At 34.6% G+C, this 68,818-nt stretch overlaps 4 protein-coding genes across 4 annotated transcripts; all 4 read left to right on the forward strand.

Moving 5' to 3' along the window:
• Positions 1–578: 578 nt before the first annotated feature.
• On the forward strand, positions 579–9,300 carry LOC126827171 (nuclear factor interleukin-3-regulated protein). Its single transcript, XM_050556405.2, has 2 exons — positions 579–616; positions 7,925–9,300. The coding sequence occupies exon 2, from the start codon at positions 7,926–7,928 to the stop codon at positions 9,042–9,044; it is 1,119 nt and encodes a 372-aa protein (XP_050412362.1). The 5' UTR covers positions 579–616; position 7,925; the 3' UTR covers positions 9,045–9,300.
• Positions 9,301–14,292: 4,992 nt separating this feature from the next.
• Positions 14,293–21,568, forward strand: LOC126827169 (protein SHQ1 homolog). Its single transcript, XM_050556404.1, has 3 exons — positions 14,293–14,561; positions 19,280–19,405; positions 20,230–21,568. Exons 1-3 carry the CDS (start codon positions 14,354–14,356, stop codon positions 21,480–21,482), a joined length of 1,587 nt encoding a protein of 528 aa, XP_050412361.1. The 5' UTR covers positions 14,293–14,353; the 3' UTR covers positions 21,483–21,568.
• Positions 21,569–23,603: 2,035 nt separating this feature from the next.
• On the forward strand, positions 23,604–53,798 carry LOC126827168 (uncharacterized). The gene is made up of 22 exons (XM_050556403.2): positions 23,604–23,720; positions 27,182–27,542; positions 30,087–30,330; positions 30,618–30,763; positions 31,827–31,991; positions 32,552–32,759; positions 35,811–36,028; positions 36,710–36,856; positions 38,870–39,059; positions 39,675–39,787; positions 40,017–40,178; positions 40,448–40,660; positions 41,340–41,470; positions 45,573–45,733; positions 47,074–47,216; positions 47,604–47,785; positions 47,956–48,073; positions 49,524–49,699; positions 50,328–50,486; positions 51,372–51,587; positions 52,130–52,734; positions 53,092–53,798. The coding sequence occupies exons 2-22, from the start codon at positions 27,197–27,199 to the stop codon at positions 53,348–53,350; spliced, it is 4,302 nt and encodes a 1,433-aa protein (XP_050412360.1). The 5' UTR covers positions 23,604–23,720; positions 27,182–27,196; the 3' UTR covers positions 53,351–53,798.
• Positions 53,799–65,091: 11,293 nt separating this feature from the next.
• On the forward strand, positions 65,092–68,022 carry LOC126827932 (protein rolling stone). The gene is made up of 2 exons (XM_050557513.2): positions 65,092–65,590; positions 66,170–68,022. The coding sequence occupies exons 1-2, from the start codon at positions 65,492–65,494 to the stop codon at positions 66,971–66,973; spliced, it is 903 nt and encodes a 300-aa protein (XP_050413470.1). The 5' UTR covers positions 65,092–65,491; the 3' UTR covers positions 66,974–68,022.
• The last annotated feature ends 796 nt before the right edge of the window (positions 68,023–68,818 follow it).

Below are 68,818 nucleotides of genomic sequence, written 5' to 3' on the forward strand. Positions count from 1 at the left end.
CTGGCTTCTTGAGAGAAAGAGAGAGCTTTTGTTTCTAACGTTCCACGTTGAAGTTATGACAACAATTGTTCAGTAACTAGCTGCCAAAGTTAATTATATAATACCTCATTAAATCTATTTCCACTGAAGCGAGACAAATAAGGTGTGATAGACTGGTCGGTCATTGTTTACTTATTACCCCATTGGTTACGTAATCCCTAACTCCGATACGTGGGCATGTATTAACGCGAAACAATCGGCGCACGCGCAAAAGAATGGTGGCCAAAGTTGACCCGAACATGACTTGATCTCTCTAACTAATTGCAAAGATCAGAATAAAACCTGATTATAATATTCAACCTAAACGAACACTCTTTCAATTCGTTATTAACTACAGCATGCGAAAACCTACATGTGCCAGCCCCGTCTTTAAACCAATCTTCCAACTTCTATTTCTGAGATAGTTACTAGTGACCGGCTACTGACCACAACTACGTATTAATCCTGAGACGGGGTTTAAAACGGCCGTGTGACCAATCACCTGTGACTTTTTATAGTTTTGTTCAGCTAAAAGAAAAACTGACCAGTTACTCAACCACTCTGCTCCAGCACGGACTTCAAGTGTTCTGGACATCAGGTAGGTGATTCAATATCTATTATTTTGTATAACCTCTTAAAGTCTTATGCGCGAGCTTTACGTAATACCGTTTGTTTTGCTGTATTACACATTAACGTAACTGTTTCACACTATCTCAAAATTTCGCCTTTCCGTGTAGCGTTACGTGAATTATTACGTAATTCAGGTAGTCGTCTGATCTGCTCGCGCAATGAGCGAGCAAGTAATAAAATAAATAAACAATTGTTTACATCATATGGTTTATGGAATAGGTTTGGTAATCTATTAACGAGCTTATCTCATCTGTTACGTTGCAGAATTTATATGATATAACTTTAATGGTGAAAATAACGGCCTCTATTTTTATTACATAGGTATGTTACATTGTCTAATGTTTATTATATAGAGATAATTTTATTACATATTGACATACACCTAACACTATTATAAGTACCGGGGAAAAACATTTTCAGAATTCACACGTAAACATTCATGATATACGTTTCATATCTTGAAGGATATTTCAAATCTTAAAATAAACTGTGAAATTTGGATTATTAATTATGGCTAACATGGATTACGATGTGCAGATTTCTAGTAATAGATGTGTTAGAAAATTAGTTCTCAATTCTTGACATATTATATTTATTTTGATTGTCATTACATTTGGATATTAGACTTATCTCAACACAAGTTACAGTATTGTTGGCCTCTTGTTACTCTTAAATGGTTGCTCTATATAAAAAAAATTGACGAGATTTTGATTATAAGTTGTGATAATCATCGACGTTTGTTCTATCAACTCATGAAATGAATTTAGATAGTTGGTTGGATTATTGTTGCATTAGATATATAAATAAATTTCTTAATTCCAGCATAGATATAGACTACCTTTTCATATTCTCTAGTCAAACAAATGTTTTGTTTTTGGGTTTTTTCGTGCATAATTATGAAGCACACACCTAAGTGACTAGATATTTAATTCACGTAAACATCATGTTATTTTCTTCAGAAAATCCATGTTGTATGAAGTATAATGTTGAATACCAGTGTTCATAACCTATGATAGTTTGGAGGAATAATGATATTCAACATACTATTATTCAATATCAAATACATTTTCAGAAATACAAAATAAGGATGATTTGTACGAATTGAATATCTATAAAGTAGGCTTCAAAATAAATGGAGAAACTCCAAGATATAACAGCGAAGAGTCCGCTCAAAACATTCCTTAATATTCCATGGATTGAATTTCGTTTCGTATAGTATTTATTTTCTCGTCAGTCTTTGTGAAATAAAGATAAAAGATCCGTGGTAATTTTCAAGGTTTGATAGTTGTTTGTTCCCGGACCATCCGCACTTTCAAATTTATGGGGTATTTTTGTCCCCCGCCTTTCGAAGAAAGCAGGGGACTATTAAAATGGGTTCGTCCGTCTGTCTGTCTGTCTGTCTGTCCGTCTGTCTTTCCGTCTGTCCGTCCGTCTGTCTGTCCGTCACACTTTTTGGGACACAATAACTCTCTTCCTAATTGAGCTAGAATGTTCAAACTTGGTGTATGTGTTTATTAGGTCAATGCCCTGATGGAGTTCGAAGATGAGCATTTTCCGCTTAGGGTAAGCAGAGATAAGCAATTTGATTGGTTGATGCTTTGGGACACGATAACTCTCTTCCTAATTGGGCTAGAACGTTCAAACTTGGTGTATGTGTTGATTAGGTCAATGCCTTGATGGAGTTCGAAGATGAGCATTTTCCGCTTAGGGTAAGCAGAGATAAGCAATTTGATTGGTTGATGCTTTGGGACACGATAACTTTTAATTGAGCTAGAATGTTCAAACTTGGTGTATGTGTTTATTAGGTCAATGCCTTGATGGAGTTCGAAGATGAGCATTTTCCGCTTAGGGTAAGCAGAGATAAGCAATTTGATTGGTTGATACTTTGGGGCACGATAACTCTCTTCCTAATTGAGCTAGAATGTTCAAACTTGGTGTATGTGTTGATTAGGTCAATGCCTTGATGGAGTTCGAAGATGAGCATTTTCCGCTTAGGGTAAGCAGAGATAAGCAATTTGATTGGTTGATGCTTTGGGACACGATAACTTTAGTTCTAATTAAGTGAGATTGATGAAACTTGGTGTATAGATTTATTATATGAATACCTTAACTAAGTTCGATAATGAACATTTTTTGCTGAGGGTAAGCAGAGTGATAAGCAATTTGATTGGTAGAAACTTTGGAACACAATAACTCTCCTTCTAATTGAGGTAGAATGTTCAAACTTGGCATAGGTGTCTATTAGGTGAATGTTTAAACTTGATGTATATGTAGATGTTCATTAGGTGAATGTCTTGACTGAGTTCAATAATTAACATTTCGAGCTGAAGCTAAGCAGAGCTAATCGATTTCATTTGTCGATGGTTTGGGACAAGATAATCTTGATTCTATCTGATAGAGAGTGATGAAACTTAGTGAAAAAAATAAATGTGCGATTAATTAATATGTGTCATCTATTTATTTTGCAATTTCGGCGGGGGACATCAGCCTCACTGTTGGCTTGTTAAATCTAAAAATGCATTTTAAACATTTTCAAATTACTCATTGAATTAAAATATATTTTAATTCTGATAACGATTGTCAATTCAAAGTAATTCGAATAGAAAATGATGGCACAATCAAAGAACAAAAAATAAGTGAAGATAAAGGAGAAGCTCGCGTAATTTTTAAAAAAAGTTATCAAAATTTATTAAGTATTGTATAACTGGACCTACATATTTGTGAGATAAAACGTCAAGGAAATAGTTTCAAATATGTATTTCAAGGAAAGTGTATTTAAGTACTAATTATCTTATTATTGTGAGAATTGGGGTTAAATTGTAGGATTGTCTAAAAGAATCTCGTAAAGAAACATCTGTATTAAATAAAGGCACTTAAGCTGTCCTCGGGGTCCAACAAATAAACCTTATTATAATAAGGAGCGCCTCCCTAAGAATGTCTGTCCCCTTTCTGACCCGTCACTTGGGATTGGGATTGTCGAGATCATCTTTATCAATGAGTCTCTATCCTAAATATTTATCGTTATAGGTGGATTTTGACTAAAAGTGTTAAGGTTTCGTTTCATCCGATACCAAAACATCAGAAGGGAAGATGCATTGTAAATGGACAGCCTTGACAAAAAGCAAAATTATACAGGACTATTTGAGGGATTGCTAATCCCCTGAAAACAGCAACATTGGGAAATTTGAATGTCTAAAAGCAATACACCTCCAAAGGTGTTCAGTTCCATTTAATGTTTAAAGAGATGACGAATTGAAAATTTTGTCATCACTCGGCATCCACTGTAAACAATAGCCCACACAAGCCAAAGTCATATACGAGTTTCGCTGACATCTTTTGGTGGGCCTCTTTTTAACGCGAATGAATCCAAGCCAGTAGAGTATGTACCGTTGACATTTTGTTTTCTTTAAAGAGCACATAAGGTCACTAGACGAAAATTTCTGTACTTGTAGCCAGGGGCTACTATATGCACTTTACGGCAAATTCACGCCAATCTGATTAAAATTAAACCAGCCATCTTCACCCGAAGTCGCAAATATAGACTCCCGTGAAAACGACTTTGCCAATTATCGAAAATACTCTTAATCCCCTTAGACGCTAGTGACGTCACAGCGACCGAATGCATATTAAATTTGAGAACATATTAGAGTGAATTAAGTTGTGGTAAATTTTCCGCAAAATGTAAATGACGAACACTTACTTTAAAGCGTCGATTTGAACATCACCAACAATTTATTTAATTTCGACTGTTAGTAATGTATAAAGGACTTCAGCTACTTTAGAGTTTGTATGGAGGAGTTGTTAATCCACAAATACCAAAGATAGAACACAAAAATGTGTTAGGATTTATCAGGATATAGAGCAGAAAAACAGTTAATAATTTTAAATTTGTGTATTATAATTATATATGAAATATGTTTATCTCATTTTTAAAATCAATTTCTTGTTTTAAAAATGTACTCTTTTGAAACTAAATAATACATTTATTCAATTGGGGGGAAAATCTGAATCATGCAGTTCTTAATTGTTTGTGAATTAATTCCAGGGTTAGACTTGTAATTATTTGAAAACAAATATCAAATTTATAGAAGCGAGACACCCAACAAACTGTATCTTAATCTTATTTGTGAAGGAAGCCGTGCTGAGATATATTATTTTAACAGCTACCTGGAACCAATTACAATTTTCATTGCAGTTAACACTTGAAAGACTTTATCGGTTGCTAAATTAACCCGTTTTGATTATTAACGGTCTAAAGTGAACCCGAGACGCACCCCCGATTTAACAAATTGAACGCAACCACATCCTTCTGAATTAAACAGTAACTGGCTCAACACGAAGCTAATAAAACTCTTATCAAAACTTTTAACAACGAGGTTTTAATTTTAAATTTATTTGCTCGGGTATTATTGTGACTATATACAAAGACGTGTATCCATTAGGCTTGCCGTTTATAGACATCATAAACATCTTTGTTTTTACGCTCAAATGTTTTCATAGATTTCTAAGAATGAATGAATGAATGAATGGTATACACACATACAAATATAAACTAAGGAATTAGTAAAAACCATTAATTGTCAATTAAAGTTAAAACCAAAGATTATAACCGACTAACCGAAAGCAATCAACGCATTTGACATCTAATAAACTACATGTTATGTAATATGCGATGAAATTTGCAACCATCAGTGTTTTATGCCCAATATTTGACTTCGACTTTGAGCGAAATGCCCTTAGATGTATATCTTGAATGGTGTCATATGCTAAAATTTAATATATCTACCCCCCCCCCCCCCAACTCCCCCAAAACATCTAAGAGCCTTCAAAATTTATTTTCTTACTAATTCGTTCATTGAAACAAAAATATGGATAAATGGCGTACACCTATGACACTAGCAGTATAAAAAAATAACCCGTCAAAGAAAATAGGTTTATTCTTTTAGATATACGCATGGTTGGTGATTGGGTTTATTTTTCGGTGACAATTCGTCTGAATTTGTTTTGTGTAGGCCAGTTGTATAGATGTATAAGATACTTACTTATCACTATTTACATTATGATTAAAGCATGGAGCGTGCTGGGGTCACCAAGATAAACTCTAGTGTACAACTTCCTTCCGACATGTATCATGTTCTATCTATAGCTGGACAACCTTGAAATATTGGAATTGAATGGATTTAACATATGCTATTTTTTAAATTCTATTTGGCCATTATTACTACCCTCACTCCTTCGAATTGCAAAAGGTGTTTTTTTACATGCACTTAAAAACCTCGAACGTGTTCTAGACCCATGCCAAGGTTCCAACTTGAGACGTTTTAGTTAGAATTATAGTGTCCTAACCAGACGACCATTTTAGCTTGTACGTTAATTGTACCCTGCCAAAAATAATTATGAAATTTATTCCAGAAAATTGAAGAGTAGATACTTCGTGAGATGCATGAGTGAAGCAGGGTGGTGCACTAAGACCATTCCTATCTCTAAACGAACATAAGATTCCTCATTGTATAAAGAATACCGCTATCATTAGTATGAACAACATTTACTTGTATTCTGTTATATATGGACAATATCCCAGCTGAACATATAGACATAATACTAATTTGTTCAAATAAACTAAAATTACCCTTTATAAAGCTATGAATATTGTTGTTTGTCAGCAGTAATTGATCTATTTTCATGTATAACAAAATAATTTCGCAGTTCATGATCTATTACGTTCAGCTAACGCCCACAGATCATTGGTATTTGTCTGTGATAATCAAAAGAGATTTGTGAAAGTTGTGTTAAAATGATTAACCTATGCTTCGATTATTGTCTTTTAAATACCGGTGTTTAAAAGAGAGATCAAAATCTGGATAGAAAACATACAAAGATTGTTGACAATCGAGCAGAGCACGTGGCGAAATCTTTAGAAAGGGAGCTATGGATTTAAAATGGCAAATAAATATGACCCACCCGTAACCCCACCTCTAACACTGTTTCTGTTTCATTTCATTTATATTCCATGCTTAATTAGACCAACCCAAGACCTGCTTCAACACGTAAATCATAAACTAATTCGTGCCAAATGGCCTTAAGATGTTTGTAATTAAGATATAAGTATAAACGAAAATCACTGATACGAAACCAAAAGGAATTGCTCTAATTCAATGAGCGAACCGTGTTCAAATTTTCACCCCATGTCATCTGTACAGCCTTTATATGAGTATACTCGCTAACTACGTGATGTATAATTTAAAGTAATTTTTTTACGTGTAAATGTTTAGAAGTTGTCAAGACCTGTTAATATGTGATCTTATTATACCTTGACACAGCCATGACAAAATATAATAGACATCATCACTCATGTATCAAAAACGTTTCTTTTTGAAACAATGCATACTATACAAAAATCGGAAATATAATAGACATCATCACTCATGTATCAAAAACGTTTCTTTTTGAAACAATGCATACTATACAAAAATCGGAAACAAACATTAGATATGAGACCTGTTTGGAAGCCAAAAAAAAAGAAGAAGAAAAGATAATTAAATAAAAAATAATAAAATAAAAACCACAAGAACAATTAGAATAAAACCCCTTTCTATCGACAATGTCTTGCGAACTTTTATAAATGTAAAAATCATATTTAGTATATTTAATAAGCTCAGATTACTAAAATGGAACATGATGGTAGGTCCCCATAATGCTGGTAACATTATTTCAATCAACAAAAAAAAAACCCACAAAACAAAAAAAACCAAAAAAAAACAAAACAAAAAACTTTTGATATCTAAACCTTACGTCCACACGAACATTATTAGTCAAAACATGAACAGGGTTGTAAATCAAACATTTCTGAATTTTGAGAACATTCGTCCTGAGTTCTGGCCCCGAGTTCACAAAGGATTCTCAGACTTAAGTTGAGAATTTGCTCAACTTTCAATCACTGTTTATGAGAAATATCTTTGATCCAGATACACAAAACTTTGCATATAGTTTTTTATTGATATATCTGATACATTAAAACAACAAAATTATTATAAAGGGCTATATTTTAGTTAAAATAAGGTGAACAATTTTAAGTAAATTCTCAACTTAAGTCTGAGAATGCTTTGTGAACTCGGGGCCTGGTAGGTTTATAAACCAGCTAAACCACGGTCACCGACAGCTTTATCGTCTAGGACGTCAGTATAACATGTGTCATTAAATTCTCAAATGGATGACATCCTTAAATCACACACGCTCGTTCTCACGGCATTCAAACCCCTTCTTTTATGTTTTTCAGAATGGAGCCCCAGATGTATGGCCACGACCAATCTTGGATGGGATCCTGCGATGGTCAGTTTTTGCCCAAAATAGTCCAAAGACGAGCCAAGAGAAGCATACCTGATAACGATAAGGACGACAAATATTGGGAAAAGCGAAAACGAAACAACATGGCCGCTAAACGATCAAGAGAATGCAAACGTCAAGCAGAAACAGACATACGTAACAAAGTGTCATTTTTAGAAGAAGAAAACGCGTTATTGCGCAAAGAAATTAGCCTAATGAAAGCCAAATTCGGTATTCCACCGGAACAAAGCATCTTATCCCAAGAGGACAGAACACAGTGCATGCATGATGTCCGAAGTAACCGGCAGTTGACAGACAATGGCGCCAAATCTGAGAGTGAAGACGGTAGCGACAGTAGTATGATGTCACCTACAGGTGCCAGATATTCTCTTGGTGGAATGTCTAAATCAGTCAGTCCTTATGGTGATAGAATGAACGGAGAAATAAGAAGACAACAAGGTGTTTCAAGACATAAGGGCACTGATATGAATGGTGGCAATGGGTACGAAGTATACGCCTCGTGGAGCCAACTACCAGCAGAAGCCTCCTATATAAATGCTCAAATGTACCCAAACGCCGAGGGAAAGTATCCCCCTAGCACACCTCAAGAATTCATGGACAAACACGCCATGTTTTCCAACTATGAAAGATACGTGGCAGAAGATGGACAAACGAATCCTAGAACGGGGTATCAGTATTATGGCTACCAGCATCAACTTATGTATCCAGGTACAACACCCGTTCATACTCCAGCAGATTTAACACTCAACAGAAAATCTGACGGAAGAACGAGAGACGAGTGTCCGGAATTCATGGAAAAATCGGAATTAAACGGAAACATGTCAGTTAATTCCAGTCCACTAAAGCTACCAATTAAACCTGAATATTACAGTGAAGAAAAGGCAATGCTTCTAAAACATTCGGCACAACTAGCTGACAGCACCACAAATAACGCTTCACATCACGGTAACCAATCCAGTACACCTGATGGAGAATTTTACGGAAATGACGGAGTTAATCTAAAAGCCAAATTACAACATTTATCCTCACATTTTAACGAATTGAAGAAATGAATAAAAATAATTTCGAGGGCCATTCCCAAGAAATTATTGCTTACGGTATACCATGCTGTGCCGTTTGGTACCCGTTAGAAGCCCGAGATAACATTTTGTGCTAGAACAATATTTAAGTATTTATATGATTCTACAGTGGAAATTGTTTTTAGATGTTCGTCGTGAATATTAGTGATATAAAAGTGTCGCAGGGTAACAGACTTATGCTATATTGTGATGTTTTTCTTTTGTTCAGTGTGATGTACATATTATATAGCTAATTAGACTTATATACTTACCTTAATTTACAAAAAATATAGTATATACTACCCATCGACTACATTTCAAAACCGTATTCGAGTCTATGTATATTTAAACAGTTTTTTATTGTTTAAAAAAAAAAATTAGTTCCGACTCGAAAATCAGAACTCTGCAAAAAGTTAATTTACAAAATATAGTATATTAACCATCGACCACATTTGAAAACCGTGTTTGAGTCTATGTATATTTATAAACTGTTTTATTTATTGTTACGGTTTTTTAAATTAAAAAATTAGTTCGGACTCGGATATCAGTAGTCTGCTAAAGTATTGGAGCATTCCCCTTTTTTTTGTTATGGTAAATCCTGTTTCGCGAAAGATTGATTTAAACTCGCGCAACTCACCTTCAGTTCGTCCCCGCTGATAGATAATAAAATAGAATTATGCATGAGATTTCTACTGAAATTGGTTTCAAGATTCATTATTTTTAACTTAGTAATGATTCGATTTTAGTAGTTATAGTTTATGATTTTATAAGTATTAACCAATGACTTTTAAAGATTATTTATTTTAGAATGTTTTAAATGATAAACCTTTACATTTTTGTATAGAATATTTCAAAACTCATTAAGTCTACTTTCATTTTCATAAAAGACATCTTGTTGTTAGGTGTATATGATTCCAGATTAAAAAGTTGTTTTCTGTAGTTGTTTTTTCTTTTAACAAAATTCACAATTTAAAAGCGTGTGTTTATGTGTACAATACGAATGGGGTGGGTGGGGGGGCGACAGTGGCATTTATGCCTATACTCCTCTTCATAAATCTGCAAACTGATGATTTGTGTACACACGCGACATCGGTTTCTCGTCCCATCCGAAAAACTTTCCTAGTCAGCTTCGCAGGTGTCACCTCCGAAAAGTGGGGAACCGGACTTGAAAAATTCCAGGAACAGATTCTTCTGCGAACACGCCCGGAATTGAACCCTGAAAATTCTGGTTCGTTTTGTTCGAACCCCTGAAAAATTGGAGACGGGCGATTTGAACACCTCTAAATAAACTTCCAACCCACGCAATATTTTAAACATAAGCTGTAAATGGATCTATTCTTCAAATTTGGCTTTTAATTGCCTGCTTTAAGAATTTTTTTTTCGGAGACACTTTGAAAACTGGTAGTTCTTCTTTAATGATGACGCACGGATTATTAGAGTTCCAGTATCCCGATAGTGACAAAGCAATCGTTTTAGATTTAGTTGTACAAATTATCAAAATATGCAAGGTAAGTTATGTTGGATAGGATATATCAACTTATTGGGGAACCGAATATCATATAAGTTTTCTTCAACATAATCAAGTTAATAATATTTTGAACTGTTTAAGTATGGTATTAGTTCGTTCGTTTCTAGAGTTTTACGTCCACTTCCACCTAAGGTGATATCGTAGACAAATATGGTATTAACATTAACAGGGTATAAGTTCTAAACTGTTGTATACTGAATTCGATCTCTTTGATAAAATATGTAAACGTAAGATTACAATTGCATATTAATTTACAAAATGTTCGCCGGGTTTGTTTGCTGATCGGCTGTTTATCGGATTTTCAATGTGTAGCCTTTTTGTAATCCCCACGCGATGGTACAACCGTATGCCTATGTGATAATGATTTATTCAAAGCAACGGTTAATTTGTGCTTTTACATATAGATGAAATTGGAGGAGTAAACTGAACACATGGTTAATAACAATTATGATTACCAGGTTAATACTAATCAATAGAATTATATAACGGCCGCTAATGACGGGACTTGTTCTCTAGCTTATTGTCTCCAACTCATTAATTACTAACTGATTATCTTAACTTAATACACACTGGTATACGATGATATAATACCAAATATCGATCTTTCATATATTTATGAGATCAATAGCAAGTATGTCTTAATTCGGAAATCTCACATGCATTAACCCTATATCTACACTGAGGGATCGAAGAGGAAGTTCCTACTGTCCCGCTGCCCCTTTGTTGCTGCAGTTTTCAGAATTGGGGCTATCCCATTTCCACCCTTAGTATAAAAAACTATAATGAGATCGACGTAAAACCATACGCAACAACAACAACGACGGGGTTACAAGGGTATTCTAATAGAATTGTTTACCTTAAATAATCAAGAAGTAGCAAAATTGACCAAATTAAGATGGAATTGATAAAATAACCCGCGGAATTAAGTTGACAAAGAACTCAGCCTAGTTATATTATTTCGTGTATAAAACTCAGAAACAGTGGCGGACTACCCATGGCGCACGTGGCACATCTGCGCCAAAGCCCCAAACAAGTTAGAATATCGATTTTTCTTTTATTTTAAAGAGCTTCCAAACTTGTATACAGACGTCTGGGTAACTGCGCCAGGCCCCCCATGCGACTAAACCCGGTAGTGCTCAGAAACCAGTAATACAGCCACCAGTTAATATAGGATGATGTTGATTTTTTTTTATAAACAATATTTTTTATTCAGATTTGTATCTGAATTGGGCTTGGGGAACAGGCAGAGCCTATATCAAACCCCCTCTCATGATGTTGATCTCGGAATTGATATCGGATTTTCTGTGTAAGCGAAAGAGAAATTTCGACAATTGGATGTCAACAATCGCCACTTAGTGAAATATTACAATAATAGCTGGATAGTGGTAAATCTAATTTTCTCTCAACTCCACTTCTTTATATGGTTCGCCTATCTGATATTCATGAATGGAGACTAAGATAATAAGATTAAGATGAAGAAGCTTAGCGGCTGTCGGCGTTTTGCCACCAGGTTCCGGATTTGATCCAGGTGTTGACCGAGAAAGTTATTCGGAATTTTCCAGTCCGGTACCTCTTGTCAGGACGGAAGGTATGACAAGGGAAAAAAGCGTCAGGTGGGACGAAAACCGAGACCACCGACACCGCATGAATGGCACAAATCGTCTACTAACGTATGTTGAAAAAATACAAACATTGAAATATTTGTGCTCGTACGGGTCGCAACCGCTTTATGTAAAAGGATGTATTTTGCCTTTCGGATGGGACGAAAATGCTGAGATCCCGTGTACGCTTTGGGGTGCAGGAAAGAACCCTTGAGTGTTGTAATTCCACGAACAGTATAGGTGGAACAGACGCTGTCCGGGCAAATTTCTTTCATAGCAGACTAACAGGTCATGTCATTGGTTAATGAATTGTAAACACCATTAATGTTATAGGTCGCAGTTATTAAGAATAGCATTCAAAGTTTTTAGAGATAAAATGTCCATTAGAAATAAATATATTGGATTTTAAAGATGCAACGAAAGAAATTGGATGGTCCTTCTGAAGGGTGTTTCGGGACAAGATCGGGACAACCTAGTACTGTTTTTTCGTAGGTGGTAGTTTGTTGTTTATTACAAATTTAAAGTCCAATACATTACGATATGATAGACAGATTGATTTAAATAATTATTTACATATGAATGAGTAATAAAAAAAGAAAGATGACAACATAAGAAAAATAAGTTCTTGTATATAAGATATAGGTCGCTTTAAAAAAATTTCGTTGTCGTGTGAAGAGAGGGCGGGTCAGCTTCTCCCTTCGTCATAATAAAGTCAAGTTAAAACAAGAAGTCCAGCTGATTGACGTTTGGTATCGTCAATCCGGATAGAAAAGAAAAAAAAACGCGGGGAAAAAGAATCCACTTGCTTTGTGGCAAAGCGAAATTCGCATTAAAAACAACATAGTGTTCGTGCGATTATTTCCCATAATTTCCAAGTCCTTTTAAACAATTTACCACTTTCACGTTTAAAATCATATATAGTCTGTAGTAGTCCTTTTAAACAATTTACCACTTTCACGTTTAAAATCATATATAGTCTGTAGTAGTCCATTAAAAGTTTTCCTTGTTGTGGATGACTCTCAACGGATAAAAGTTACCTGAAAAAGGAAAGTAGAGCCAACAGCAACATATAGAACAGAACAATTTAAACATTTCAACATACATGATATTAAACTTTTAAACACATATTATACAAATTTATATGCATTGTCAATTTTAATATATGGTTGTGTAGGTCCCTGTTTCCCTTTTCTTTATTTTTAACTAATATATTATTATATAAAATCAGGGAGAACCGCAATAGTACTGTCCTACAACAAAAGTTTCTTCCTGTGAAACTCTATATGTATTTCCTCACATTAATGTTAATTTATGCTGATATTATTTCCAAAGGTGATCTGATACTTTGTTTTATTAATGACCAGCTTCCCATATGGACAGTAAAGGACAACCCCTATCACTAACAGCTTTATACATTTAGCCAATCGGCGTTCCTCTATAGATTCAGGTTGTTGCTTTTGAAAAAGAAAAGATACAGCGCAGGCTATTGCAAGGGGGGCTACTCCGTTTTAGCGGCAATCGTGATCAAAGATATCACTATATATTTTTCGGAGAATCGAAGAAAAGGTTTTGAATTTACATTTCCTGCCAGGTTTTGGTGAATATTCGTGACCTATGATAAAATAATTGAGTATGGAAAGAAAGTATGTGCAAAATATACACAAAAGTTATACTATATGAATGCATATTATAATAGGCCCACGTGTCGCCTGGACTATAGAAATATTAGAAATCATTATAAACTAAGTTTAATTTTTTGTTGTTAAAGCATGATGTATAAATTTGCACATAAACGGTGGTTTGAACATATTGTAGAAACAAAATGGGTAGTTTAGGTCCTCAAATGTTCCATAATAAACAAAGTTCCTCACAGTGCTGTTTTTAGCTTTATGATTTTTGATAACTTTAATGTATGATACCGGAGAGTTTTTAACCCAATACGTATGTTATAGTTTATTCCTCGGGCATACGTTTGGACAAGACATTGAAACGTGTAATAGAACGCGTTCAATCCAATGAATATTCGGAGCAAAGTGCAAAAAAGAGCAAAAACTTAGGTGGTCTGTTTCCGAATCACATCCGTAAGGGGGGATAATCTAATGTAAGTAGCAAGATGGCTGCGCCCATGGTTGTAAACATGTGATATATTTTGGAAGATAAATAAAACAGATAACATGTTGACTCCGGCGTTTGAAATACACCAAGACAACGAATTTTTGTTTTTCTACATTAAAGCACCATATACAAAGATTTCAGATACTGAAATATTCATAGAAGATAATGAATTCAAGTTTTTTTCTAAACCCTATTTTTTACGACTGAATTTGCCTGGGCAATTAATTGAAGATGGGAGAGAAACGGCAATTTATGATTCTAATAAAGGTAGGGCAGTAGACTACTCTTATTAGCTAGTATGTGTATGATCGGTACATGAGCAATGCAGCGTAACAGCTTGTGAACTGTCATGCCTCAGTTATAAAAACACCGATTGACCGATAATAATTGCAGTCCATGTCTAAACCAAATCCTAACTCTAGAACTGTTGAATACTGAACCTTTTTTTGTTTATACACTGCTTCCATATTCTGTAAATGAAATGCTAGTTTCGCTGTCTTTCGTTTAACTGAAATAGTATGGCAGTATATTAGATTCAAAATTATAACATGCTATCGTCTAATTTCTAACTTCCATTCATGTAATTTCTAACTTCCATTCATGTAATTTCTAACTTCTAACCTCCATTCATGGGCGCTATTGCACTTTCGTACCTCTACCAGTTCCCGTGGTCGTAGGCACTTGAAATTTTCAGAGGATGTTAAGGGGGGCTAGCAATGACCACACACCAAATTTCAGCCGAATCGATAAATAACTTTTTATTTTACCGACCTTTTAATTTCTAACGAGAGAGAACTTCATCCGTTTGACGCCATTTGCTTTGTTTACTAATTAGACTTGAATAACAAGACACTAAGACGGAAACCGACTCGAATAACAAGACACTTAGACGGAAACTGACACACTGCACTAGCTGCCTAACACTGCAGTTCATTAAAATTAATATAATTTTCGTATACTTTAATTTTTGCGCGAAGCCACCATTTTCTATAAAATACTATTTGGTGTTGATCAGTGGATTGGCCTTTAGGTGTAAATATTGCCGTGACCTTGATTTTGACCTTGAGGCCAAACTTCCCATCCATATCGGGGCCTTTGCGTTTATGCTTGCCGTGGCCTTATTTCTTACTGTATTATCAAAGTTAATGTTCGAGGTGAAAGCAGAGATGACGTCCTTCAGAAAAGATAATTGGGTTAAAGTCGTAGGTCAAGGTCATGTTACAGAAAACTAAACTCAAACTTTTCAAAGTCATTTTTGGGACATTTGACCTTGACTTACGACCTTGACCCCGTAACCATTTTCGAAGGCTATCACATTGGCTTGAATCATGAACGTTTACCTTGTCCTATCGCACACTGCTCGTTCAGAAAACGGTCAAACGCAGAGGGCCCGTGTCCGAAAGGAAGTCAATGGGCGTGGTCAATGTGAAAGGTCGTGGTGACCTCCACTAGTCACCGTTAACCATCCGTAACCTTGACTCTGACCTTGAGTCCAAACGTCCCATCCATCTCGGGCCCTTTGCGTTTATGCTTGCCGTGGCCTTATTTCTAACTGTATTATCAAAGTTAATGTTCGAGGTGAAAGCAGAGACGACGTCCTCCAGAAAAGATAATTGGGTCAAAGTCGTAGGTCAAGGTCATCTTACAGAAAACTAAACTCGGACTTTTCAAAGTCAGTTTTGGGACATTTGAGCTTCACTTACGACCTTGACCTCGTAACCATTTTCGAAGGCTATCACCATGACTTGAACCATCGACGTTTACTTTGGTCCTGTCGCACACTGTTCGGTCAGAAAAGGGTCAAACGCAAAGGGCCCGTGTCCGAAAGGAAATCAATGGGCGTGGTCAATGTGAAAGGTCGTGGTGACCTCCACTAGTCACCTTTAACCATCCGTGACCTTGACTTTGACCTTGAGTCCAAACTTCCTATCCATCTCGGGCCCTTTTCGTTTATGCTTGCCGTGACACTATTTCTTACTGTATTATCAAAGTTAATGCTTGAGGTGAAAGCAGAGACAACGTCCTTCAGAAAAGTTAAAAGGTCAAAATCGTAGGTCAAGGTCATGTTACAGAAAAGTAAACTCAAACTTTTCAAAGTCAGTTTTGGGACATTTGATCTTGACTTACGACCTTGACCCCGTAACCATTTTCGAAGGCTATCAACTTGGCTTGAATCATGGGCGTTTACCTTGGTCCTGTCGCACACTGCTCGGTCAGAAAACGGTCAAACGCAGAGGGGCCCGTGCCCGAAAGGAAGTCAAGGGCGTGGTCAATGTGAAAGTTCGTGGTGACCTCTACTAGTCACCTTTAACCATCCGTGACCTCGACTTCGACCTTGAGTCCAAACTTCCCATCCATCTCTAGCCCTTTTCGTTTATGCTTGCCGTGACCCTATTTCTTACTGTATTATCAAAGTTAATGCTTGAGGTGAAATCAAAGACAACGTCCCTCAGAAAAGATAATTGGGTCAAAGTCGAAGGTCAAGGTCATGTTATAGAAAACTGAACTCAAACTTTTCAAGGTCAGTTTTGGGACATTTGACCTTGACTTACGAGCTTGACCCGTAACCATTTTCAAAGCCCATCATCTTGGCTTGAACCATCGACGTTTACCCTGGCCCTGTCCCAAAAATGACTTTGAAAAGTTTGAGTTTAGTTTTCTGTAACATGACCTTGACCTACGACTTTGACCCAATTATCTTTTCTGAATGACGCCGTCTCTGCTTTCACCTCGAACGTTAACTTTGATAATACAGTAAGACATAAGGTCACGGCACGCATAAACGCAAAGGGCCCGAGATGGATGGGAAGTTTGGACTCTAGGTCAGGGTCAAGGTCACGGATGGTTAACGGTGACTAGTGGAGGTCACTACGACCTTTCACATTGACCACGCCCATTGACTTCCTTTCGGACACGGGCCCCTCTCCGTTTGACCCTTTTCTGGCCGAGCAGTGTGTGACAGAACCAAGGTAAACGTCCATGATTCAAGCCAAGGTGATAGCCTTCGAAAATGGTTTCGGGGTCAAGGTCGTAAGTCAAGGTCAAATGTCCAAAAAATGACTTTGAAAAGTTTGAGTTTAGTTTTCTGTAACATGACCTTGACCTACAACTTTGACCCAATTATCTTTTCCGAAGGACGTCGTCTCTGCTTTCACCTCTTGCTTTCACCTCGAACATTAACTTTGAAAATACAGTAAGAAATAAGGCCACGGCAATCATAAACGCAAAGGCCCTGATATGGATGGGAAGTTAAGACTCAAGGTCAAAATCAAGGTCACGGCAATATTCACACCTAAAGGCCAATCCACTGATCAACACCAAATAGGATTTTATAGAACATGGTGGCTTCGCGCAAAAATTAAAGTATACGAAAATTATATTAATTTTTATGAACTGCAGAGATAGGCAGCTAGTGCAGTGTGTCGGTTTCCGTCTTAGTGTCTTGTTATTCGAGTCTAAATAGTAAACAAAGCAAATGGCGTCAAACAGATAAAGTTCTCTCTTGTTAGAAATTAAAAGGTCGGTAAAATAAAAAGTTATTGATCGATTCGGCTGAAATTTGGTGTGTGGTCATTGCTAGCCCCCCTTAACATCCTCTAATAATTTCAAGTTCCTACGACCACAGAAACTGGTAGAGGTACGAAAGTGCAATAGCGCCCATTCATGTAACTTCTAACTTCCATTCATGTAATTTCTAACTTCCATTCATGTAGTTTCTAAATTAAGACAATGTATAATCCAACTTCTTTATTTGTTCAATGTAAATTTTAATTCTGTTTCATCTTATTTCTATTATTAAGGCGAAAAATGTCTAGTTGCTTTACATGTTAAGCATGAACGGCAAACAAATTTAGAATTTTTATACTTCTACCTAGAAACCATCATTATGACGTCGTTTGGTGTCGCTACCGTGTGCTCAATCGCCAAATTGAGCACAAGGTAGCGACAGCAAACGACGTCATAATGATGGTTTCGAGGTAGAAGTATAAAAATTCTAAATTTGTTTGCCGTTCATGCTTAACATGTAAAGCAAATAGACATTTTTCGCCTTAATAATAGAAATAAGATGAAACAGAATTAAAATTTACACTGAACAAATAAAGAAGTTGGATTATACATTGTCTTAATTTAGAAATTACATGAATGGAAGTTAGAAATTACATGAATGGAAGTTAGAAGTTAGAAATTACATGAATGGAAGTTAGAAATTAGACGATAGCATGTTAGAATTTTGAATCTAATATACCGCCATAAAATAGATGTGGTTATTTCACTTATTTCAATTAGCTACCCGGATGGTAAATAGGGCCTATTTCCTAGAACAATAAGTTTTTTGTTTAAATCAGGTGGCGAATAATGCATTTTTCAAGGACCATTGCAAAGAATGATTTGCCATGGTGAAACTAAAGAGAACCAATCATTGCTAAAAGTAAAGACATCAAATTTATCTCAAAGTGTTTCTCGTATAGATAGAGAGCCATGGTGGCTCAGTGATTAAGACGCTGGCTCACTAATCTGCAAGTCTCGGTTTCACTACCTGTGTTGGCTGAGAAAATTTATCAGGACTTCCTGGCGTGGTTTCCCCTTGTCAGCAGTGAGGGCCTGACAAGGACAGTTGTCTAGTCGTTCGACTTGGACAAAGAACCGAGGTCTCGTGTACTGCACATTGGCACGTAAAAGAACCCCTGACAGTTGGAATTATTTATTAGCCCAGCTGAAGCAGATCAGTAGGATGTTAAACCCAATTCCATTTCATTTCTCTCGTATCTAGATACTATACGGCCTACAATGTATGTAAAAATGCCAGAAAGTGTAACCGTTAAAAGTGCAGTCCCTAAATATAATTCACTAAGGGTTGCAGGATTGGAAAATTTCAGTATATTTTATACAATGTTATTTATGTCACAAAAGCAGGTTATTTATGTCAACAAAGAAGTGCCCTTGATTTCAAGTTAATTATAAACCACTTTCTTTATAATTCACAGGACATATCACCATCAAAGTACCTAAAAAGACACAGGGAGAAGTATTTGAAGGCCTGGACATGCTAACAAAATTGTTGGCCCCTAAAGGAGATAGAGTAGCCACGGAACCTTTAATAGAAGTATTAGGTACATTGAAATAAATTTATGTTATAACAGTAGGTGCAGGGGACCGCACCACACACAAACTAATATACAGTACATAATATACAGACACCACAAACAACAAACTCACATATCTAGGGTCTAGCTGTAAGCATCCACTGCTGTGCTACAGGCTTTACCCAAAATGAAAAAAGAAAAATATTGATTTACATGAAGGCCGATAGACTGCCGGTTGACATCACATCATGAGTGAGAACATCAAAAAATTTAACAGTAATAAGGACGATAATCCAGATAGAATTTTGTAAAACACTAAAAATTAATAAATTAGTGAGGAAGTCAGGTGTTATGAATATACCATGTACAGAAGGGGGGATTCAGAAACTCTGGGATCATATAGCATAAGCCAATACAGCTTGGTGTCCACTTGGCACCAAGGTGGGAGTGGGGTGGGAATATGTATTTATTGGAAATCAAAATCAGCAGTTAGAATCTATACTTACAGTTTGATCAGGCTATGTCAGGGGTAACTTTTCAATGTGTTTTTGATAAACTGTTTATATTACATACCGTTATATATTTTATAGTAAATATAAATACAAAATGTGATAAATTTTGTTTTTTAAAGTGCTGGTAATGTTTGATTAGTCAATGCAAGTGGTTAAACTTTATTGAAATATAGAGTTGCACATTAAATTAATTGATGGATGTAACACCCTAAAGAAATTTATTTTCAAAACTTTTTTTTCTAGAAAACCCTTTTATTAACAACAGCAAGTTTGGGTGACTTCGCTTACATCAGTTAACTTTTATAATGTATTTATCTTCTGAATATGTTTTATTGACAGGATCTGATGCTGACTGTCCACCAGGTTGTATTTTAGATGATAATGAGATTGATTGGTATATAGAACAAAAACCATATGAAGAACCTAACATCATTAATACTTCATATAAATATGGTTTTGCTGGCCAGAAATCTGGTATTTTTAGTCGTCTTGCCAATGAACTTAAACATCTAGTAGATGTAAATGATCCCGATAACTTATCTCCAGCTGATCGCCTTAAACAAAGACAGGATGTAGAAGATAATAAATTTGATGATGATCATTATTTAGCGGATTTATATCAAGATGATGTCATAAAAACTATATTGAATTATCAAGCTGATTGGAATCGGTCTGATAATGTGAAAGTAGATCATGAAGACGTTATTTGTTTTAATGATGATCAAAAGGAGAGAATGCGAAATTTACCAAAAAAGGAATATGTTATTGATAAAGATGTTTTACCATCAGTATATCTTAGTCTTGTTGATCTAATTTATTCCTATTGTTATAATCATAGAATAACAGAAGGGGATGATAATGTAGAATCAGGATGGAATATCTGTAAATTAAGCTCTACTCTATCCTGGTTTGCAGTGGACACAAATCCTAGAGATGTAATAATCACAAACATTAGACGAAGCTTGTGTTTTCCACTGCACCGGCACTGGCAACTTGCAATCAAAGTTTTGGAAGATACACAAAAACTATTTGAACTTGGCAAAAGACAGATATTAAAATGTTTATTAGAAATTCATCAATTGTTTCATGATTGTGATTCAAGATATATCTTAAATGATATCTATATTACTGACTATTGTGTCTGGCTTCAGTCAGCTAGTGATGAAAAATTAAAATCATTAGCTAAAGCTCTCAAAGACTTAAACATGCAGAAAATAGAAGTTAAATTGAACTTAGAGGAATTAGAGGCCGCGGCAAAAGTGGCCATGGAAGAAGATGTTTCAAATCATTTAGAGAAATTAACTGTTGCTGATAGTGATGATGAGAGTACAGAGAGCAGTGATGAAGACAGTACTGGTAGCAGCTACACAGATTCCACTGAAGAAAGCACACAGACAGATGATGCAAGTGAAGGAGAAAATGAAAGTACTGAATCCAAAACTATTTCTATATCCAATAATGTTCTGAAAAAGGAATCATTTGAAAATAGTGACAATGAAAAAAACATTAATGTTGATGGGTCAACATTTAATAATACAAAACAAATGATCAGTGTCGACCTTCAAACAGTGACTGACAGTTTAAATGAATAAGTTGGTAATATGAAATAAATACCTTAAAAGTAAATACATAATCATCCATCATAATCATATTTATAATAATAAAGAAATCAAGTTGGGATTTTCTTCTCAGAATTGTTTTTAAAAATGAAGAAAAAATAATCTAATTTTCGGATGTAAACCAATAGGATTGAAATCATTTGCCTGAAACAAATAAGGATGCATTCTAATTTTTTTTTTGGCCATAAAACATACTACAGACAGGTGGGCTACAGTTGTATGTTTTTAAGGTAGGTTTCTGTCTACAAGAAAAATATAATGAATGACACAAATTACTTACTATGAAAACCTGTGGTACACCAACTGTCTGGCAAATTGAAAAAAAAATACAATTAAACATTGGAATACATGTGCTCATAACCATTTGCAACTTTAAATACATACAGTATATAAAGAAGCCTTTTGCCCAGCAGTTTATGCATAATGATTATGATGACAAATGAATAGGAATTTTATTAGCTGCCCCTCTAGAGGTCACAATTGTTATCCGAATTTGATGAAACTTAAAAGTTTATATCCCAAAGATCGTTGTTCTTTTCGATATTCCAACATATATGGCTGTAACGTCATGGATTATGACCCCAGATTGTACTAAAAATTGCATTTTTAGGTTGTGGGCCCTCAAGAGATCATGTTTTTTTATCTGATGTTGATGAAACTTAAACTATATGTTTATATCCCAAAGATCTTAGTTCCTTTTTGATATTGTCGTATGTCAGACCGTAACATCCTGTATGTACTCACCTCATTCATCGCTGATTACTTGACACCTTTAGATTCACTACCTCACAATATTGAAAGTTTGCAAATGGCAGTAATTACCTCCCCTAATAATTTCCAACCTGTTTTCTCACTTTTCAAACAGTATAGCAGGTATATTCCCACAGAAATACTAGAAAATGACTCTAGGATGCAGTAATATCTAAAAGTCTGCCAACCCACTCAAACTATAGTCCTCGTAAGTTGTACAGACAGTTTGGTTAAATTTCTGTTGATTTTGGTGTATGGTTAATTTATGTGATCTTTAATCTGGAAAACTTGAGTGGGATGACATTATTGCTATTGACTCTATGTCAGTAGAATTATTATTAAAATCGAAAAAGGTGTAGGGTTGCATGTCCAACCCCGTGGGTTTTCTCGAGGTCCTCCGGTTTCCTTCCACTGCTAAAGACCTGTACGCACATGTGAATTATTTAAATAAAACTGAACCATATATTACTCCCGAAATGACCTAGTTTGTGTGGAGTGGTTTTGATTCTGGTTGTATGTTGTATCGGACAAGGAGTAGGGTCGCCTGTCCAACCTCATGGGTTTTCCCCCGGGTCCTCCGGTTTCCTCCCTCTGCGAATTATTGAAATAAAATAGAACACCATGTGTTAGTCCCAAAGTGGAGTTAAACCCATCTCTCTCTCTCTCTCTCTCTCTCTCTCTCTCTCTGTCTCTCTCTCTCTCTCTCAATATAAACATTCTTTATAAATGAAGATATTAGTATTGTTATATTGCTTGAACGGGGAAATTATAGACAAGAATTAGGCCTAGTATTCTGATTTGTTTCGAGGTTGTTTTTTTTTTTAAATTGTTGAAAAACAAATATGGAAATGTGTATTGCATATGTTAAATTATTTGTTGTTTTAATTTAAGGGACATATTTAATGCAGATCTTGGTTTTGATTCATCAAACATTACTGCATATGAAGAACTCAGAACTATCTAGCCCAGTAGACCTAAAGCCCATAATTTGGAGTGATGATCTATTTTTATTTTACATTAATAACAAAATGACTATAGAAGTTCATGCCAAAATAGGTCTTCATCCTATTTTTCTCTCTTTTTTGTGGTTACCTCCCTTGTGTCAACCAGGTGTCTTGTGTGACAAGCGGGACTAGCAATAGTTTATTATGGTTACTGATCGGACTTCATATTCATTCGCGATGGTAAGTGACATTTGTATGAATGCAATTCTTTTCCTGGAATTGATCTAATTTCTTTTTACGGAATAATAACAATTTAAATCAGCTGTTTTTAAAACACAAAATGCTAGTTAAAATTGCGTTGAAGAAATGCTTTTAACAGAACTGCACTTTTATCGGACTTATATTTGTCGCCAGGGTAGTGATGAGTCAGTCGTTAAAAAAAAGTTTTGTTGATCTTGAAAAATATGGAAATTGAAGTGGAATAATATAACAGGAGCGGGACATGCAGTAAATAACGGTATTGCAGTATATTACTGTACATTGGTTCATTTTGAAACCATATAGTGTGGTATAACAGATTTTTAAAAATATTATTATTATATAGAAATAGATTATGCTAGGCCAAGCTAAATAATTGTCAAAATTATATGGCATAAAAATCGAGACTATGTATATAATAATAAAGCACAAAATATAAATACATTATTTTTCAATAGTAATTTAACCGGTAGTTGATTATTTTCGATATCAAAACAAAGCGTATACTTGTTTTGATAGTCATGTTTATGACATTAATTATTTTTGTAGAAGTAAACTGATTTGTCCTATTCAATCAAAGTATTTTTTTTTTTATTTCCACTGGAACTATTACTAAATTAAAATATAAATAGAACCATATACATATATATCATATAGCCATAATCATTAATTTAATGAACTAAATTTGCCTATTAGTATTATTGCCCTCAAATTTTGACCCTGTCTGATAAAGCGGGTGGTCAACTTACACCCCAGCACTAATTTGAAAAAAAAAATCAGTCCATATATACCGTACAAATTTTTTGTGGACTTGTTTTAGGGTACCATATTCATATCCTATAGTAGGCCTACAGAAAAAGATACACTGTAACTTTTTCTTTCATGGTCACATGTAAAAAATTTTCGGATGGTTTTGAAGTGCTAAGCACATAGTATCAATCGGAGTAAAAAATATTGTCAGGAATGCAACCTACTTAAAATATACAGCTTATTGAAAAGTGCTCAAAATAAGCTTTGTGATAGGCCTACATTTTTTTCAAATTTAATTTTCATCATATCGATAGAGCTGTCAATTGTCCAATGTCATACTGTATGAGTGTAAGCTTATATATTTGTATTTATTGTATATTTGGTATTTGTCGTATTGTCCCTTTAAGTTGTATTGTCATATCCTATAGTAGGCCTACAAAAAAAGATACACTGTAACTTTTTCTTTCATGGTCACATGTAAAAAATTTTCGGATGGTTTTGAAGTGCTAAGCACATAGTATCAATCGGAGTAAAAAATATTGTCAGGAATGCAACCTACTTAAAATATAGAGCTTATTGAAAAGTGCTCAAAATAAGCTTTCTGATAGGCCTACAATTTTTTCAAATTTAATTTTCATCATATCGATAGAGCTGTCAATTGTCCAATGTCATACTGTATGAGTGTAAGCTTATATATTTGTATTTATTGTATATTTGGTATTTGTCGTATTGTCCCTTTAAGTTGTATTGTCCCTTTATTAAGGTTTCATTTTCCAACAGGTCACCGAAAATGGCTACAAAATGCTCAGTTTTAGAGCATATTTCCACTATTCATTTTGGGACACATCCACTGATTTCTACAATACAGAAATGTGGAAGCTTAAATTTTAACGCAGCCATGCATCGAAGTGGGTGACGTTGAACAGTGTAGCATGGTGGCTACGGCTCTCGAGTGCCGTCAGCTGCACCTCCAGGGCCGGATTTAGAATAAGAGATGAAAATGAACAGGGCCCCCGACATCGACCTTGGGTCCCTGTGACAAGCAACTCTTGAGTGTGTGAGTCAGGGGTTCTCTCCCCCCGTGCTCTAAAATTTGTGAAAGATACATGGTCTTTTGGGTCATATGTCTGGGGTAACAGGAGGTCATTTTGCTAAAACAAATAAACGGATATTTAACACAACATTATGACTTACCAAATACATATTACACGTTTTAGTTTTACTCATGTAGAAATAATCCGATAATGGGTGTATACACTATTTTGACAGGAAATTTTAAGCAAGCAACAAATGGAAAAACAAAACCTGTGACCATAACTAATAAACTATTCGTTTATTATTTTAATACCGTAACCCAAATCATGTTGAACTGGATTCAAACGGAAGGGTGGCCTGGATACTCTGGTTGTGGCAGAAGCCTCAAGTGGAACGAGGACGGACTGAGCCCCCCCCCCCCCCCATGGGAAGTAGGCCCCAGCAGGTGGTTTATAGTTTTAATTCTCCAGTTTTTTCATAAAAGTGGACTGACAGAATCCAATTCTAACCCTACCCACATTCAGAAAAGTCACTGATGATAGTCTTCTACTTTACAATCAAGTAACAGTAAAAACATTATGCGGCACACCTCCGGACCCCTCTAGACTTCAGACCCCTAGACATGTGTCCCAGCTGGCCCCCCTCTCCCAGGCCCTAACGATGAAAGTATGTTTTAAAAACAATTGAGCAAGCCGAGGATCATGACGCCTTTTAAGACCAAGTGCGTGTAATACAGGCTTTATTATGATGGTGTCAAAAATATTATACACCTGAGGACCCCCGCCCAGATCTTGTGATCCCAGGCTTCAGCCAGACAGTTTCAAATGTCAATGAATATATCCTGTAAATTAGCCAATACGTTTAGAATTTTCTTAGCTTCATGCTGACTGATTTTCTGAAAGCTGCGTTTAGTTAGTTGCTGTTGCCATATCGCTACAGTGTATATATGCAACTTGTTTGTATTGCTATGAATATCACTTGTTGTTTTGGTTCTCTGGTGTGTAATTTAATATTAAATTATATTAATCTAAACAAATGGTTTGTTCAAACATTTTAGTATATTTCATTACAAATAATCAAAAGCATCAGACTTTCATCTACGAAAGTATGACAATTTAACCGTCAGTCATGCGGTTGGTGGTTCGAATCTCACTTTTAAGTGAATTTTTCAATTTTGTTTGAATTATTTTATTTAAAATAATGTCTAGTTGAGAGTAATGGATATATTTTGTTAAGAACATCTCATTGAGCACATTGATAATCCAATGGAAGCTTGTGGACAATTGTGGAAGCTAATTCCTGTCGGCGCCAGGTGCATGAACTATTTATTACAGGCTTTTTCCAGACATTTTTATAAAACAGATACTAATATATTTTAGGGCTGGTAGTAAACACCATATCTATGAAAAGAAAAAAAAATTGATAGTTTTTTTTTTTATCGACTACGGTACTGTTAATTATCTCCAAAATAGCTGAATTACGGGTTAATTTCATGGGTTAATGTTTCCTTTACCCAGGTTTTGTCAAGTCAATTCCGATCATTTTTATTTTCTGTATCAAAGCTTGGGAAGTCGCTTGTTCACATGAGCATAAATTTTCTGTATACAGATCTTGTTCTCCAGAATTATCTAAAATTAATTTTGTGGTAACAGTATAACTATAAGGTCATCTACAAACAGATTTTGCAATTTCACCAAAAGAAAAATGTTTTTTTCAATTTCCTCAGCCAGAAATTGAAAGAATTATTTGATATTGCACATTTATGAGTTTTGGATATCCCAACTTATAGTTATAAGCAAAATTTGGTCAAAATCTGTGATTGAAGTCTTGGCACCTTCTGCATGGTGCTCTTGTGGACGCGCTCAAAATACAGAAAACTCTATGATTTATAGACTGTACTGAAAGATTCATATTTATATTTTCTTCATTTATTAGATTTACTAGAGATTAATGATGGAGGATACTGTAGAGATGAACCAATCGGAATCCACCAGCAGCATGGAACAACCAATCAGCAATGAAGATACAATAAACTCAGATTTCAAAATATCTAATGATTCAGAATCAAGTGAAAAAATAGAACAGGCCCCGACAACACCATCAGACTCACAGAAAGCAGAAGATAAGCGACCTGAAAGTGTTAAAACACAGGAGAGTGGCATTAGTGGTCGACCGAAGTCTACAAGTAGTGGAGATCTCATGTTTGAAGCTAAACGAAAAAAGAAGAAAGCCCCAACTGATCTTGATGCTTATGATGTGACATTTGTAGTTACCATAGCAATGGCTATACCTTCTGGTTTGTATTGCTTTGTATGTCAAAACTAAAAAATATATAATCATAGATGCATTGGTTCTGAATTGTCATTCTTAGATTTAAAGTTAATGATTTTAATGTACTGTTAGAATTATCATTCACTTACTGTATTCAACATTAGGTAGATAATATTTTCTTTTTAATTAATTTTAACAATTAATTTTAGCGGTTGTCAAAGATCATGATCTTGACAATCATTCAAGTCCAGGTAACAGTAATCACTAAATCATTTTTGTTATGTTTTAATGCACTTTTTTTATTCACCAGTTGACATTGTTCGTTTTTTCAAAACTAGTGTTTAAAGCCACTGACTCCCCTGCCAAGCCAACTACAATATTGTAAAACCTCAAAATATGGTTCAATTCCATTCATTATTTACAAAGATATGGATTGAACATGTTTGCATCTTGTAGGCAATATAAACAAGCAGGTGTCACCTGGATAAAATCTTTTGATGTGTCTCTTGTTAATTCAACTGTATCCACTCTTTTGATATAAATTAGGGATGTTTTTCTTAAACAGTCAGTGTGTAAGGGCTAAATCTGCCCATTGCAGGTCTTTCTTTGAGCCTTAAATGTTATATAAATTATTAATTAGACATTTATTAACATGACAAGACCATAATCAACTCTTGATGACATCGGATGCCTCCGAATTTAAATAAATTAGGACAGTTTGACCATTTAATGATTTAATTTAAAAATGGAGAAACGAGGCTTAGACTCAAAAGACCAGTACGGTAGTTAGGATCAGTGCACACATCTTGTCAAAACTACAACTTTTGATAACTTTGCAAAAAATAAAGTAATTTGAATGAAATTTTCAATATACTCATTTTGCATTATATATTTTTGAAATATTATAGCGAAAACGGCCAGCTCTTTATCTAAATCTTTCATAATGCCCCTTTAATAAAATGTCCTAAAATTGCACAATGAGGATCAATCAATTTGATAAAGTGCATGTACATGTACTACCATATGGACCTAACTTCTTTTAAAACAGGACTGAATCATGACTTTTTATAGGTGAATCAACCCCCAATACAGTGGATATTTGAGACTGAAATGAATGACACAATCTAATTGAATATCACTTGTTGAATTATTTTGCACGTTTTCTAATTTTAATGCAATTGTTTGTATTTTGTATGTGCCTAATTTTTTAAAATAAACTTACACAGTATTTCAGTATTTGTATTGCATTCTCTGAAACCCAATGTTTTTGGGTTTAGGAGAAAGTAAATATCCGATTGATCACGTTGAAATATCTTGTTAACGCTCTGGAGGGTAAAGTTAATATCTGATTGACTTTAAATTTATACACAGTGTTTTAAGGCCATAAGACGTATGGTAATTTTCAATGATTTCCGATAATTACTGCCAGAGTTATGACCCTTGATCACTTTGAAATATCTTGTCGGCACTCTAAAGGCTAAAGTTAATATCAGATCGACTTTAAAATTATATACATGAAACAAAGAAGCCTATTGATTTTCATTTATTTCCAATTATTACTGCCAGAGTTATGGACCTTGACTTCTTGAAATATCTTTAGAACCTCTAGAGGCTAAAGTTAACATCTGATTGACTTATACACAGTATTTAAGGTCTTGAGACGAAAAAAATCTAGTCATTTTCAAAGATTTCCGATAATTACTGCCAGAGTTATGGCCCTTGATCTCTTTGAAATATCTTGTGGACGCTCTAGAGACTAAAGTTAATATCCGATTGACTTTAAATTTATACATAGTGTTTAAGGTCATGAGATAAAGGATTTTAGATATTTTCAGCATTTTTCGATAATTACTGCCAGAGTTATTGCCCTTGACCTCTTTGAAAAATCTTGTAGAAGCTCTATAGAGGCTACATTAATATCCCATTAACTTTCAATTTATACAAACACAGAGTTTAAGTTTATGAGAGGAAGAATCATATTCATTTTCAAAGATTTCCGATTATTACTTTGAAAAATCTTGTGGACACTCTAGAGGCAAACATTAATATAAATTGTTTAAGGTCACGAGACAAGCAATCGAAACAAACTCTAATGATTTCCGAATTACTTAATGAGTTATTACTCGTAATCAGAGTTTCATGTGTTGTAAATGTTCTCATTACTGACAACAGAAAAAATATGTGACAACCTTTGTTGACCACCGCACCCGGACGACTTAGCTGCTGTGGGTATATGTTTCGTTGCCTGGCAACTATCTGAAGTAGATTAGAAAAGTTCGTCCATTTAATGATTTAATTTAAAAATGGAGAAGCTAGGTTAAGTTCCGAACAATCAGTATGGTTGTTGTAATCAATGCACACAGCTTGTCAGATCTTCAAAGGTTAATATCTTCGCTCAGAATAAAGTAATTCGTATGAAATTTTCAATATATTCATTTGCACTATCTAGTTTTGAGCTATTATAGCAAGAATGGCTAACTCTTTGTCTAAATCTTACGTAATGCTTCTTTAATTTTTAAAAGAAATCTGTGTTAGGTTAGGAGGTTTATTGTTTACATTATGTTTATAGCTGAAGAAGAATTGAGTCAAGAGGTTCGAGATTTGATGAAGAAAAAGAGACGTGTATTTGAAGCTCCCCGTGCTCAGAGTTATTACCATTTAGAGTATTATCTAGTTCCTGATGAAGAGGAGTTAATGAAGACAGATTGTGTCACTTATGGTGTGGCTGCTAAACTGTATATGGAGCGTCAAGATCCGAGGGTTATTAAAACATGGCAGGAAGGCATGATCACTTGGGTAGCATGGGCAAATAGGTATTCTTGATATAAAATATACTGAAATAGCATATGAACTAAATGTATGAATAATTGTTCTGCCTATACATATGAACTATCACATATTGATATCCGATAAGCTTTGCATAATAATGTACATGTCTTGAAGATTTGTTTATTTGATTGCTGAGAACCTATTTATGGATGACTTCATTACACTCAAAGGAATACCAAAAAACACCCTGGAAAATGAATTGTTTGCATGTGTTAAAAATTTGAATTAAATGTTTGTCAATAGTGGTATCGGTATGTAATTTTTCTTTCAGTCACACTATCACAATGACAAAAGAATTATTGTTAAAGTTATTTACCCACACACTGGAGCTTCGTGTTTGGGACACAAAAGATAAAGTTTCAACTCGAGCTAGATTTGACCGACCTAAAGCTTTCCGTCTTCCTCAGCCTAAACCAGGTAAATATGATTGACAAAAGCTCATCTTTCATTTTCTATTGTAACTTATTCAACAATGCAATGCCATTTGTGCTTGATAACGATAAGAGAATATATATCGAAACATTGTGTCTCTGTATAATATACCAGTGATTGTTGTCCAAGCTATTGATGTTAGAAAAATAAAAGTGTGCAAATAATCCTCTTCTTGTCAATTTTATCAGGACTATTCAGAACGCTCTCTTCTAAATGTTAAGGAGAATTGAAATATTTTAACATTTCTATTTGAAAAAAAATCTGTAAAATTAAAGGAGCTAAATCGCTAACATTTGGTACCTAGAAATTGACAAAAGTGGGTCGCAACGCATATAATACTGTAATATGAATGTATATAAACTGGTTTACATTCAATGGTTTCCGTTTTTACTCCAATTTCAAATCAGTTATGTTTGGTGAAATAAGCCAGCAGTCTCAAGCGAGTGCAAATTTCTAGCGTCTGGTTATTCCAGTCTACATACGCCGTTTGATTTGGTGCAATGTGTCTAGCCTTGTCCCTTGAGTTTCTTGATTCAACTGGGGCTGAAGCGCATTATGGTACACGATTCGTGTACCAATGGTAAAATGTTTATTTTGTCTTAAATATTGGATATCAAAAGCCCATCTTTTTCCGGCAAGATCACAACATGAATGTTGATTTAATTTGGCAAATAAATCGTGTTTTCAATGTTGAAGATTTTGGATGATATTGAGTTAGAGACTTAGCTACTTTAACAAACGTATTTAACACATTGTTGTCATTGCCGTAAAATTTCCTGAGAAAAGGTTGTCAGTCTCGTCACATCCACAAATAGGGTTACCAAAATGACAATTGTGGTCAGTCTTGCCGCGAATCTACGGTACTATGAATGTTTACATTGGCGACATTCAGTTCCTGGTTGTTGAATTTCACACAATGAATAAATATGAGTTACAAATTTGTCTTTAAATAATTAATGATTTTGTGCTGCTCAAAAATCAATCCATGTTGTCCCATATAACTGTGTTGTTTTGTTAAATGCCAGGATCATTTTCATGTATATTTAAGGTGAAGATGCTGATGATGTAGGTGGTGTTAAACCAACTGTAATGAAACAGTGTCGTAGTTATACTCGACTACAACCAAAGAAAGGTCCAGCCATCCGTCCACTACCAACAACAGTTACCTACGCAAAGTCAGAAACTAGTATCAAGCGTAGATATTTAAATGAAGGTGTGTCAATAATTCTTAATATTTCATCGTACATGGATATTTTAAGCGTGACATGTAAATGGTCATGTATTGGATGATATTCAGATTTGTGTATAAATCATATAGCGCATATACTCAATCTGACTTCAATCATATATAGGGGGTTGGGTTGCCAAAGGGTTTAAAGCGTGTGTGTTAGATCGTAAGGTCTGTCATTGAGTCAAGTGGCATGGTTTCGATTCTTTGCTTCAAGATGACAGGGAGTAGGGTCGTCTGTCCAACCTCGTAAGTTTTCTCCAGGTCCTCCGGTTTCCTCCCACAGCCAAAGACCTCCACACACAAGTGAAATATGGAAATAAAATTAAACCATATGTAAGTTCCAAAATTACCTAGTTTGTGTTGAGTGGATGTTAAACCCCTCTCTCTCCATTGTCATAGGTTCATATTGTGTTCTTTAAGAACAAAGTTTATATATCATTTTATGTACTTATAAGCACCAACAAAGTTTATATATCATTTGATGTACTTATAAGCACCAACGAAAGAAATAATTTTATAACATTTTCTCTGGTTTTATTCAGGTGCTGTTTCAACTGTACCTGATGAGGAAATGCAAGAAGATTTTGATCAAACTGATAGACCTTCACCTGAAAATAGTATAGCTATTCAAAGTGACAAACTACCCAGCCCTCAAAGCCTAATCCCCACCCCACAAGACAGTGAAAGAGTTTCACCAACCCCGCATTCTCTTGTTGCTGTCCCAACAGATACACAGCCACAAGATGGAAGGTAATTTGTGTTCTCTGTCTTTCAATTTCGTTGTTTTATACGCCCACATGGAAATGTGGTCGTATATTGCCATCATATACAGTTTCTTGTGACACTCTACAGACTACATTTATCATCTAATTGTTTTGTAATTGATATATGTTGTTTGCATTAGTTAGATGAAGAAGACTATTGAATTTCAATATTTTCCGTTAATTTCTTCTGGAGTCATGGCCCTTCTGAATTATTAGCCGAGCTATATGAAACCTATAGGCATCATTTAAATTAGTGAAACGAAGAAGCCTATTGAATTTCATTAATTTCCATTAATTACGTCTAGAGTTATTGCCCTTGGTTCATTTTTTTTTAACCTTATGAACGCTCTTAATGTCAAATATTATCATTTGATTTGTATGGAATTTATATGCATCATTTGAATTAGTGAAACAAAGAAGCCGATTGAATTTTAGCAATTTCCTTTAATTGCTTCTAGAGTTAGGGCCCTTGTTTAACTTTGTTGAGCCTTGTGAATGCTCTAACAACAAAAGCTATGATCCAATCTGTATGAAATTTATATATGCATCATTTGGATTAGTGAAATGAAGAAGCCTATTGAATTTCACCAATTTCCGTTAATTAAATCTAGAGTTATGCCCCTTGTCTCACTTTGTTGAACCTTGTGAATGCTCTAACAACAAAAGTTATCATCTGACCTGTATGTTATTGGTAGATTGATTATAAAGTAAAAATGTACCTGGTACTTGCAGTAAAAACTTTGTATGATTAAAAAATAGTAAGTCAGTGAAAAATATAGAATATCCCATGTTCAGCTAGTGGCTTGTATAAAACCCACAGGAGAAGCAAAGAAAGTGTGTCTTGTTATTCAGATTTTCTAGGTACATAAATGATCCAGTCGATATTCAGTTGCTGCCGTGGTGTTACAAGAACCAAATTACATTTTCTACAAGATATCAGCACCATTTAATATCATTTTGACTTGATTGAAATTATACTATTACTTAAACATACATTATGCAAGAGCTAAATCTGCCTATTGCGGGTCTTTCTTTAGGCCTGAAATATTTTCTAAATTATTAATTAGACATTAATTAACTTATCCAGGCCATAATCAACTGTCGATGGCATCAGATCTCTTCGATATTAAATAGATTAAAACAGTTCAGCCATATTTTGATTTAAGCTAGAAATGGAGGAGCGAGACTTAGCTTCGAACAACCAGTACGGTGGTTGAAATTATTGCACACGTCTTGTCAAACCTTGAAAGGCTAATATCTTCGATCACAATAGAGTAAATTGAATGAAATTTTCAAATTATTCATTTTACATTATCTATTTTCGAACTATTATAGCAAGAATGGCTAGCTCTTTATCTAAATCTTACATAATGTATCTGTAATTAGAGATCTGTTGAATATTTTAATGTTTGTGTATAAATTATTTCTTTAAAATTTCAGACAAATACGTAAGAAAAAATGGTAGGCATACCATTGAATGAATATAGTTAAACATTACATGCATGATTTAACTTAGTCAATAATGATTGATTTCAGTTACCAATATTTTAGTAATCTTGTCAGCTTTTGAAGATATGTTTTTCTTGACCATGTTTTAGATATTTGTTATTTAAGTTGGTTGATTTCTATTTTTGTTAATTTTGTTATTGTCTCAGTAAACGGATTAACTGTTGATTAAGAAATATAGGTCATATCTGTTTTACCAATTTAGCAGGTATTTTCCAAAGAAAATCCATGGATTCAGATATAATTAACGATATATTTTCAAATTAAAATTTTACTTAAAGGGTCAATCCGGATAATATTTTGGAGAATAAAACTGCTCAATTTTGTTTTAAAAACCCTTAAAATCCCCTACCTTAGGGCCGAGCAACAACTTAAACCCGTCAGTCTTCATCTGGAAATGGAAAACGGTGTCCCACCCTGTATAATGCAGTGTCTGGATAAAACCAGACTTTTATTTTATAAAAATAATGTGTAGGTGAAATTTACCTTTCGTTATCAAGTACAGCACATGGGTTATTCATTGTAAAGACCTCTAAAGGAACGTGAATCGATTATCAGGTCACTCAATGAAAAATTTAACCCGAAATCTTAAAAGGGTTACGTGTCCGGATAAGCAGTATTGACATTCACGTCCAAACGACTCAATATTTTGAGCTGAAAGTTTGAGACAAGGTAAATACACCATTCCTCTATATTTTGGCGTTTAAATTTCATACGTACTCACTACTCAGACTTTTATTTTTGAGACTCTGTTCAAATCGGGATAGTCCCTTTAAACTTTAGTAAAATGATCACTGTGTTACAAAGTTTTTGAAATTATTATTATTAATTTAAAAATAGAAAATGTTTGTAGCTTTTAGTTTTGTTGATGATAAAACCCTTTTATTGACTGTTGTACCTAGTATTAGCAGTAATTGATTATATATCTGTTGTTAAGACTCTGATAGTTAAAGCTGAACTCCGGTTACAAAAATACCGAAATAATTAAATAAAAAAAGTTAACGCCCCCAAGCCGTCATACTTGTTTCCAATTTGTGAAATAAATATGGCGGACATGGAGGCTTATGACCTCCAATTATGGCATCTTGGGGGTGTTAACTTTTTTTTATTTAATTATTTCGATATTTTTGTAACCAGAGTTCAGCTTTAAGGCTTCATGAAAAACCAATATTCTAGTTGTCTGTAGGTGTAATATGATGTAAATACAACCAAAAGATAATCAGCGTTTTGGGTTTAAAATTAATTGACTGCTCTATGAACTTACTGAATAATATATTTATAGAAAGAATATCACTACAACATGGGTATCATTTAGCTGTGTTGTTTCCGTACTTAATGTTTAGTTTCAAACCATTGTTGGAAAACTGTTCAAACCTGTTGCGAAACTAAACATTAAATACAGAAACTCCTGCTAAAACAATGCAACTAAATGATACCTTGACTTGCAGTTTTACATTTGTACAAAAAAAAGATTTTTGTTGTCATTGATAAAAATTATTCATGTTAAATTTATTGATTTATATCTCCTCAGGACATTCAGCCGCCTTGGTCACCTAGCTGGTGCTATGACAAATATGTCTACTACTGGAAGAGAACAGAGATCTCAGAAATCAAGTCAACATCAACTTCCTGTAAATGTAAAAGCTGGGACTGCATCTCAAACGTCTAATATTAGTCGAGGTCGTGGTGGTGGTGAACGGTCTTCATCTAATGCAACTAGAAGAGCTCTACCATCAAGAGATTCTAATGGTGAGGTTTATGATAAATATATTCAACATAACATTAGAAATGAAATGAATTGAACTGCCAAGTGTTCTTTTACATACAAGGCAATGTGTGTACAGGTGGACCTTTATTGCTAGAAGCTGTTTCCTTGTCAGACATTCTGTCCAGCAATACTGACCAGGGAAAACCTTTGTATTAGATAAAGGATAAAAAATATTAATATAAGAAAATTATAGATAGAAATGTGTAGGTTCAGTAATCTGTGGACATAGATGTTTGACAAAATGATTTAAACTAAGCCTTGAAGCATGATATGGGTTTTGAATAATGTTAATTTTATCTTCTGACTTATTTTGCCTTTAATATATCAGTATTTTATATAGATATAGAATTCTGATCTTACTTGGTTACAGCATAGTCCCTGAAATCAAACAACAATTTCCATCTATAGGTGACATTAGTCTTGTGTAAATTATTAGGGATTTATTTCAGTATAGGTGTATTATATAGTTGCCCCTGTCCATCAATCCGTACGTCAACAATTGGTTTGTTTTGTATGAAGAATTGGGGTAATAAGTGGACAAGTATATCGTTTTTCAGTGTTCTGCAAACTTTTGTTCCGGGGTACACACCTTAGGAACTTGTTCAGACAACTTTCCTGCGGGTAGGTAAAGGAGTAATTAATTAATATAATATTTATTTCAGGATCAGCACTACACCATACACAACTAGATTCACCTTCCAAACATAAACGTAATAAGAAAGCAGAGGCTGCTGCACATGCAGCGGCTGAAGAAATTAAAAAGAGTGGTATCTGTAATGTTCCTATACAGATGTCTCTTTTATTTTCTGGTGTGTTATTTTAAACAATTACATTCTTGACATTTTTATCAGCCCACATTTTCATGTGGACGTATATTGTCGTTGTCCCTGTCCGTCCACATTTATTTGTGGACACTCTACAGGTCACAATTCTTATCCGATTTTGACGAAACTTTAAATATAGGTTAATCTCCAAAAGATTTTGGTTCCTTTCGATATTGGCATATCCGATTTAAAAAAAAGTATGAATATATCACTGTAATGTCAGTTGAGTTCCAATTTCGTGAAAATCGAACCAAAATGGCCGCCCTTCGTACGCAAGTAGTTTAGAAATGTCAAGGTTTTGGACCCTCTTAGAGGTCACAATTTTGATCCGATTTTGATAAAACTTGAAATACATGTTTATAACCCAAAGATCGTGGTTCTTTTCGATATTCGCGCATATCGGATATAACTTCCTGAATTATGGCTCTTGATTGTACGAAAAATCGCGTTTTTTAGCTTGTGGTCCGATTTAAAAAAAACATTTGAATATATCACTGTTACACCCTAATGATGGTTGAGTTCGAGTTTTGTGAAAATTGGACCAAAACTGCCAGACAATATGGCCACCCCTCATATGCAAAGAGTGTACTATATCAAGGCTGTGGAGTGTGGACACTCTAGAGGCCACAATTTTGATCTGATTTTAACGAAACTTTATATTTATGTTTATATCACAAAGATTTTGGTTTCTTTCGATAATCACGCATATCCGAATGTAACTTCCTGGATTATGGCCCCTGATTGTTCAAAAAAATCACATGTTTAGCTTGTGGACCTGCTTGAGGTAACAATTTGTATTCAATTCTAAAAAACGTATATATATCACCATTACACATCAATGAAGGTTGAGTTCAAATTTCGTAAAAATCTGACCCAAACTGCCGGACAAAATGGCTACTCCTTTTACGTAAATAGTGTAAAAGTATGCATGTAATACCAAGGTTGTGGACACTCTAGAAGTCACAATTTTGATCCGATTGTGATGAAACTTGAAATATATCTTTATATTCCATATATCTCAGTCCATTTCAATATTCGTGCATTTCAGACCATAACTTCCAGGATTATGGCCCTTGATTGTACGAAAATTGCTTTTTTTTTTAGTTTGTTCTCTACCATCTTTGCAAAATGTGGGCGTATCTTGCCTGGTACCGCTGGTTTAAGATTACATAAAGAGCTGACAGATCTCGCTATAATAGTTAAAAAATAGATAATGAAAAGATAATATGCTGAAAATCTCAGTTAAATTGCTTCACTCTTAACCGAGATATTAAGGATTCAATTTTAGGCTGGTATGATAATAAACAAATCTCGATTATCCTTTTTTACGTTAAATTATCTATCACAAAATGTATTCAAATCCACTAAATATGGCATAAGGAGTTGATTATGGTCTGGATAAGTTAACTTATGTCTAATTGATTATTTATATAACATTTTAGACTTAAAGGAGCTAAATCGCTAATATTTGGGACCTACACATTGACACAAATGGGTCGCAACGTAAATAATAATGTAACATGAATGTACAAAAACTGATTTACATTCAATCGTTTCCGTTTTTACTCTAATACACCAGAAGTCTCAATCGAATGGCAATCCCTAGCGTCTGGTTATTCCACTCTACGCCGATAGTATTTATTGCGCATGCTCTCCAGAGAAGAATGTGGGGTCACTGTTTGACATGACTTGTGGAATATGTCTAACCTTGTTCTTCCGAGTCGCTTGTTACAAATCGCTTGAAACGCATTATGGTACACAATTTGTGTACCAATCGTAAAATGTTTATCTTGTCTTAAATATTGGATATCAGAAGCCTATCTTTTCCCAGTAAGATCACAACACCAATGTTGATTAAATTTGTGTTTTCATTGTCGAAGGTTTTGGATGATATTGAGTTAGAGACTTAGCTACTTTAAAGAAAGACCTGCTATAGGCAGATTTAGCTCTTGCATGATGCATTTTTAATGTTTGATTTAATGGATTTTGTTTTATTAGATATGAAAAGTGTGACTAGTAGACTACAACATCCAGTAGCTGGTGTAGAAGATATGTTCATAACTGTGGCCTTAGACAGTCCACTGATGAGTGAGAAAATAAAACATGAATTAAATCCAATGATTATAAAAATACATTCAGCATCAGATATGCCAAATACACCGATGTCATTTTCTGAGATGAAATCCAAGTAAGTATAGTATGTAGTACCAGATTAATATGGATAACTTTGATTCGCAAAGTGTAAACAAACTAGTTATTTAAAGACTCTCACTTTAATGCTAATACTAGGTTCCCACTGTCGTGCGATCCATTAGGATAGGATTGTCCCTTTTGATTCCACGATCTGCTACGTGCAGATATGTTCAGATACGTTTCGATAGAGTCAAGAAGATTGCTACAACTGACCTCAATATATGATAAGATCTGATAGGATCACCACGATTACTCCACAATTAAAAGCCCGATTTCAATCGTAGCACGAACCGTGATAATAGGAACCTAGCATGAAAAATCCCTTATAAACTACAATCTTTAATAGGAATATCAGTCCAAAAATGATTCAATTCTGTTTAGTATTTACAAGGGTTTGGCAAATTCAAAATTCCATTTCCCTGTGTAACAAGCCTGCTGCCATCTATGTTTGCCATGAACATGATGGGCTTGTTTTTAATCCGATTGAATCCAAGCCAGGAAATTATCTAGTGTTTGTATCTGTAAGATAGATAATTTTTAAATTTCATGTAGTCAGAATTTGTATTGTATTCTCTCTAAAATAATCATGTTTTCTTTGTTTATTTTGTAGGTGTCACCCAGTTTATTGTAAATACAAGTTTTATAAACAACCAGAACATATTAGTGTTGGTAAAGAACATGGTGAAAATATTTACTGGGATGATACAAATGTTGTTTTATTGGGTAAATTTATATTTTATCATCATTATTCGTTTACAGGCAAGATACAGGCATAATTTTGAAATTTCTCTCCTCGCACACTTCATGGCATATAACCATCTTCATTCGTGGTAGGTGCAAAAAAGTAGGATGTTAAACTCAATTTTACTGCACTATTTAAATTTATTTTATTCTGCCTCATTTTCATAGAATGGCACTCATTAATTATTTTTTAATTTTTTATTTTTATTAGGGCATATGGAGAAGTCTGAATTAAGAGAATATTTAAATGGACCAGCACTAGAAGTTGAGATTCATGATAGAGATAGAAAATGTGAAGATGTTAAATTAAAACCAACTTTATTTGGAGATGATTTAGAAGATGAAAAGATTAGTAATGTTGGTACTGTTTCAAGTAAGGAAAAGATTGTTTGATTAACTCTTATCGATAGAAAAAGCTTCTTACGAAGGATTTTTATTCTAATCATTGGCACAACATTTTACAGAATTTACATTCAACTTTTATTTTACTAGTTGTAGAGTGGGGCCTCTTTAGTTGTGTAAAAAAAGCAGTGGACTTGTCAGTTTAGGAAAGAAGCGTTGGTTATTTTCACAATCACAAACACACAGATCAGAGTTTCTGAGGATATTTCTTTTTTATGCTGTAACATATATTTGTTTCAGGTAGAAGAACCGTTCACAATCCATTTCATGGAAGAAACAAACCATGGGACCCTTATGGTGTATCTAAAGTTAATCTCTCAGAATTATTACTCGGACATCGCTATCTTCATCTAAAGATACCTATACACAACTGTCCACTACCGGACGTATTAGGTTTAGAATCCAGTAAAAATGGTAGAATCATGGGAGTAGCAGGAGCTGTTGATGGACCTGGTTAGTCAGTCTAATTCCTTTAAAAATACATTCTGACGAAAGTAATTATAGGGTAGTTATTTCCAATAAAAGTGGGGCAAATTTGGTATATGGAAAGTAGAGACGCCCAATTTTATTAGAAAAATACTAAATTCTTCGGAAAACACCCATGGAGCAAGCACTGGACAAATATGTCAGAGTATCACTAACTGGCAACCCAACGGCTTATTTTCTGCCAGCTTGACTAATGGAGCAGTTGTTATTTCTTGATCGAATGGTTAGGTGGTTTGGGGAACATTGAGGGGTGTAAACGTACAACCGACTCTGCAATTAAACGGCGGAAAAAGAAGTTAGCAGAAGATTATCAAGAATTTACTTAGGCTTCAATATGTAAGCTTATAGCTAGTAAATGGACAGTAAGTAACGACAAATACATTCTTAAAAAGGCACTCCTTCAATCAAGTTTGGTTACAAAGATGGCCTCTAAAGACAGATTTCATATATATTTGAGGTAAATTTTGTTGTACAGAGCAGAGGAGGAAAATTATTTCTGTTCATACTATCATGTCCAAGACAAATAAAATAATTAGAATAACCCATAGAATTATTCCAAATTTGCATTTGATTGTTTATTAAATCAAAACGTGAATTTGTATACATATTGTTAGAAATTATTTAATTATTCATTGTTAATTTATAGTTGAGAAACCTCTACCTGCTGGTCATTATTTAAAACATAATGCAATGTTAAAAGTGAAAATAGAACTAGCTGTACCTTTAGTTACACCAGATAAAATACAAGCAAAAGAAGATCTAGCGACAACATTTGAGGTAAATTTTGTGGTGCAATTTATATCGCAGAGTTCACATAAGGTTCTAAAATAAACAAATTTTCAGTTATACATAACCTCATAAAAAACACACTAAATGTTGGACAATATAATTATAATGAAACCATGAAAAATAACCCTTGATTGTTATTTCTACAATAATATTATGTTAAGAAAAATATCAATTTTAAGTTATAAAGAGTATATTTGATTTAATATACAAGCGTTATCGTAAAAGGAGAGCTCTCGCTTTCCTGGGCATGTCTGGATGTCAGTCGAGGTGCACTTTTTATCGCTCGCCTCAATGTCTAAATTGACTCCCCTCAAAGAAAATAATCAGGAAAAATATACCGTTAACGAAAAATACTGTCAATATCGACAATCAATTTGCTTGTTGGCTACAGTAACAATCATACCTTAGTGAGAATCGGCCAACTGGTTCATAATCTGAGTAATTAGCACATTTAACAGTAATTTTGATAATTCGGTAAAAAAACAAAACAAGCTTGCTGGTTATTCATAACAGGTCCAGTAAGTTTCCTTTGTAAAAAATAAGCCACTTGGTGAATGAAGACATCTCACTCGGCATGGATTGTGAAGCTTGGGATTCGCACTGTCTTCGACGCTCGATCCATACGAATTCCAAGTAGATATTAAAATGATAATTGGATAATACATTTTATGGTTTCACTGACCCATTCTTAGTTAAATTTAAATAGTCATTGAATAATCCCTGACAGAAAACCGGATTCCCCGAGAAACAGACATTGATAATATATTTTTCCGTCAGGATCTCCGATGCTTTCCGATTCCTGATAACACGTGACATACATCGGTTGGAATTAATCAATGAACCAGCACTGCTAGATTTAGTTTTAAATAGCGTTTTAGTTTTATTCTTTTTGTCCCCCGCCTTTCGAAGAAAGCAGGGGACTATTAAAATGGGTTCGTCTGTCTGTCTGTCTGTCTGTCTGTCTGTCTGTCTGTCTGTCTGTCTGTCCGTCCGTCCGTCCGTCCGTCCGTCCGTCCGTCCGTCCGTCCGTCCGTCCGTCTGTCCGTCTGTCTGTCTGTCACACTTTTTGGGACACAATAACTCTCTTCCTAATTGAGCTAGAATGTTCAAACTTGGTGTATGTGTTTATTAGGTCAATGCCTTGATGGAGTTCGAAGATGAGCATTTTCCGCTAAGGGTAAGCAGAGATAAGCAATTTGATTGGTTGATGCTTTGGGACACGATAACTCTCTTCCTAATTGGGCTAGAATGTTCAAACTTGGTGTATGTGTTGATTAGGTCAATGCCTTGATGGAGTTCGAAGATGAGCATTTTCCGCTTAGGGTAAGCAGAGATAAGCAATTTGATTGGTTGATGCTTTGGGACACGATAACTTTTAATTGAGCTAGAATGTTCAAACTTGGTGTATGTGTTTATTAGGTCAATGCCTTGATGGAGTTCGAAGATGAGCATTTTCCGCTTAGGGTAAGCAGAGATAAGCAATTTGATTGGTTGATACTTTGGGGCACGATAACTCTCTTCCTAATTGAGCTAGAATGTTCAAACTTGGTGTATGTGTTGATTAGGTCAATGCCTTGATGGAGTTCGAAGATGAGCATTTTCCGCTTAGGGTAAGCAGAGATAAGCAATTTGATTGGTTGATGCTTTGGGACACGATAACTTTAGTTCTAATTCAGCGAGATTGATGAAACTTGGTGTATAGTTTCATTACATCAATACCTTGACTAAGTTTGATAATGAGCATTTTCTGCTCAGGGTAAGCAGAGCGATACGCAATTTTATTGGCCGAGACTTTGGAACACAATGACTCTCCCTCTAATTGAGCTAAAATGTTCAAACTTGGTGTAGGTGTTTATTAGGTCAATGCCTTAAAGGGGTGTGGAGATGAGCATTTTCTGCTTAGGGTAAGTAGAGATAAGCAATTTGATTGGCTGATGCTTTGGGACACGATAACTTTAGTTCCAATTTAGTGAGAGTGATGAAACTTGGTGTATAGTTTCATTACATCGATACCTTGACTAAGTTCAATATTGAGCATTTTCTGCTCAGGGTAAGCAGAGCGATAAGCAATTTGATTGGCCAAGACTTTGGAACACAATAACTCTCGTTCTAATTGAGCTAGAATGTTCAAACTTGGTGTAGGTGTTTATTGGGCCAATGCCTTGATAGAGTGCAAAGATGAGCATTTTCTGCTTATGGTAAGTAGAGATAAGCAATTTGATTGGTTGATGCTTTGGGACAAGATAACTTTAGTTCTAATTAAGTAAGAGTGATGAAACTTGGTGTATAGTTTCATTACATCAATACCTTGACTAAGTTCGATGATGAGAATTGTCTGCTTAGGCTAAGGAGCAATAAGCATTTTGATTGGTCAAGACTTTGGAACATAACAACTCTGCTTCTAATTGAGGTAGAATGTTTAAACTTGATGTAGATGTTCGTCTTGACTGAGTTCAATGATTAACATATTGAGCTAAAGCTAAGCAGAGATAAGCAATTTCCTTGGTCGATGCTTTGGGACAAGATAACTTTGATTCTATCTGATAGAGAGTGATGAAACTTAGTGTATAGTTGATAATCAGTTTGATTGCTCGATACTTTTGAAAAAAATAGATGTGCGATTAATTAATATGTGTCATCTATTTATTTGGGATTTCGGCGGGGGACATCAGCCTCACTGTTGGCTTGTTTATTTTATACACATGCTGACAGGGAATTATTTTTAAAAATATTGTCCTTATTATTTAAGGCTGTGGCATAGTTGTACGGAATTTTATTTTATATAAAGCAATTTCAATTATGGTTGTCACATGATCATTGTGCCATTTATCATCCATGAATGAATAAAAACTTTGTAAGTTACTGATAGGCAAAAACAATAATTTGTGTTTTCAATATGAAGAAATGCCATGATGTCCTATCTGCTTATTTTGGCTACTTAGGGGGGTTGGATGGCCAAATGGTTAGCATGTGCGCGCTGTATCATAAGGTCTGTCATTGAGTCAACTGGTGTGGTTTCGATTCCCCACTTGTATGTGACAAGGAGTAGGGTTGCAGTCCTTCACGTTTAATGGGAGATTTCGCTCCTGCTCCTCTCGACACACGTCGGCTTTCCTTCGAAGGAGTCATTAAAGACTCCTGCAAATTAGCTAAATCTCTCTCCTAAATATTGAGATTAATAAACTACTTTCAGTTTTTGTTCACTTTTAAACTGCATATATTCAAGGTATCAGGAGCTTTTTATGGCTTCCGCACAATTTTATAAACATGAAGGACTGGGGTTGCCTGTCCAACCTCATGGGTTTTATCCAGGTCCTCCGGTTTCCTCCTACTGTTAAAGACCCCTATGCGCAAGCGAATTATTGAAATAAAAATTAACCCTATGTTAGTACCAAAATGACCTAGTTTGTGTTGAGTGGACGTTAAACACAGACGATAACTCCACCCACACATTCTTGATTATCAAGTAACATTTTCAATGGCTATCAAATACCATGGCTTGGCAGGCCTTTCATCACCAGTCTCCGGTAGTGATGTCAGTGACTAACGGTAAACGTTGGCTTAGTACCCCATTTATTGATTTAATTTTAAATGAACGACTGTTTAATTTCAAGCTGTATCCAACTTCCAAGCCATCCGAGGGTCTACAGAGTTGATTTTGAGCCTTTCATGTAAATAAAAGGTCTAATTAATAATTTCTATAAAATCTGAAGTGTAAATAAAGACTTGCACTAGGCAGATTTAGCTCTTGCATAATGTATGTTTAACAGGAGCTTCTAATTACCCCACTTCCTACCAGGGCCTCATTTAACCCAATTCTGGCCAGTTGATTTCAAAATGGATTAAAATCCCTGTTCTTATCACAAATGCTAAAAAAGCTCTAAAGAGATTCAGGAGAGCTTTCTCAGGAGAGTGATTTACCCTTTTTTAATTTCAGGAGGGCCTTTTTTTTGACTCTTCAGGTATTTATTCATGTGAAGGCCTGAATAAAAGGCCAATTGATTTTGGATTTACATGTCCTTATCTGTAGTATTTTCATGGTACAATCAGAACATTTATTAAAATGGTGTGTGTTTTTTTTTTTTAACAGTGTCCATTTGGTCGCCTAGTGTATGTTTTTAATTATCATAATACAGTCATGTTAAACAATTTACAACAGATGATAACAGATCTAAATGTTGAAGCACTTGATCTTAAAGGTATGCCTCAACATGTTATGAACGCTGCCTTATCAACTTATAAATTATCAATGTAAGTCAATATTTAATAAACCCATTGTCTTCTTGATAACTGCATGCTTCCAATTCATGTCATGACATGACGATGGACAATTATATATGTCAACAAATATTAACTTTCAATGTTGGATTTTAAGTCAACAAATACCTTGGAGGCTTATAATACTAACTTTCAATTGTGGTTTATAAGTCAATCAATACTTTGGCTTAAAAACACTAACTATCAATAATGGTTTTATAAGACAATAAGTCAACAAATACTAGATTTCAATGGAGGATTGAATTATAAGTTGACAAATTATAGCTACCAACATCAGGCAATAAATACTAAGTTTTAATGGTGATTTTGATTTACAAGTCAATAAATTTACGGTCACATTTTCAGATACCAACACTACTCATGTATTTGAATTCATAATAATCATTCCCAATGTGGTATTTTTGTGTTCTAGTCTATTTTTATTGCATTTTTATACGCCCACATCTTCATGTGGACGTATTTTGTCGTCGCTCCTGTCCGTCCGTCCATCCACAATTGTTTGTGAACAGTCTACAGGTCACAATTTTTATCCGATTTCAATGAAACTTGAAATATAGGTTTATCACCCTAAGATCTCGGTTCCTTTCGATATTGGCATGTATCGGACCGTAACTTCATGGATTATGGCCCCTGATTGGACGAAAAATCCCGTTTTTGGCTTGTGAACACTGTAGAGGTCACAATCTTTATCCGATTTGGTTTAAACTTGAAATGTATGCTTATAACCCAAAGATCTCGGTTCCTTTCGATATTCGCGCATATCGGACCGTATTTTACTGAATTATGGCCCCTGATTGTACGGAAAATTGCGTTTTTAGCTTGTGGACCCTATAGACGTCATAATTTTTATCCGATTTAAAAAAACGTATTATTATATCACCGTTACACCCTAAGGACGACTGAGTTCGAATTTCGTGAAATATTGGCCCAAAACTGACAGACAAAATGGCCGCCCCTCGTTCTCAAATTGCGTAAAAATATGGTATATCAAGGTTGTGGACCCTATAGAGGTCACAATTTTTATCCGATTTTGTTGAAACTTGAAATGTAAGTTTATAACCCAAAGGTTTTGGTTCCTTTCGATATTTGCGCATATCGAATTGTAATTTCCTGAATTATTGCCCTTGATTGTAGGAAAAATCACTTTCGTTTTAGCTTGTTTTCTATCCATCTCTCGAAAATGTGGGCGTATACTGCCTGGCAGCCACTGGTTGTTATTACATTATATTATATTTTCCTGTCATATTTGTCTACTATGACACTCAATGGGGGCATACCAACATTAATTTTGTATTTGTATTCTGTATTTGTAGACAACAGCAAGAAAGTCGTGATTTAGATATAATAACAGGTTTTCAATTAATGGATAGTAAACACCATATATTTGTATTAGAAGGGTTAAGAGATAAAGCATTGAAACTTCTATGGAACTCTTTACCAAGGGAAGAAAATTCTGGTAAGAGTTGATAAAAATAAAAACAGATTAAAAAAATATTGGAAGCAGTCTATATAAAAGGAATGTCGTCTGTTATTTTTTGTTTTTGAAAGTTAGTAATTGTTCTTTATAAAGAGGGGCTTATGTCGACTGCTTTGAGTTGTAAGAGGCACCCGGGTCAACTGGCTGCCGTCAGTTGCTTTGAGTTGTAAGAGGCACTCAGGTCAACCTTTTTCAGTTGCATTCAGTTGTCGAAACACCTGTTGCTTTCAGTTGCAAGGTTGACATTACAATTTACACACCACATATCGTTACGAATGATATTGATATTAATTTTGTATTAATAGAAACAGATATATATAATATTTTATACATTGTTATTTAATGTCTATTTATTTTGAATTACAGATACAAAAGTATTATATAATTCTGATATGAGTTTTAGTCAGAGACTGTATAGAGCATTAGATGTGGATTTATGTCGCATTAAGTTACATGAACCATTGTCAGTGATAGTTCAGCAGTCATTATTATATGTTCGAGACATGGTGCCAAAACTTTGTTTCCAATCTCTAGTCAAATTACACCAGGTATATATAGATATTGTAATTTATGTAAGCTATTTGATATCAGTTCGTATCTGATAAATGTAATTACAGTTAATTTCCATAAACGGATTGGTTTGAAAGATGCTTGGACAACTATGACCAAGACAATTAGAGTAGCTGAAATTTATGATGTTTGATGTTATTTTTTTTAGCTATCTACCATTGATAAACTGAGGGATGCTGTTAGAAATGATTTGTTTCCAACATCTGAGATGGTTATATGTATGAGTAGAGAATTTGGTGTTCCATTTACAGCTGAAGATTTTGATGGTATGTATTGTGAATTAACTTTATTACTTTATTAGATGAAATGATATTACAACTTTTTAATTGTCAGATTTTAATCAACTTAAAATTTACTTAGCTCTTCGTGTTGTTGAATGAGATCTTCTGCAATTCACACAGTTACTTAAATTTATCATATTGGTTCTGATAAAATAATTTACAATATGGAGATTTGACAGAAGTTTTGTGAAATTTACCCGCCCCCCCCCCCAAAAAAAAAACCCTGAATTAAAATAAGAGATTCCACAGCTAGTCAATTAAATAACATAAACTTCACACAACTTTCACCTGTAAACCAAATTTAAGGATGTTAGAAAGGAAGTGATCACTTAAAAGTTTAATCAAGAAATTGTGCCATGACTTATTAATAGCAACACTCTCTTACCACTATAACCGTAACCTGTAGAGTGTCCACAAGCTAAAAACGTGATGTTTTGTACAATCATGGGCCATAATCCATGCAGTTTCGATCCGATACATGGCAATATCGAAAGCAACTAAGATCTTTTGGTGATAAGCTATATTTCAAGTTTCGTCAAAATCGGATAAGAATTGTGACATGTAGGGAGTCCACAAACGGAAGGATGGACAGGGGGGACGACAATATACGTCCACATAAAAATGTGGGCGTATAAAAACAGCGATTATGGACTGCATTTTATCACAGTAAATTATAACCTTTGAAATGAACAGATGTGTCCATCAGACAATGACAACATTGTCATTTTATGTGTTAGGCCTACACATATTGCCTGATTTGCAAAATCTGCAATCAGGCATTAAGTGTTGAAAGAAGGTAGGAATTTTAGGCATTTTGTGTAATGTCTGGATTTTTCAGTCATTATACGTGTTGACTGGTGCTCACAGGCTCTTCGCTAAATGACTAATTGATTACGTGAAATGACGGATTACACAGGTTGACTGTAACATATATAGATTACTTATCAGGCATTATGGATAGCATGGAATTCGGAGATTTATCAAAAGCATGGAAACTGAAAGTTGGTATCTCTGTGAAACAGTACCACAGCATGGGCAGATCATGGAATTTTTGCAGGAGGGAGGTTTGTGGTTTCGATTCCCTGGTTGTATGTGACAAGGAGTAGGGTTGCCTGTCCAACCTCGTGGGTTTTCTTGGGGTCCTCTGGTTTCCTCCCACTGCTAAAGTCCATTACCCAAAACCGAATTATTGAAATAAAATTGAACCATATGTTAGTCCCGAAATGACCTAGTTTGTGTGGATTGGATATTAAATCCCATCTCTCTCCTTGATGATAAAGTATCCGCCCCTACACAGCGCTTCCGATAGTTGTACAGGGATAGCATAAAGTCCTCTGAGTATTCCATGCAGGTTCATAAACTTTTATCTGGGACAAATCTGGTATTGGAAATGAATAACTTACATGATTTGTATTTGTTTCAAAATTTTCTATAGAACTTCGACCTGAATTTGAGTTAAAGAAGTCACCACCACCAATGATTAAAGAACCATCAATACTAGGAACAACTAGAAATTGGACACCTATTGATAATGTTAATAAAGAATATGTAACCATGTTAGCTGAGAAAGAAGGCCGACAACAAACAGTAGATTTTATACAAAATAATAAGGTTTGTAAATTTTAGCAATACTTTGTTATTTATATAGGTGGGGGTGGGGGGTAGATGGCTGAATGGTAAGCATGTGCATGCTGTATCATAAGGTATGTCATTGAGTCAACAAGGAGTAGGGCTGCCTGTCCAATCTTATGGGTTTTCTCTGGGTCCTCTGGTTTCCTCCCACTGCTAAAGTCCCCTCCGCAAAAACAAATTATTGAAATAAAATTGAACCATATGTTAGTCCCAAAATGACCTAGTTTGTTTTGAGTGGATGTTAAACCCCATTTCTCTCTCTCTCTCTCTCTCTCTCTCTCTCATTTATATTTATATATTACACAATCCTTTTACAGTGGTGAATCTTGAATGTCTCATGTTTTCTCTAAGGAAAATCAATTAGAAATATGTTCTAACAAAGTTGTGTATGTTTTATTAATTAGTGATTGTATGCTTTCTATTATTATTTGTTCTTTTCTTGAAATAATTACTGTACTAATTGTATGTTTATTGACTACATGATTTATTGAACTTGTATAGTGCCAAAATCCAGCTTGTAAAGCTGCTCAAGAGGATTCGTTTTGAAAGAAGTCCAGCCATTCCAAATTCTTTATATTGTTTGATCTAATTAAATTCTATTATCCAGGCTGCTGTAGAAAATCAGAGTTATTTAAATAGAAGAGTAAGAGAGAGAACACAAGTATTAACTATGAGGGCTGATGTTCATACAGCACATAATTACAGTACACAAACTCTAAATTCAATGGATCTTGGTAAAGAAAAACTCAGGAAAGCTTTATCAGCGGTAATTACTCTTGTTATTTTTTTTCTACCATTGGCTGTCTTCATTTGTCAATGCAGGAAAGTAGAATGTTAAATCCCATTTTATTTCTGGCTGGAAATTTTTCAGTCTTTCACGAAAATAGTTGTTCATTTCGACAGCTTCATAAAATAGTGGGTATCATAGTAGCAGCTGTCCTGTCAACATATCCACATGCATTGCACAATAAATGATCAAATGACAATTTTACACTCAGCCTAAAGATGTTCCAATTCTGGTTTTACAAAGTTTTCTGGTTTAACTTTTAAGAGGAATCTGATTTATATTCTGTTGAAGCTTTCTAGTTCCAGGTGGGTTATGGGGACACTTTGTGATATGTCAGCTAGGGAGAGAGTTCCTAAAAAAAAAATGGATATGTGCTTAAACTTGAGATTTCTCCCACTTGCCTTCCACTAATCATGTTCTCTACATGTGTACAATATATAGCAAAAACATGATTTAGCTTTACCTAGTTATAGAGGAATGATATCACATCAAAAATATATTAAATTCACCAACTTAACAAAAATCAAACAAATCAAAAAAAAAATCCTGTGTAAGTTATGCATTTGTCTTGGCAATGGCTTGGCAGATATGTCTTAAATTTTGCATACAATCTTATTTATTTTATAATCAATGTAACTTATTCATAATTATTTTTGTACATTGAGCAAAGACTGCAATGTCATGTCTGCATTGTCGATTATAGTTGTAGAATGAAGGTGCAGCTCAGTTTCTTTTCAGCCTATTAGTTTATTTTTCTGTAAGACTTGACCTTTCAAATTCTGACAATTAGCTATAGAGAGTTACCCGGTACTAACTACATGTATGTACAATTCTTGTTATTTTTTTTTTTTGTATGACGTATAGAATTCAGATAAAAGATACACATATTGTCAAGATTACCATCATTCTATGACTGTTGTTCCTGTTAATGTGGAAGAATTAAAGAAAGCTAGTGTACAGGAATCTAAAGCAAGATGGCTCACACAGAGTGGATGGATACAACCTGGTATGAAGACTATGTTAGAAAGTAATGCTCATCCTAATGATATTGGTGAAGCACGTAAAGAATCATTATGTCAAGTAGGTTTATATCACAAATGTTTATATAACAGCTATTTATATCATAGATGTTTATATCAAAGATGTTTATATCACTAATATTTATATCACTAATATTTATATCACTAATATTTATATAATTGATATTTATATCATTGATATTTATATCACAGATATTTATATCACAGATATTTATATCAAAGATGTTTATATCAAAGATGTTTATATCACAGATTTTTATGTCATAGATATGTATCTCATAGATATTTATATAATAGATATGTATATCCGTTTTAAAGATATTTATATCATTGAAATTTATAACACAGAATATGTCACAGATTATATTCTATGATGTAGACTGTGTCTTAGCCTACAAAGTTATGAATGATGTTGCCATAATGACTGGTTCATGGATAAAATTATGTCGTATATTTTCATGTTCTTATAAAATAAAGACCTTCATATTCCATTTATAGGAATTTGTTTAATCAGAATTGAAAAGGTTAAGTTATTGCAATCCAAACAGTTTTTAATTCTTTCTTATAAATTAACTATTTCAGCCATGGAGAGAAAATATTCTTCATGTGAATCACCTTCAATCCACATTAGATAGAGACAGATATCCCTGGGATTATAGACGTTATGATATAGATCTGTATCGACGTCCACTACCATATTTTAATCCTAATGAACCTACAACCATACATCTGGCTGGTGAAAAGTTGAGACAAGAAAAATTACAAGTTCAACAAAAAGAACGAGAAACATGGAAATCGAAAATTGTTGTTGCCGATACACGTTCATATTATCATCGCTGTTTGCCAGAAACAGAATTATGTAAATCTGGTTTTAAATCAAGTAATCAACTTGAACGTCTAACTGGTCTACTGAAAAATAAGCCTGAAAAATACGCTTTGAAACAGCCAGGATTTGCTGCTAAAATTATTCCACCTCTAAATGTGGTTTTAAATCCAAGAGTAGATACAGCAGCTAGATCAGAAGGACGAGTTTTGGAATCTGCAAATCCTGATGAATATAAAGATTATAATAAGGGTTTTAAACCTGGTCCAATAGATGAACGGAGATTGATACTCGATAAAAATGTCATCCCTGCTTATGATTATAAACATTCTAAATTTATTCAAATGAAAGGGCAAGATTTCAAGTAAGTTAATTTTTTTGCTCTAATTTTAAACTTTCATAAGATTTTAACTTCCATAATGGGTTGTTTGGTTTAAATACATATATGTTCATTGCAGCTATTATTTAATGAATAGAAATTATTACAATATCTGATAATTGCCCTTTATTAGGTCATATTATCTTGTCAGCACGCCAAAAATGTTATGCAACATAAAGGTTTTGCTTTTATTTACTTAATGATTCACAATGTGACAATGTAAATGCTCTGACAACTTAGCTTCTGTGCGCAAATGTTTTCTTGTGTAACAACCTGTCTTTTTTAATCCAAATTATCCAGAGACATCATTGTAAGCGTTAAACATGTGCCTTTATTTTTCAGTGTTTATCACACACAAAGACAAATTTTGTGGCAGAGGCATATTCAAGCATTAAACGATCCAGAAAGAGACAACCATTTATTTAGGATCCCATATGACCCTGCCATCCATGGACCTTTAGATGTTCCTATTGAATTTCAACTAGGTCAAAGGTCACAAACTGAATCCGATGTTGTGAATAGATCAGGCATTTTGAAACCCATGACTTTAAATAGTGAACAATTTTCAGTATCTCAAAAAGCTATGGAGTCTGTCAGTTGATGATCATGTTGGAATATATAGAATTTTCTGTCTCGATGACCGTTCAGAGTAAAAAAAATCTTTGGCAGCTTTGATTATATTGTATGTAAGAAAATTTGTTAAACTAACGATGTGCCATTTGCATGTTTAATTGGATGTAAAAAAAAGGCCTACCAAATAAATTTTGTGGACAACAAAATGGCTTGGGTTTATTACTATCAAAATTCGAAGTAGCATAGATCGATGAAATTTCAATTCCACATATCTTTGTAAATACTGAAAGAAATTTAACCATTTTTGGACTGATATCCCTTTAAGAGATTCCTATAGCACTAAAATGGTGCATCAGGACTTAAAATATTCTCCAGAGAGATACATCCAGAATAAGTTTTAAATATTATTTCATTGGTGTTTTTTATTGTCTGACCTTAAACTGCCTATCAGAACTTTTACTTACTTTGTACTTAAAAATAGATTGTGATGCCTCCAATAAAATGTACATGTATTGCCATATTAAATACTTATAATCTACTTGAATTCAGGTCAGGTGTTTTCCTTTTAAAGTCAGTAATATATTGTTGCTGAAATGAATAGAAAGAAACCCAATACTTGAATGCCTACATATTACAGTGTAATGCAAGGTCTGCCTTTGAGATCCAACTCAATGATTATGTACAATGGACTCCTTGTTTTGCATGTTTAAAATAGCACACTGACTTTTATTGGGCTTTAGCTATACAGTATCATCTTTTATTTAATCTAAACATGGCAATGAAATTTGATTATATATAAATAGCACAACCAGCTATATGCTCTGCTTAAGTCACACCTGTGGAATATTTTCATAGGAAGTAAATCAGTGTATTAAAATAATGGGTTGACTTGTCCTATCAGAATTATTTGTTAATTTACCTTTGTTAGACACAATACAAGGCCACAGTTTGAATATTATTTGGACCAATGTCTATTAGTTAATATACTTTTTTTTTTATCTTTATTCTGGCATCTCAATAATTGGGGCTTTAATAATAATATAATACAAATTCATTTAAATGCAAATTTTTGTATCACTCTCTGTACATCGAACGATTCCAAGTGAGTTAGTTGCCTTGTATATTAAGGCCAACTTAAAGAGGATTTTAACTTCTATTTATTTTTATATTAGAATTGTAATTAGTGTTGTTACCAAGTATAAAGAGCTCTGTGATATTGTTGTGTTGTGTATTTAACCTTCAGTGTTTTAAATATAATATATTTATTATTTGTGATTTGGATGAAAAATCTATAATTTATAAAGTATTATGTTTACAATTACTATTAAAGTATAATTTAAAAAAGCTTAAAAATTGTTCCAATCCAAATTATTTTCAATATGTTATGAAATGGGCTTTAATTTCCTGCTTTTCTGCACCAAGTAGGCAACTAATAAAGAACTGCTGATGCCAAGGATTATTTTACATGCATAGCAACGTCTATGCAAGACCTGTATTTTTCGTAACACCCGAAATACTATACATTGTCCCTTGCACCACTGACATGGGGGGAACCTTGCCAGAAAAGGCCAATGTATGTTTCAAAATGTAGGATGTAGTGCCATTGTCCGGGTAAATTTCCATTATAGTGCAGTTGGAGTGGGACTTAAATCCCATTTCATCCCATGCAAGGGGTTATAAATAACAATTTCGATGTAAGCTTATATATCTTTCATGGGCATGTTACCAACAAATGTTATACTAATATACACATTGTCATAATAAATCATAAGACTAGTTTTGGCAAAAAAAGAAATCTTGTGATATAAAGAACTGTATTGTCAATGCAAAATAAACATTTTCAAAAAACATTTGTTTAGAGATATATATGTACACAACTGTAAGGCCGCGGTTAATTAATTGTTTGTTTCTTATGACCCGCCCGCATGTCTGTTTTCATCCGTAATAATTACGCACTTCCATAATTATTTGTCTCAAAAGGACACAGAGATAACAAATAAATGTCAACAGTTTGATTAAGATAGACAAAATAATAAAAGTATTTATATTATCATGATGCCTCTTGCCGAAAATGTGTTCAAAGTTGACTTCAAAGTTGACGACAATTAACATACGGGCTATTTCCATGGCATTGGTACTATCTTCGCTCACGGCTAGAGAAACGACCATGTGTGTAGTAAATTCTTTGACTGACTTGTTAAATAATCTAACTTATTTTGTATTTAAAATTCCAAGTGTATGCTTTTAATTATTTGTCAGAACAAATCATTAACCAGTTTGGAACGGGTCATTTCGTAACCTGTCAAAGTAGGGAAGGGTAAAGAAATGAAATGCTAAGAATGAATGAATTAACAAACCTTTAACTTAGAAGCATATCACTAATAATTTAAACTGATTTATTATGATCAAGTCTTCCAATGTGCCCTGATGTGCCATGTATATTTCACAAACTGACAATTAATTAACCGCGGCCTAACTGAACAAAAATAATGTTTACAGTGCTTATGTTAAAGATACATTATGTACTTCTTGGATAAAGAGCTGACAATTTTTGCTATATGTTGCCTCAGGAAAAATGAAATATTGACAATTTCAGTCAAAGTACTATACTATTTGCATATAGTTATGAGTGTTTGAAGTTTTGACAAGAAATAGCAGATTGACAACTACCATTCCTTATTAATATTAAATGGTTTATCAGGCTATTCATTAAGTAACTTCCAATTTAATGCTAAGGGCAATGTAAAGTGACAAAATTTGTCAACACTTGACATGGGTGGGGCGGGGATGTTGGTCCTCAAAAAGTCATTCACAACAGGTTTAGTGCCTTTTTTGATATATAAATGTGCTTGGGATGATACTGAACAATAAAAAGGGATCAAAATCAAAAAGAATGACTTTGAAATTTGTAACTTTCGAAAATATGAAGCAAATATACCATTCAGCATTGGGCAGCAACGAGGTAAACAACACAACATCGGTAATCACAAAGTCTCAAAGAGCTGCGTGAATATATACACTAAATAAGACTTCAAATTTTGAAAACTATCATATGTATTTTGATATGAATTAATCTTATTTCGTAGTTGTTTAAAATTTAAAAATATGTATTTAAAATTAACTCTTTGATCATATACGACCAAGGAGGTTTCAAATTGGGAGACGAAAGGTACGTTATCGAAGACAATGTTTACGTTTATAAAACGGTAAAGTGTTTTATTACTAAACGGAATACGGCATAATTGTGTTTATGATAGTGTAAATGAAACCTTATGGATATAATGTTCATGTAAACATTGTCAGTTTAACGATTATTCGCATAGCTCGTCTAAAGATTGAAAAAAACAATTGGTGGAACCCAGCTGCGTGGTAGCGAGGACGTGGAAATCTCACATTTTGGAAACCGGAAAACAAATCGAAAATCTAAGACTTGGCTACATTAGGCCTACTACATAGATCAGAGTATCAATTGAGATATAATAGCTGTCCCCAACATGTATCGTATATGTAGACACAACCGCAATTTGGCAAGAAAGTGAAGAAATTGAAATTTTCGTTTACATGATAGCAGGTTTGTGTATTTTTCTAGAGGGGTATTGCCAGTGAAACGGTGTATTGTGAGTAATATATTGTATTTTGGATTTTTGTATCCAAGGGCCACTATTCTGTGTTGGAAAATAACATGCTCAGCTACGGTGTCCAATCTGATTAAACCACAGATCCGATTTCGTTTCCTTTTTTATAGTTCAAAAGTTCCCTTTAATTGTCTGTACTACACTAGGATCTGGGAGAGTTGTTATATAACCTGCTTATTGGATGGCGTAAGGGGTTTGGCAAAGAAACCATCTGTTAATGCGACTTCTTGGAGTGTGATGCACGGAACTGTGGGTAAACCACTAGAAACGTCAACACTCAGTCTGATTGATTAATCAAAGCTTGGTATAGGAAAAGTTACAACTCATTTACAATTTACAGGTGCCATTTTGGGTCCCAACTCACTCGGCAAACCTCAACAGATTCTAGTACCCCACATCTAGCCTCGGCTGTGTGACGAGGTCCGCCATAGAAACTACTTTCAAGTTCCAAGATTACCAACGGCGTTGCCCATGACGACGCCTTTGAAGAATGTTTTATCATACAAAGATTTCAAAGTCTGAAGCTGTTTTTCTCTCAAGTTTATCCGATTTTCTTTAGGCAGGGACAAATTTGCACTGGAAATTCTACACACTCTTTGAATGACTCAATTGTAAGAACTTTCTAAAAGCGGCAAGTTTTTCTAATAAGTAAACCATCGCCGCATCGCAATTGTATAGGCGCCATTTTGGGTCCCAATTATGACACCATAAAAGCTATGACGTCATGGCGTCATACAGCTTTACTACCAAAAGGTTTCATTTTTTTCTTGCAGTATTAGGCGTTGAGGGATAAACCTATGCATTTTTGGTTCAGTGATAAATATGTCCGACAAAATCATACTCAAAATCGGGGAATTTTCTGAGAGCGATATCTCGTAATCAGTGCGTTTTACTATTTACTGGTGGGAGGATAAATGATTTCTTTTTAAATTCCTCAAACACAGAGTGGTTATGCAATCGAAATGTGCCAAAAAAATCGAATTTGACAAACATCAATTTAAAAAATGTATTTTTCATATGGTGCCGGGCATTTCTTTCTCAATGGCTGCCAAATTTGGTAATATTATAATGCTATATATAGTGGTTATGCACGCGAGTAACTGCGAATCATTAATATCCCTGTCATTTTGGATATTGACACAAGGATAATCCACATTTGAAGACTAGAAAGCTTTCTCAACAATTTCAACGAGTATAAAATGTTGAATAAAATTTTATAAACAAAACTGAATTCTCCGTGTGACATTTTCTTCTCGAACTACCCAGACACAATTCATTATACGGTACTATATAATACAGGGACATAACTCTATGAATAGGGACTATTAAACCGGAAACAGGGAATCAAGTAGTACCACTCACGTTGCGAGACATCAAGTAATTATATGATATTTTGAAAGAAATAAATCCAGTGTATCCTCTACGTATTGTAAATAAAATATAAAAAAATAAATGTTAACGTATTGTAAAATGATAAATCAAAGTAAAAATTCCCGTAAAATATCACGATAAAAAGCAGACGGAATTGTTTTCTAACGAAGATTTCTAACGTACAAAAAATAACAATTAAAATGATTGGGGCTTCGGAAGTCACTGTTAAGAATTGGCTTCAGACATAAGACCTAACTAAATGTCTACATCACATTCACAAACTGTCACAAGTACTTGTGGCAGTCCTAAAAAAATCTAAGATTAGTAAGAATGGAATCTAATCATATTTGTTATGAACTAAAGTAATATCTTGTTATTTAGGTGTTTTATGTTGAAACTGAAAAACTGCTAATCAATTTTTAAATTTGCTAATCAAATTTGGCAAAATTGGACTTTTTGATTAGCAGTTAGCAGCACCGTAAAAAATTACCGACAGCCCTGTATAGTGACGGGCATTTCTTTCAAAATGACTGCCGAATTTGGTAATATAATGCCATTTAAAGAAAAAAAAAAATAATAACCCATAAATATGGTAATAAAAGGGCATATATGTCGTTATATGTCTTTTATATGGTTTTCGATGTCTCTGAATTTAAAGATAAATTTTGAAAATACAAATTGGCAGCAACACAAATCGGCGGATATTAAATTAATCGTCATTTTTGGGTATTAGATAGTGTCTCTAAACAATGATGTACCCTATAGTTCAGATTGAGTATGCTGTTGTTCGGACAAAGCCTCTCTAAATAATCACGTAAACTGTAGTTCGAAAAGAGTCTCTAAACTTCATCTACTGATGCAAGTCACCTAAGAACGCAAAATACAATTTGTTTCAGCGCTTCCATTAATTTGCAATGCGTAGAGGAGTAGGTAAGCTATTTTGGTGTCCTCGTGGTTTGTTGTCGGTTCTACGATATTCTCGACACTATCAATACTTATATTGATATATTTTTTGATCCAATCAAGATTAGTATTGAAAGTGTCGAGAATATCTTGGCCTACATGCTTAGTGGTAATGACTAACAGTTCTTCTTCCAACTTTCTAACAATTTGTAAAGAACTGGGACATACAAATGATGTTTCTGATGACGTAATTACTTGTTTAGAAAAAATTGTTTGTACCATGTACAGCGAAAGGCGACTTACATCAGTAGATGACACTGGAAAAAAAATACTGGGGAAATTTTAATCGTGATGAAAAATAACAAACCATCCTTTCTTTATTACCATCTTGCCTGAGTAGTCTTTTGCTGTACATTAAACGCAACAATTATGTTGCAGCAATATGGAGGTAGGCTGCAAAACCAATGATCGAACAAGATGACCCTGCGATACAAGGCTGGAATGAATATTTACAATGTGAATGAGTATCTGAAGCATATCCAAGGGATATATGCGAGCTGTTGATTAGCCATCAAGAAGATATCTATCCCGCTCATATTATGAACTTTGATTTTGAATCTTTTGATGAAGACTAAGAATAAACTAATATCTAAACATGTCTCTAATTTACTGTGTTTTTATGTACATTTCCAGATCTCTTGAAAAGTACCATTATAATTGAATATTATTATTTTGAATGACGAAACTGGTACTGGACGAAAAAGCAATCTGATTAAATAGACCGGAGGCTCAGCGCCGAGGGGGGGGGGGGGGCATCATATGGGCACAAAATCGGACCCAACTTTTCTAGAGTAAAATTTTACCTAGAATACGATACCGAGTGGTAATCAGTCCGCCGTTGGGGCGTTGTCGAGATATTCGGGGTCAAAGGTCAAATGAGTTCATTTGCACTGAAAGTGAATGCGCAGCCATTCCTGTATTATGAAAAGAAGATGAAAATGATCGAAAGTAATCACACTTTCAATAAAAATGTAAACTTCCTAAATTCGCCTTTAGTCTTAGTTCCCCCAGAGGTCAAAAGGTGAAATTTACCGTTTTTGCACTAGGAAGATTTAAAGCAATAAAATGTCAACGTAAAATATAAAAACTAAAGCGAAAACTGTTTTAATTAATAATAGGACCATTTAAAATTTATATTTAGGGGGTCTTAGCACCAAAATTTTACTTTGGAACGTCGAAAATGATCTTGCATAACAGAACCAACACAATTTGAAACCTGTTTCAAAAATACGTAAAAACTGTCAAATCGAAATCCCTCCGATTTATTTTCACAACGATTGTTATACATAATGATACTAGTTATCTGAAAAACAATTAAATAGTTTCAGTGTTGGACTCCAGCCTGCAGGCCGCGTGGATTTCCGAGAATCCCAGTCTAGGCAAACCGACGTTAATCTGTGACGGGAAAACACGTATCTGACGACGAGATTAAAAGTTTACAAATTTTTTATGAGTTTTTATGAATTTCGCCGGAACATGGGCGCAGATAAAACCGACGAATGCGCTGTATATAGTAGTTCACAGGATATATATGTCGTATTGGTAAATGTTAGCGGGGGAAATTTTGGCAGGCAGGCTGGAGTCCAGCCATGAAACTATTCAATTGTTTTTTTCAGACAACTAGTATCATTATGTATAGCAATCGTTGTAAAACTAATTCGCAGAGATTTTGATTTAACAGTTTTTACGTAATTTTGAAACAGGTTCGAAGCATTATGGTTCTGTTATGCAAGATCATTTTAGACGTTCCAAAGTAAAAGTTCGGTGCTAAGACCATCTAAAGATAAATTTTAAATGTTCCTATTATTAATTAGAACAGGTTTCGCTTTAGTTTTTATATTTTACTCTTGACATTTATTACTATAAATCTTCCTAGTGCTAAAACGGAAAATGTGACCTTTTGACCTCGGGGGTCACAAAGAACAAAGGTGAATTTAGCAAATTTACATTTTTTATTGAAAGTGTGATTACTTTCGATCATTTTCAGCTTATTTTCATGACAAAAGAATGACTGCGCATTCACTTTCTGTGCAACAAATGAACGCCAAGAACTCGCCGTAACAGACCGTTTCATTGGCTAATTCCTCACATCAACTAGACCCCATGTTATATAACAACTCTTTCAGCCCCCCCCCCACCCTGCAGCCCCATACAATGGGAATCTTACACACATATTTAGAGATGTGCAGCGGAATTAAAAAGTAATGTTTTTACCAAGCTATAGGAAAATCAGTATTTAAATCAACGTGAACTCATTTCACGCCGATCCCCCCCCCCCCCCATACACGCATCCTTGCTACCCCCACCCCCCACCTCCCCACAAATCAAAACAGTTGTCCAGGGATATCATATACACTTCTATAGAGATGGACAGTCCTAGAAATTTATGTTATATTAATATATAACATGGTCATCTACTCATCTTTTATATCAACATAATGACATTTTCCCTAATTGTAGACATTGGACCTCACATATCTCGAAAACGCCCCCTAAAACGCCTGACCACTACCCAGATTCGGAATTTACGCAAAAAACTGGTCTAGAAAAACTTGGTGTCATAAATTCACTACTCGGGTGGCGATAAAGCTCTGTATAGGGAAAGTTACGACAACTCATTTACAGGCGCCATAAAAATGCGGTTGGATCATATCATAATAGTATCTTATTTCATAGTTTTACGTATTTGTCGACATTATGGTGTACTTGTTCTATTGTTCCATTTAGCCTATGAATTTTCTTGTTTCACTTGACTAAACAAAACGTTTTGTAGGAATGTAGGCTTTTATAGATTGAACAAACAGCGGATAAATGTTGAGATAATTGGAACATGCTCGAGGCGATTTGTAACAAATCTCAGACACGATATATGTTTGATACTAGTTGAGCATCAGAAGTAAACAACATGCTTATTTCATTGGAAATGGGGTTTAAATACCCAAAGGAGTCGAACAAACTCTAAACCAACTGCGTCTCCTTCACTGGGTCCCTTCAATGGGTGTCTACCTGTGGAATAACATGTACATTATTTGTATCTGTTAAATTTGTGCGGTTTATATATTACATGTAGATTAATATTATTATTTACACATGGGCGCGGGGAATGATAACGTCTTACCCCAAACAAATTGCAAAAGAAACCAGGAAGTTTCGGAGAGCGATATCTCGTATCACATGTCACTGATGAAACATACACATGTCACGCTAGACACCTTTTATTTAAATTAAACTGATTTTAAGTTACACTGATTTTAAATGTTTTATCCATTATTCAATTTAAAGAAATTTCTATTTTCGAAAAATTGATGAAACAATTAATGACCGATGTACCGAAAACTGAAACACAGTCCGGAAGGGCCCCAGACCAATAATCATGAAATTTCAGGCATTTATTTTCTCGGCTAGAAGGCAAAAGGGTTTTATCTCCCAAATTACTATTTAAATTTTCATTTTTCACTTTACCCGTCAGCACAAAAAATCTGATTTTTAAAAGCGTATGCAAGTTAAATATATTTTATAGCGCTTTTATCTGGTGTATCTTTTATTTTATTTTCTTATGAATTAGTCTGTATAGCGAGAACTTACTATTAACACAGTGACACAGCGTATTCATTTTACGCACCTCTGGCCTGGAACAAATTACCTTATTTTATTCGATCTTTTATTTTATATCTTTTAAGTGAAGCACGTTTTCGCCTCGATGCTCTTTCTGATGTGGTGGTTTGGACCAGGATTTCGTCAATAAATGACGTTAACCCACATGGCGAAATAAATAAAATTTATTATTTTTAATACATTGATACAACACATCATTCACCTTGTGTTCCGATGTGCTCAACAATAACAAAGATACAAAAGATGAACGGAGTACAGGGAAAATCGACAGAGCTCATACTTCACATCAAATTCTTTTTAAAAAATTCGTTAGAAATTGTACAGTAGCTTTCACGGAGTTTTCGGAAAACAGTGGGAACGGAGGGTGACGGAATGCAAAATATCTTTTTCGTCCTCTGGTGAATAAAATGCTTCACGCCAAATTCGAAAATAGTCAGTTAAAAACTACAGCTTCTATCGAGTAACTGTGAAAGGGAAGGACGTGGGATGCTGATTATAGATAGGGGGTCGTCCCTGACTGAAGAAAACAATGAGAATCGACAGATTTCATGCTCCAGTTCAGAGCGGTATTAAGCTGGTAGGGGCCGCAGATCGGGACCAGGGGGTGATGGCCCCGAAGGGGCCCGGGAGGACGCCGAAGGAAGGCGCGCCGCTGGTAGGGGGGTGGGAGGGGGGTTCTCCCCCCAGAAAATTTTTGAAATTTGACAACGGGAAACGCGTTTTGCAAGCACTTCTGGGAGAAATCTAGGTATCATATTTTCCAAATTTATGCTGCTATTTTGTCTATAAGACATACTACTGTACTACACAAGACACTCATGACAGGTCTGCTTAATATAATGCTAATACAATGTATTTCTATCCAAATAATAAATTGCATCTTATACATATCGAGGCATGAATACATGTATGAATCTTTAGTCTCTATGAGACATGATACTAACACAAAAATGCAGGAAATGCAATTATGCTATCAGCACCACCGATTGTTTTAATCAAAGACCATTTCACCTTAAGGTGACAGACATTTGCACGTCAGCATAATATATTTTACTAATCGTTGTGTATATGTATGATTTTTCGCGTGCGCACTCTCAATTTTTTTAGGGGATTCCGCGTGAAAATTAGAGCTTTCAGGGGGCCCGCTTATACGGGTGGACTTATTGTTTAATGGGGGCCTGGGAGGACACCGTCCTCCTAAACTCCCTGCCAGCACGCCCCTGATCGGGACTCTGTCTCCTCTCGGCGCGAGGGCATTTGTGAATATCAGCATACCTTAGTATAGTTGGACTGTGAACGTCTTGGGCAATGTTTAACAAGTGTGATGTTTACCTATAAATTATGGCGATATATTAGACACGAAATTCTAACTTTGATAATTTCTAACTTATATTCATGTAATTTCTAAATAAGACAATGTATAATCCAATTTCTTTATATTTTGTTCAGCGTAAATTTTAATTCTATTTCATCTATTTCCATTATTAAGACAAAAAATCTCTTCTTCATTGGCGCGTTACATGTTTAGCGTGAACATCGAACAAATTTAGATCATCGAACATCATTATGAAGTCGCTTGGTGTAGCCACTGGGTGCTCAATTTGATGATTGAGCACCTCGTAAGAACCACTACATTGATTTAGAATACAGATGTGACGTCATCCTTTGATTTTGGTGTACCATTTTTTCAAATAATGATACGGGCAATGTTCCAAGCGTACATTATTTATACTAGTTGTAATATTGGACCCACGCGACGTATTTCATTGACATGCACGTGCTGGATAGTGTCTGTATTTTAAGTTCTTAAATGGTCTCGTGCAAGACATTGCGTAATATATAGATATTGCCCTCGTGCCATCGCACTCGTGCAATATCAATATATTACTTAATATCTCGCACTCGACCATTAAACTACAACTACACATAAACCACTCACTCTACATCTGGTTGAATGGTTGGACGGGGTGCTAAATTTGAAAACAACTTCTAATGTGGCACATAGGCTTTACAACATATGTTGAAGACGTGTGCAGGGTTGTTTTTTTTTTGTTTTTTTTTCAGTTTAGCCAATTATTATTTATATATTGTTACTGGTCTAACGAGAATGCCACTTTATAATGATAAACATTTTCTTAAAATAGTTCAAAAATATATATTTAGAAACCCGATATTGTGGTGATGAAACGGCCTTTAAAGGAGACCGGGATAATCTGTTCATGTGGATCGCGATGAAGTTTCTATTTCTAATATCTTGATTATACCTACCTAACTAACGTCATGGTAGGGTTTTTTTTTCGAACCATATATTATTTAAGTTGCATTAAGCGATACGGAATTTCATAGACAGCTATTTTCTTAATGATATTAAACCAAAATGTAATGGGGTTTAAAGTCCTACTTTTCTGCACCGACTGTGCAAATGAAGACAGACTTACGCCATACAGTGTGCTATAATAAATATTCTATTTTCTTCATCCGGGTATTGCAATACTTCTGTATATCATTATCAATAGACTTTTACATCCTGAATTGAAAATGAGAAACTCCATAAATATATTTGGCTTATAGACGTGTATATAACGATGTGTTTTCGAGCCGTCGTGCATATATTGAGAGATGAATTTAAATTGAAGAACTTTGTATTTAATGATGTAAATGAACAACGCTTTTATACACCTCAGGTAAGCAGTTTATTTCCTTTTGATATCGCTATACCCAAAGTCGATTGTTGTCACAAATTGAGTACATTGGGACTCCATTACCGTTATTGTAGAGCCCCGCAAGGCTCAGTCGATAATCAAAATTCCGCGTCATTGTACGAATATTCCTTTTAGAAAATCAGGGATAGACCCAAAAGGAACCTGTGAGTATGGTAGACTCGATGGCCCCTAAATAAGTTAATGTTCTCGCGTAGCTTGGGGGCCCTTTTTTGATCTGGGGGCTTTTTTTAGTCTTGAATATACGTTGTTTTTTGGTGAATTGATAAGAGTGACACATGTATAAGCTAGAAAAATCAGGATATACTATAGAAAGCACCAGTAATTATATTATAGTCAGTTTTGCAAAAATGTTCTCGCACCCAGGGGTAAAAAACTCTACCGACCCCAATACAGTGAGGGTCCCCTAACGGCGTCAGACCGAGAACCATGTAGCCGCCAGTCCATCCTTGTGGAAAATTACAAGTGGGGTTCAAATTTTTCCAACTAAGAGGCTCTTTCTGTTGTAAATAAATTGATATATTTTTTTATTTGATTTTTCAGTGGAGAACCCGCCCCTTTCTTTATTTGGTATATCGTTGTATTGGTGCTGCTTACACAATGTCCAGTCTGCTTTATGTATTTGCAACATCAGAAACATTGAAATATGAGTGGGGCGTATATTTCCCTAATTGGTCGTATGTTCTTCTCAGTGTGTACTTTCTTGTGCACTACATCTTCACATTACTAAATTACTTTCACAGTGTTGAATCAATATTTATTGAAGTTGCCTTAGAAAATCATATAAAATATTTCAAGGATCCGAGCACATATTTAAGGGAGCAACAATGCGAAGACGATGCTTCATCAGATTTAGCACAGGATCCGAGTAAGGTTATACAGCTTCCATTTTTTATTAAAGTTTTATGGATGTTGTATGCAACAGTATTACCTGCGGCATTGACAGTGACTATAATGTTTTGGTGGACGTTTGATTATGAGAGCCCTATCACGTTTAATATTGTTGCATTCCACATTTTAAATTCGGTGATAATACTAACAGAACATGCGGTGACAGCCGTACCTTTTCGTCTACTTCATTTTATATATCCATCTATTTATGGCCTCATTTATTTTATATTTAGCGCCATATTCTGGTCAAGCGACCACACGAGAGTTATCTATCATATTTTGAACTGGAACAATCCGGGTGTCACGTGTGTTTATATTCTGTTAATAGGACTTGTAGGGGTAGTAATGTTATATTTTATACTTTTTTGTATTTATCGCCTAAAACTTTTCATTTTTTATAAAACCATGCCCATTAATTCGGAAACTGAATTTGTCCCATTGGTGGATACAAGCTAGGCACAGTGATAATTTCCGTTTTTAATCCCAGTCACAGTAGTGGATTTTCTCAGACCGTCTTTTGAGTAGGTCTTGTTATCATTTGATTACAAAATGTTACATGCGTGTAAGTACCTTAATTCCTGGTGAATCTGGTCCCGGACGATACTACACACTGGCACGCTAATACTATTGATTACGAACATGGGCCTTTTAGTAATGACAATTTTTGTCATTAAATGACATAAGTGATCATTATTCTAAACTAATGTTTAGTATGTATACAAAAATGTCAAAAAATATACAGTTGTCATTAATTAGCGGGTGTGTAACTAGCTGTAAACGATGTCACTACTGTTGTGACACAAACCTGGACAATAGTGGTGTTTATCATTCAATAGTCTCGTTTTTAAAACATTAGTGACATAACACCTAGTTAATGATTTCTGCCTGATTACTAGCAATGTTAATGAACTAATAAACATTATGTATATAAAATGATGTCTTTGATCTGCTAGTGTCGTATATTTTCGGTGTCTGCGATTCTCCTAAAAGGCGAATGGTGAACGCCAAAGAATTAGGGATAATGCTATTTGATGATCGGGATTCCTTTATTTCCCGCGTATTTTTTTTTTATTTTTCTATTCAGCTCTAAAAATTAAAACTACTTGAAAATTCGCAACGAAACAAAGAAATGCCACGTACTGATAATACGAGAAGGCGTATATTCCAAATGCCATCGAAAGATGTGTCTTCTATTCACTTAATTCATTAAATATTCGCCGTTTTAGGAGAAACACAGACACTGGTATATTTTCATTTTCAAAAGTTATCTGTTGCCCAGTCAACGATATCAACTTTACAGTGACACAGAGCTTGATATATAGTTAACTAATCCACATTCAAATGAATATAATTTGAAAAATCTAACGGCAAATCCAGATTTTGGATGGGTAACGTCATGGCATTTGAAAATAAAATGTAAAATGTATTACCACAAAGAGAAAATGTTCGGTGACTATTCTAATGTTTAATACTTCATTGTTTTTAATAAAACATTTATGACGATCTGTGTTGAAAACTATTCTTACTTGCGCAAACCATAAATTAATTTACAAATTGTTGCAAATACCCATATATGCTAAAGAGGCATGACCACTTTGATTTTGGTTTAAAGATATAAAATAGGGTTGGTGGTCGGTCTGTCGGTCGGTCGGAAAATCTTTTTATTTTTTATAATTATTTTTGACTGATGGGTAGTAATATCTATTTCCTATCAGTTCTAGCTGAATTACTGAGTAATTTAAGTGTTGGAATTTGTCTAGATTAATTCACGCCAAGATCAAGCCTGGGAAATGAGAGTAAATGGGTAACGCTAAATAGAAATAGGGTCATCGGTAGGGTAACCGTAAACACAGGTATTTTTGTATCTTGGCCTAATGCATGTGAATATTAAAGCAGGATGAAAAATTCGCGGGTACCTATTGACTCTTCATTATCACACATGGCCTACGTACGTAATGCAGCAATGAACTAATAAATTCAATGTTACTTAATACGTGTATATCAACAATGAATTGGTCGATGTGACCCAAATCGTCGGCATATTTTTCCTATTGTATGGCAAATCAAGTTAATCGAAATTCACCGACGGTTGTCAAAATTTGAGAGTGTCCTTTTATACGCCAATATTTCATGTTGGAGTATAATACTGTCGTCACTCCTGTTTGTCCTATCGTCTGTCCGTTTCAAATAAGTATATTTAGGCAATGGTCATAAGGAGGAAACTTATCAAAATTAAGAGTTTCACAGCAGTTGTTTGTCGAGGTACTGCCATTTTAGGGCGCCCCACGCAACTCAATTTAA

The sequence above is a fragment of the Patella vulgata genome, chromosome 7 (assembly GCF_932274485.2).
Source record: "Patella vulgata chromosome 7, xgPatVulg1.2, whole genome shotgun sequence".
NCBI lineage: Eukaryota > Metazoa > Mollusca > Gastropoda > Patellidae > Patella > Patella vulgata.

Bases quoted from the DNA above. Each gene is read 5' to 3' on its own strand.
- LOC126827171 (XM_050556405.2), top strand. From the start codon at position 7,926: ATGGAGCCCCAGATGTATGGCCACGACCAATCTTGGATGGGATCCTGC.
- LOC126827169 (XM_050556404.1), top strand. From the start codon at position 14,354: ATGTTGACTCCGGCGTTTGAAATACACCAAGACAACGAATTTTTGTTT. The intron at 14,562-19,279 runs GTAGGGCAGTAG...TATAATTCACAG, and splicing joins AATTTATGATTCTAATAAAG to GACATATCACCATCAAAGTA. The intron at 19,406-20,229 runs GTACATTGAAAT...TTTTATTGACAG, and splicing joins ACCTTTAATAGAAGTATTAG to GATCTGATGCTGACTGTCCA.
- LOC126827168 (XM_050556403.2), top strand. From the start codon at position 27,197: ATGATGGAGGATACTGTAGAGATGAACCAATCGGAATCCACCAGCAGC. The intron at 30,764-31,826 runs GTAAATATGATT...TGTATATTTAAG, and splicing joins TCTTCCTCAGCCTAAACCAG to GTGAAGATGCTGATGATGTA. The intron at 52,735-53,091 runs GTAAGTTAATTT...TTTATTTTTCAG, and splicing joins ATGAAAGGGCAAGATTTCAA to TGTTTATCACACACAAAGAC.
- LOC126827932 (XM_050557513.2), top strand. From the start codon at position 65,492: ATGTGTTTTCGAGCCGTCGTGCATATATTGAGAGATGAATTTAAATTG. The intron at 65,591-66,169 runs GTAAGCAGTTTA...TTGATTTTTCAG, and splicing joins AACGCTTTTATACACCTCAG to TGGAGAACCCGCCCCTTTCT.